General features: G+C 51.5%; 6 protein-coding genes across 15 annotated transcripts; 5 read left to right on the top strand and 1 right to left on the bottom strand.

Annotated features, from left to right (window-relative positions):
• The first annotated feature begins 12,382 nt into the window (after positions 1 to 12,382).
• Positions 12,383 to 26,210, top strand: Kif22 (kinesin family member 22). Of its 3 annotated transcripts, none has more exons than XM_042283863.2 (14): positions 12,383 to 12,757; positions 18,750 to 18,942; positions 20,914 to 21,041; positions 21,128 to 21,282; positions 21,462 to 21,671; positions 21,748 to 21,978; positions 22,113 to 22,266; positions 22,388 to 22,523; positions 23,588 to 23,756; positions 24,765 to 24,930; positions 25,269 to 25,324; positions 25,619 to 25,831; positions 25,904 to 25,963; positions 26,082 to 26,210. In XM_042283863.2, exons 2-14 carry the CDS (start codon positions 18,836 to 18,838, stop codon positions 26,127 to 26,129), a joined length of 1,833 nt encoding a protein of 610 aa, XP_042139797.1. In that variant the 5' UTR covers positions 12,383 to 12,757; positions 18,750 to 18,835; the 3' UTR covers positions 26,130 to 26,210. The 3 variants fall into 3 exon arrangements, with proteins under 3 accessions (XP_042139797.1, XP_006977129.1, XP_076408942.1); XM_006977067.4 differs by having other exon boundaries at positions 12,734 to 12,901; XM_076552827.1 differs by lacking the exon at positions 12,383 to 12,757 and adding an exon at positions 13,359 to 13,461.
• Positions 26,211 to 26,838: 628 nt separating this feature from the next.
• Positions 26,839 to 30,588, top strand: Maz (MYC associated zinc finger protein). Of its 2 annotated transcripts, XM_076552811.1 has the most exons (6): positions 26,839 to 26,980; positions 27,635 to 27,721; positions 27,795 to 28,654; positions 29,033 to 29,096; positions 29,366 to 29,537; positions 30,386 to 30,588. In XM_076552811.1, exons 1-6 carry the CDS (start codon positions 26,945 to 26,947, stop codon positions 30,586 to 30,588), a joined length of 1,422 nt encoding a protein of 473 aa, XP_076408926.1. In that variant the 5' UTR covers positions 26,839 to 26,944. The 2 variants fall into 2 exon arrangements, with proteins under 2 accessions (XP_076408926.1, XP_076408930.1); XM_076552815.1 differs by lacking the exon at positions 26,839 to 26,980 and having other exon boundaries at positions 27,392 to 27,721.
• Positions 29,445 to 33,394, bottom strand: LOC121831792 (uncharacterized). 5 transcript variants are annotated; one of them, XR_006075373.2, is made up of 3 exons: positions 32,630 to 33,394; positions 30,406 to 31,019; positions 29,445 to 29,947 (listed from the first exon to the last, which is right to left on the bottom strand). XR_006075373.2 is itself a non-coding variant. In XM_076552850.1 (3 exons), the coding sequence occupies exons 1-2, from the start codon at positions 33,260 to 33,262 to the stop codon at positions 30,918 to 30,920; spliced, it is 735 nt and encodes a 244-aa protein (XP_076408965.1). In that variant the 5' UTR covers positions 33,263 to 33,394; the 3' UTR covers positions 29,772 to 29,844; positions 30,886 to 30,917. The 5 variants fall into 5 exon arrangements, 2 of the variants coding, with proteins under 2 accessions (XP_076408958.1, XP_076408965.1); XR_006075372.2 differs by having other exon boundaries at positions 32,432 to 32,649; XR_013045130.1 differs by having other exon boundaries at positions 29,445 to 29,844; positions 32,432 to 32,631.
• Prrt2 (proline rich transmembrane protein 2) lies at positions 32,934 to 36,487 on the top strand. The gene is made up of 4 exons (XM_006977068.4): positions 32,934 to 33,050; positions 33,692 to 34,640; positions 35,028 to 35,160; positions 35,316 to 36,487. The coding sequence occupies exons 2-4, from the start codon at positions 33,750 to 33,752 to the stop codon at positions 35,324 to 35,326; spliced, it is 1,035 nt and encodes a 344-aa protein (XP_006977130.1). The 5' UTR covers positions 32,934 to 33,050; positions 33,692 to 33,749; the 3' UTR covers positions 35,327 to 36,487.
• Positions 36,488 to 36,969: 482 nt separating this feature from the next.
• On the top strand, positions 36,970 to 38,997 carry Pagr1 (PAXIP1 associated glutamate rich protein 1). Its single transcript, XM_006977069.4, has 3 exons — positions 36,970 to 37,578; positions 37,752 to 37,834; positions 38,596 to 38,997. Exons 1-3 carry the CDS (start codon positions 37,106 to 37,108, stop codon positions 38,793 to 38,795), a joined length of 756 nt encoding a protein of 251 aa, XP_006977131.1. The 5' UTR covers positions 36,970 to 37,105; the 3' UTR covers positions 38,796 to 38,997.
• Positions 38,998 to 39,295: 298 nt separating this feature from the next.
• On the top strand, positions 39,296 to 66,096 carry Mvp (major vault protein). 3 transcript variants are annotated; one of them, XM_042283850.2, is made up of 16 exons: positions 39,322 to 39,375; positions 42,174 to 42,287; positions 49,908 to 50,066; positions 50,191 to 50,386; positions 54,414 to 54,537; positions 54,648 to 54,779; positions 56,575 to 56,669; positions 56,913 to 57,149; positions 60,407 to 60,688; positions 61,442 to 61,686; positions 61,761 to 61,958; positions 63,151 to 63,537; positions 64,168 to 64,284; positions 64,703 to 64,829; positions 65,282 to 65,470; positions 65,825 to 66,096. In XM_042283850.2, exons 2-16 carry the CDS (start codon positions 42,238 to 42,240, stop codon positions 65,957 to 65,959), a joined length of 2,673 nt encoding a protein of 890 aa, XP_042139784.1. In that variant the 5' UTR covers positions 39,322 to 39,375; positions 42,174 to 42,237; the 3' UTR covers positions 65,960 to 66,096. The 3 variants fall into 3 exon arrangements, with proteins under 3 accessions (XP_006977132.1, XP_042139784.1, XP_076408918.1); XM_076552803.1 differs by having other exon boundaries at positions 39,326 to 39,375; positions 54,648 to 54,784; positions 56,580 to 56,669; XM_006977070.4 differs by lacking the exon at positions 42,174 to 42,287 and having other exon boundaries at positions 39,296 to 39,375.
• The last annotated feature ends 318 nt before the right edge of the window (positions 66,097 to 66,414 follow it).

Genomic DNA, 66,414 nt, shown 5'->3' with positions numbered 1-66,414 from the left:
AACTATCTCATCTTCAACTCCATCAGAGACCCAAGAAGGATACATTATCTGAGTAAACAGAAAGTGCAGAGCAAACAACTTCCAAAACTATAGAAGTGACAGAAAGAGCTGGCTGCCTGGACAATCACCCAAGGTTTCTCTGTAATTTGGGGGCATCTAATTTTGACCTACAGGCCTAGAATATCTGACAGACTTTTCTGTGAAGCAAGAATTTTGAAGGACTGTCTCCTGTAGATGTAACCAACCATCTTATTAAATAAGAAACACAGAAATAATGTAAAAGAGAAAGCCAAGAGGTCAGAGCTCAGAGCTAAAATCTCACCCTTCCTCCTGCTGTCCCAGCTTCCCAAAAAAGAGAGCTATTTCCTGTGTGTTAGTCTATTTTCCAGTCATTCTGCCTTCTCATTGGTTGTAAACCCAAACACGTGACTGCCTCGTCACTGTCTGAATGTACAGCCCCCTAGGTCTTAAAGGCATATGTCTCCAATGCTGGCTGTATCCCTGAACACACAGAGATCTATGGGATTAAAGGCGTGTGCCACCACCGCCACACTCTGTCTATGGCTCTAATAGCTCTGACCCCCGGGCAACTTTATTTGTTAACATACAATCAAAATCACATTTCAGTACAATTAGAATACCACCACAGTCTCCACCTTGTCTTAGCAAAGTTCAGCATTCACTTTCTTTTGTGTCCTACTTGTCCAACTTGGACAGCATGCTGTCAGCAGTGGAGACAAGGGCAGTCTCTTGCCCAAATGGTTAGCTTTTGCCACAAAGAAAACAAACTCCATATGGAGGATCTTCAGTGCTCATCATCCTTTTTCATGTAGATTGGTGCCGCCAGGAGCAGACATGTCTCACTGTCATAAAAAGCCTTATGTTATTAAAACATCTTAAATGCCATATTACTGTAGATCTCTGAAGTGTTTGAAGACTACCTGTCTATCTAAAATATATCTCTGTTTGACCTTGAAAACACACCTAACATAACTACAAGTTTAATTTTTGTTTGTTTGCTTGTTTGTTTTTTGAGACAGGGTTTCTTTGTGTAGTTTTGGTGCCTGTCCTGGATCTCAGTCTGTAGACCAGGCTGGCCTTGAACTCACAAAGATCCACCTGGTTCTGCTTCTTGAGTGCTGGGATTAAAGGCATGCACCACCACCACCCAGCTCAAGTTTAATTGTTATAGGTGGCTAACTACTAACCTGCAATTCTTTATTATCCTAAATAGTTTGTAATAATAACTTTCAAGGACTAGAAATTTATGTTACATTGTTAAATGAGCTGCATGGATACAATACCTTAAAAAAGAGTAGAAATGTGTGTACAGTATGCTCTAATAAAAATAACCTTAAATTTGTATCAATATACAAAAATATCTTAAACAAGAGTAGACACATATACACAATATAACAAAAATAACCTTAAATTTGTATCAATATACAAAAATCCATACCAATGAAAATATTTAAGACTAGTAGTTGCTGTTTTAGTTTAAAAGTAGATTCAATAATCTACCCTTTTATCCTATCATTTTTATATCCCCTCTTTTTCTTTTCATAATAAGATCCCTGAATCTAATCTCCTTTGTTTAGCTTTCTTCCTGACCATGACCAATAATAGCTTGTAACCAACCTCCCTAAATGATGACAAACATCCATAACCCATCAAATGACCCCCAAACCACCCACCCCAAGTCTTGGGAATGTGGGTGTTGTGTTCTCTAGACTGCTTCCTGTGCCTGGGAGCACTGGAATCTTTGGGGGATGCTGAGAAAATTAGAATAATGGCCAAGTCCTGGGTAGAATAGTCTGTGAGGCTGGACCATCTCAGCCAGCAGCCTTGAAGCTGTTCTGGATGCAGAACTCTGAGGAAATTGCAACAGAGGCATCTGAGAGGCTGGATCACCTGGGCCACCAGTTTTCATTGGTGTCTGGTCCCCTTGTTCTGAAAACACATAAATTTCCTAAGGTAACACACAGATCTGCATTATTACAAGTATGGACTGTGCGTTGTACACAAGGCAGCCAAAGATGATTTTTTGTTTTATGTTTGAACAGGTAAAATATATGACACTTGTTTTGTAGTTTTTCTAGGTTTTTGGTTTTTTTTAATGTCTGTAACCAGGATTTTCAGGTCTCTCCTGATCAAATCTGATCTCTATGACCCTTGAATGACTCCACAGCCTTTTGTGTGGAGTCAAAAGCATAACCTCTTCCCAACATAACATATTTTTTTTTTTACTTCCACTTAGAAGTTAAGACATTTTTTAAATATATAGGTTGTTTCAATTTAGTAGTTTTTATAATCCAATGTCTCTCATCATCAATCAAAAAATTTAAAGTCAATACAATACCATACAGGAGCCAGACTACATCTCTACATTGCTTATTCTTTTCTTATTATTTATAAACTATTTACTTGTTTCTATTACTGTCTATACCCGTTTTCTTTTCTTTCTTAAGCCTATGCACATTTTTAAACATACTCTGTTTAGAGGTAACCTGTTTAGAGTTTTTTTTTTTCCTGTCCAGATCTGTCTTTACTAAGCATTTGCAGAAATCTTGGATTGTGTCAGACAAATCTTAAACTGCTATGTCAGCTTCTGGTGAGGCTCAGCTTAGTGCCTGGCTTGCATCTGTGTTCCGAGCTTTCTCTTTTTCTTTTCTTTTTTTTAAGCTCCCCCAAGTTTTACGTGGATATATGAAATGTATTTATTTATTTATTATGTATACAGTATTTTGCCTGCTTGTACGCCTGTATGCTTAAGAGGGCACCAGATCTCATTATAGATGGTTGTGAGCCACCATGTGAGTGCTGGGAATTGAACTCAGGACCTCTGGAAGAGCAGCCAGTGCTCTTAACCTCTGAGCCATCTCTCCAGCCCATGGAGACTTATTATTAATTATGAAAGCTTGGCCTATAGCTTAGGCTTGTCCCACTAGCTCTTATACTTAAATTAATTAACCCATTTCTATTCATTTACGTGATTCATTCATTACACATGATTGATGGCTTTTACCTCTCCTCCTGCACCTCTTGCTTCCTCTGCATTCAGCTGGCGACTTCTTCTTCCTAGCATCCTCTGTGCCTTGAAATCCTGCCTAGCTATTGACCATTCAGCTTTTTATTAAACCAATCAGAGTGACACATCTTCACAGTGTACAAAGAGATTATTACACAACAAGCCCCAATTAAATGCTTTTTTAAAATTATAGTTTTCTTGGTCATGGTGTCTCTTCACAGCAATAGAACAGTGACTAAGACACTGGCTGTGGTAGAACTGCTAGGCAACATGCTTAAGTGTGATTAATTCACCGGGTTTTGCTTGAAGTCCAGTAAGTGTTGATATTGGAAAAATTCCTGAAGAACAATATAAGGGTTTAGGCAACTGTATAATAAAAACAGAAAAAAAAAACAAGTTGGATTATTAATTTATAAATATTGGGTTTAGTGTTTCAGTTCAGTGCACCAGTGTTCACCAAGTTTTTATTTTGGAACTTACAATATATTAGGGGCTTATTGCCAGTACCAAAGGAAACCTCATGTCTTGCCTCCTTCGTCACCGTTATATGCTGTTCCTGTGACACACTCAGAAGATGTGGGATGCTGCAGAACGGGGAATCTGATTGCTTAGTGGAAACACACCAATGTGAAGGAACTCTACATTTCCCATGGTGCCGCCTTCAACATCCTTCCCACATGGTACAGTGGGTTTTTGGTGTTTGTTGGTACTACATGGTAAACTTGAAGAATTGTTTAATATTGGTATTACAGGTTAGAGGTGGTTCATGATATTAACTTGAGAAGTGTATTTATTGAATTCACGAGACTCACAGATGACATGGCTGCCATGTATGTATTTTGATGGTGTGTTGTTACTATCAATATTCGAGAGGTGTTTGGAACTCTAGCAGAACACAGCTATTCTCTAACCCTTAACTGAAGGCTGGTTCCCCTCTCTTCAGGAAGGGTCTTCCTCTTTGACCAAGCATGCAGGAGCACACAAGGAGGGGTGATGGAGGAAAGGGACACCCACTTAGCCAGCCAGATTAACGGAATCAATTTGGTGATCAATAGGGTGACAAATGTCACAGTCAGATCACCCTTACATCCTATCGTCAATGTTTGTTCAAGTGCTAATTCTGAAATAAAGCAAAGGCTCTTGTTAAGGATTTAAATATTAAAATCCAGGTAAACATAGGTGTTCTATTTAGCTTTGTCAATTTGACATAGCCTAGAGTCATCTGAAAACAAAGACTATTGGGGTCCAGCCCCTTGGTAGCCTTTTCCCAGGGTCTATGGAAGAATCTACAACCAGCTGATAACCTCATCTTAGACGACATCAAATGAATCTATGTACACGAAACTCCTTAGCCCATACACTTTATTCTTCGGGGTCAGTTCTTTCTCCACACAGCTTCTATTCTGCTCTCTTATTTAGCCCCTTTCTTGCCTGATTTCTCTCTACATTTTTCTGCAGTTCTTTCTAAGTTCTATCACAATTCTGCCATCTAGTTTCTTCCCCATCTAGTTCTTCTTCATCTTGTTCTTCCCCGTCTTCCATCTTGTTCTTCGAATCCTCTCTAGTCTCTGAGGTTTTTCAGCTATATACTCATACCAAGCAGCAATTCTCTGGCCAAGGCAAGGTCACACAGGCTTCAATCGGGGTCAAGCAGAGAGGGTGATAAGGTCCACACAAAGAGTGGCAATTGTCAGCTGTCATTTACAACACAAAAGGCAAGTGACTAATGGGGAATAGAATCAACTGAGGGCTAAATCTAAAGAAGGGCAATTATGTGCTCAAACTATATTCTTAGAAGTGGTTAGCTGAAATGTTAAGAGTCTATAAGTGACTAAATCATTGCTGAAAATAAAACTGCCTTTATTCCTTTGGAGCTGTATCTCTCTTAGCTTATCTCCGCCGCCGCCGTTTTCTGGCAGGGAGAGGAAATTGTGCTTGGTAGCTAGGCAACTTGTGTCACAGCTTGATGCACCTGGGATGTAAAAGCCCTTCAGTTCTGAGTTAAGAGATCTAGAGCTAAAGATAGCATTTGGAGGAGAGGAGGGTTAAGCTTAACTAGCACATCCACCAGGCCTTGACTAACAGATAGTCTGGATGCTTATCTGTCTGCAGTCAGTTCTTAGAAAGTCTGGAAAGTATCTCAGATAAGATACTTTCGTCCAGAGAAGGTCCTGGCTGGATGTTGTTAATGATGATAATTACAGAAAGGCCTGAAATTAGGAGTCTGGCTGTGTGACTGCTTTTAGCACAGTTGGGAGATGTATCCAAATACTTTGATTGTATAGGGGAAATTGTGACCAATGAATGATCAAACACACTGTTCTAGGAATGGAAAGCTACAATAGCACATGAGAAATTCATAGCAGGAAACGGCTAATATTAAAAAGCCAGTATCACCAAGACTCCTCAAGTCTTGGCTCTATCCTCTGGAAAGGCCCTTGGCTTCTTCCAGGTGTAGCTTTGTCATAGTCGGCTGAATTCCTACTTCATACTTCTGCATCTTGCAGCAATCTGAAAGGAAAACCTCCATTGAAGAAATTCCTAGATCAAATAAGCCTATGTCTATGGGGGTGGTTCCTGGATTGTTAGTTGGTAAAGGAAGCCCCCAGCCCACTCTGGGTAGCACCATCCCTTGGCAAGTGTTCCCATGCTATATTGGAACACTGGCTAAACATGAGCCTGAGTGAGCCAGCTACCAAGAAGCATTCTCCATGGTTCCTGCTGTGCTTCCTTGGCTGAGTGAGTTCCTTGGGCTTCAGAGCCTGTCTTGAGTTCCTGCCTTGACTTCCCTCTAGGAAGGACTAGGAGCTGGAAGTGTGAAGATGAAGGGGAAAAAAAAAGCATTGCAGCTCGGATGGAAAGGGATCCTGGCAGTTGGGAGCCAAGGAACACCACAAGTCACTGTAAGCCTAGCGGCTTACAACCCTGCTCCAGGGAAAGGGTTCCCCAATATAAACACTCTGCCCTGGCAGGAGAGGGTTTCCCAAGTGAAGCTGCTAAAGTTCTACTCAGGTTCCTCTGAGGGCAACCACTCTGCTCTGCTAGGGAAGGTTTCCCCAGCAAAAGTGTTACAGCCTTGCTCCTCTCCACCCAGGCTCTGTCCTGGGCGGCGAAAGAAGGTCGTCATCCAAACCTCACTCAAGAGATTTATTGGGAGTGAAGAATCCAGGAAAGTGGCTGCCTCAGCCAGGGAGGAAAAAGGCAGCAGCAAACCGAACAGGGTTTATATAGGACTTTTTTTTTTTTTTTAGATTTATTTATTTATTATGTATACAGTGTTCTGTTTGCATGTATGTCTACAAGCCAGGAGAGGGCACCAGATCTCATTACAGATGGTTGGGAGCCACTTATGTGGCTGACTGGGAATTGAACTCAGGACCTCTGGAAGAGCAGCCAGTGCTCTTAATCGCTGAGCCATCTCTCCAGCCCCCTGTATAGGACTTCTTATGGGCAGAGTTTTTCCAGGGAGAAGATTTTCAGGGTGGGAATTGGTCTGATTTCAATTCCCTGGAGCTTGGACAAGCTCAGATTGACTAGATTTTATGCTCAAGGATTGGTTAGTTTCCTGCTCAGGGATTGGTTGGTTTTGTGCTCAGTTGGTGGAGAGCAGACTTGGCTCTGGTTTCAGGGCCAGGGTGGGTTTCTTTTGCTGGCTCTGGTTTCAGAGCCAGGGTGGGTTTCTTTCACTGGCTCTGGTTTCAGGGCCAGGGTGGGTTTCTTTCGCTGGCTCTGGTTTCAGAGCCAGGGTGGGTTTCTTTTGCTGGCCCTTTTTCCCTACACCCTTTCTTCCCCTAAGTCACTTTAAGTCAGAATGTTTTAAAACTGCAACAGAAAGGAAACTAGAACAATGGATTTTCTTGCCAATTAGACCGAGAATCATTTAAGGAGACATTTTATTATAGATAGTATTGTTATTTCTGTTATAAAACTCTTAAATTTGTTATGAAAATTATATAATGCTGCATCTTAGAAATGAAGTTATTCGCCAGGTGGCAGTGGCACACACCTTTAATCCCAGCACTCGGGAGGCAGAGGCAGGTGGATCTCTGTGAGTTTGAGGGCAGCCTGGTCTACAGAGTAAAATCCAGGACAGACAGCAAAACTACATAGAGAAACCCTGTCTCGGGGAAAAAGAAAGAAAGAAAGAAAGAAAGAAAGAAAGAAAGAAAGAAAGAAAGAAAGAAAGAAAGAAAGAAAGAAGGAAGGAAGGAAGGAAGGAAGGAAGGAAGGAAGGAAGGAAGGAAGGAAGGAAGGAAGGAGGAAAGAAGGAAAGGAAGGAAGGAAGGAAAGAGAGAAAGAAAGAAAGAAAGAAAGAAAGAAAGAAAGAAAGAAAGAGAGAGAGAGAGAGAGAGAGAGAGAGAGAGAGAGAGAGAGAGAGAGAAAGAAAGAAAGAAAGAGAGAAAGAAAGGAAGAAAGGAAGAAAGGAAGAAATTATTCTTAAGTTGCGGTTTAATATACCTGTCATTCCAACATTCCAAAGTCATATGGTAGAGCAGATATTTTTCTTTTTGGTTTTTTTGAGACAAGGTTTCTCTGTGTAGCCTTGGCTTGGCTCACTCTGTAGCCCAGGCTGGCCTTGAACTCACAGAGATCTGCCTGCCTCTGCCTCCTGAGTGCTGGGACTAAAGGCATGCACCACCACTTAGGATTTAGCAGGTGTTTCCTAGGCGTTTAACAGGAGTCGTCATCAGTATCTCTCAGGTATAAATAAGCAAGCTTGGCATGGTGGCGCATGCCTTTAATCCCAGCACTCAGGAGGCAGAGGCAGGCTGATGTCTGTGAGCTCAAAGCCAGCCTGGGCTACAGAGAGAGTTTCAGGATAGCCAGGGCTACACAGAGAAACACTGTCCTGACGTGACCCCCAAGATAATAATAATAAAATAAATAACCTTTATGCTACAAACAACATCTTCATTAATACAGCTCAGGAGTCACTGCGTACAGTACTGACAGTATCATGTAGCTTTTAATAACTGATTATATGATTGTTAAAGCGATGACTTGGGGGACAGAGGAACGGCTCAGTAGTTGAAGCATGTACTGCTCTTCCAGGTCTGGTTCAGATGCCAGCACCTGTATCAGGAGCTTCACAAACACTTGTAACTCCAGCTCTGTGGTATCTGATACCTTCTTCCACACAGAGGTACATACACATAAATAAAAATAACTTTTTTAAAAATGATGACTTAATGACATTATAAAACTATTTGATAAGTAAAAGGGCTTACCTGATAATCTTTAAATAATCTTGCAAGAGTAAAATATCCCTTGAAAATTAGCTTTTGTATTTTGTAGATAATAAAGCAAGTTCAACCAGCTATGGTGGTATATGCCTATAATCCCAGGACTTGGGAACTTGGGAAGTGCATCAAGAGTTATCCTCAGCTACACAGAGTTCAAAGCCAGCCTAGACTGCATGAAACCTTGTTTTGTTTTTTAAGTTATGAGTATAGTGGCACAAACCTTTAATCCCAGCACTTAGGAGGCAGAAACAGGCAAATATCTCTGTGAGTCTGAGGCCACCATCTTCTTCATAAAGGGTTCTAGGACAGCCAGAGCTACATAGTGAGACCCTGTCTTGAAGTAAACAATCAAACAAAAAAGCACCCCCCAAAAGGCATTTTTAATACTGAGAGATATAAATGGTATATGCAGTACAACATAATGCTTTGATATATGCTTAAAATATGGAATGATTAAGAAAGCAAATCTATGCTTACATACTATTTTGTGTGGTGAAAACACCTAAAGTCTATTCTTTTGCTGGGTGTGATGGCTCATACCTGTAATCCTAGCGTTGAGAGGCTAAGGCAGGAGGGTTACTTAAAGTGTGAGGCTAGTCTGGCCTACATAGTAAGAGCCAATCCAGGCTGGGATACTTCGTGAGACCCTGAACAACAACAAAAAAAGTCAGGTGATGGTGGTGCACACCTTTGATCTCAGCACTCATGAGGCAGAGGCCGGTGGATCTCTTTGAGTCCAGGCTGGTCTGCAGAGCAAGTTCTAGGACAGCCAGGGCTACACAGAGAAACCCTGTCTTGAAAAACAAACAAACAAAAAACAGAAACAAAAGTTGAGCCTAGTGGTCCATAGCTATAGCACGAATATTTTGGGGGAGGGTTGAAGGGACTGCCTCAGTTTTGATGCCGGTAGGGTGCTGTGGATATCGTTCTGTATAAATAAAACACTGATTGGCCAGTGGCAGGAAGTAGGCGGGGCAAGGAGAGGAGAATTCTGGGAAGTGGAAGGCTGAGTGGGAGAGACACTGCCAGCCACTGACATAACAAGCAGCATGTGAAGACGCCAGTAAGCCACGAGCCACGTGGCAAGGTATAGATTTGTGGAAATGGATTAATTTAAGCTATAAGAACAGTTAGCAAGAAGCCTGCCACGGCCATACAGTTTGTAAACAGTATAAGTCTCTGTGTTTACTTGGTTGGGTCTGAGCGGCTGTGGGACTGGCGGGTGAGAGAGATTTGTCCTGACTGTGGGCCAGGCAGGAAAACTCTAGCTATAGTTGGGTCTACACAGTGAGTGCCAGTCCGTCCATCAGCACAAGGCAAGGCTGTATCTCCAAAACAAACACCACTACTCCTTTAGCAGTTCAGGAGCGCATGGTGCACTATCATCACCAAAACTGCTCTGTGCAGTGGAGTTCTCACTTCCCTCCTGTCTAGTAGGAGGGGTTTTGCACACTTGGATCAGCATCTGTCCTCCCTCAGCCACCCCCTCATTTAGCTTCTCAGAATCATCTATTTTCTACTCCCATGAGTTCGACATTTTTAGATTCCATATGTAACTGTAATGATGTACTTTCCGTCCTTTTTTTGGGGGGAGGCTGGCTTATTTCACTTAGCATAATGTACTCCAGGTTCATGCACGTTGTTACAAATGACCAGATTTAGGATTAAAGCTATGATAGACTAACGAATTATTAGCGTATAAATAAAGAATTTCCAGTGATGGAGAACTATGTGTATGTGAAATGAAAAAAGGCTGTAGTAGGGATGGAGAATACCGACACTTGTTTGGTGCGAGTAAGAAGAGAATGGAGGGTTTAGGAAGTAATGCACACGAGGAATGATGCACCAAACAGGAAAAGACATCTGAAGGACGGGCTAATCTCAAGAAGTCCAAAAAAGAACAGTGTTCTCCATCCTTAGCAACCAGAAGGTCAGGAATTTAGACCAAGTTCCTGGGACTTGGGAAAAGCTGAAGCTAAGCTGGAGTTGGTTTAGGAATGAGTGGGAAATGCAGAAACATTTGCAGCAGATGTTTGAGTCCAGAATGCCAGACAAAAAGCCAGTTCTTGGGGACACCAGCTCTGGGTCCCCCCAATCTGGAGAGCCTGCCTCTTTGTTGCTTTGCTGTGTGTGTGTGTGTATGCTTTGCTTTCAGTAAAAATCTTGCTGAGCACTGGGCGGCGGTGGCGTACACCTTTAGTGCCAGCACTCAGGAGGCAGGGGCAGGTGGCTCTCTGTGAGTTCAAGGCCAGCCTGGTCTACAGAGTGAGTTCCAGAATGGTCAGGGCTGTTACCTGTCTGAGAAACCCTGTCTCAAAAGAACAAAAACCAATAACAACAACAAACCAAAAATCAGACTGAATATTGAGAAAGAAAAAAAAACATCAGTTATAGGACAATAGAGACGTGAGCATGATGAAGCAGGAAAATAGAGGAAGGAGCTAAAGATTCGGAGAAAATTGTTTTTAGAAATATTTTTACATTTTTAATAATGTGTATGATAACTGGGTGTTAATCCCAGCACTAGAGAAGCAGTGGCAGGAGGATCTCTGTGAGTTCAAGTCCAGCCTGGTCTATACAGTGAGTTCCAGGACAGCCAGGGCCATAGACAGATCCTATCTCAAAAAACAAAACATAAAATAAAACAAACAACAGCAACAACAAAAAATTCAGAGTGATGGAAAGTTTTTACATCGTGGAACTGAAAGTTTCTGTCCAAGAATTCAGAAAAAGTAATATCCACAATTTGGAACAGCTCAGTCTCCGTTGCCATGGTAATGAAGTTAATCTGAAGTCTCTAGACCATAACCAATCAGTTCTTTATTGTGTGGAATGTGCTCCCATTCCAGAACTGTAAACAATACCAATCAATACCTTTAAATCAAGCTGGGCATGGTGGCACACAACTTTGATTCCTGTCTTTAATGCCAGCACTAGGGAGGCAGAGGCAGTCCCGTCTCTGTGAGTTTGAGTCCAGCCTAATCTCCATAGTTGAGTTCTGGGACAGGCAGGGCTACATAAAGACACTTTGTCTCACAAAATAAAAAATAACCAAAACTTTAAATTCTAATACCCCTTTGACAGATGGAACATAATCTCTAAACTTTAGTTTTTTGAGGGTTTTTTTTTTTTGTTTGTTTGCTTTTGAGACAAGGTTTCTCTGTGTATCCTTGACTGTCCTGGAACAAGCTCTATAGACCAGGCTGATCTCAAACTCACAGAGATCCACCTGCCTTTGTGCTATGATTAGTGAGATACTACTGCTGAGCTTCTAACCCCTGGCTAGGCAGTAGTGGTACACGCCATTAATTCCAGCACTGGGGAGGCAGAGACAGGCAGAACTCTGAGTCTGAGGCCAACCTTGTCTACAGAGTGAGTTTCAGGACAGCCAGGGCTACACAGAGAGACCCTTTTCTTTCTCTTTTCTTCTCTTCTCTTCTCTCTCTCTTCTCTCTTCTCTCTTCTCTCTTCTCTCTTCTCCTCTCTTCTCTCTTCTCTCTTCTCTCTTCTCTCTCTCTCTCTCTCTCTCTCTCTCTCTCTCTCTCTCTCTCTCTCTCTCTCTCTCCCTCCTCCTCCCTCTTCTTTTCTCCTTCTTCTCCTCCTCCCCCTCCTTTTTTTGGGGGTGTGTGTGTAAGGAGACAGGGTTTCTCTGTGTAGCCCTGGCTGTCTAGGAACGCACTTTGTAGACCAGGCTCGGGCTAGCCTTGAACTCAAGAGATCCAGCTGAGAAACCTTTTCTTGAAAAACAAAAACAGAAACAGAAGGGCATGCTGGTGCCATTTAATCGAGCAGAGAGGCAGACAGATCTCTGCTTTCTGCTCGATTTCTGTAATCTCGAGGCCAGCCTGGTCTACCGAGTGAGTTCCAGTATTGCGGGATAGAGACCTAAAGACCACCCAGCATGACCAAAGTCCGAACTGAGAATATGTATGAAGCTGCCAGCGAATACCTAGAGACACTCCTCACAGAGCAGCCTCAAATGCATTTTTCAGGGAGTCTTTAAAGGCTTTTGGACACAGAAGAACTGCATCCGGGTTGGTAGCTGCTGGGAGAAGACAAGCAGTTTAACTGAAACATGCAGTGAGCTGAGGCATTTCAAGCCCAAATTTCTAGAACAGGGGTGGGTACTTCCCCACAGAAGAAAAGGGGTGTGCGTGTCAATTTCAGGTTAGCACAGAGGAACCTTTGCGCTGTCGCTCGCTCCAGGACAGCCCGGGCTACAGAGATCGTGTCCGCTCCAGATGGCAAAAAGTGTATTCAGCGCTGGGAACGTTAAGAGAGAATCAATCCAAGGCTTCCAAACTCACAGCTGAGGAGGAAGCCAGCACTTTGCCTTGCAAAGTCAAAATCCTGAAGGGGCAGCACCCTCGGGAACTCACCACTTAGTGACAGGCGGCAGGGCCAATCCCTGAGAAGCGTCGCTTTCGGACCGGAAGTGAGCCCAAGAAGGCGGGATTATAGCGAGTCACAACGGAGACGTCCGGCGGTAAGAAGCGGTGATTGGTCGAATCTGAGAGAGGGGCGGGACCCGGGCAATTCAAAAGAGAGAAGCGGGGTCCCGGAGAAGGGAGGATGAGCACTGAGGCTAAGGCTAGGCCGAGGCGGCGGGAGATGGCGGCGGCCACTTCAGGTACGGGGGTCGGGAGGGCGAGGCATCGCTGTGTGGAGCTTACTGGGTAGCGGTTGTTCCGGAGAATCCGGGTGGCGCGGGGCGGCAGGGCGGGGAGTGGGCGCCGCCAGCCCCTGCGCTCTCTGCTCGCGGCCTTCGGCGGCGTAAACCGGCTTGAGACCCAGTGCGCGGGGCCTGGTGCCCGCCCGGCTAGAGCCTGCTTCGGTTTGTTTGGTCTGTGAAGCCGAGCAGCCACCCCGCCTGTGAGCACGGCGTAGCGAAGGGACGTGGCGTCTGGGTGCCCAGAGATCTCAGGGAGCTGGCCTCGGCGGCGGGGTGGATTCTGGCAAAGAGAAAGACAGTTTCTTTCCCTCTCGCCCTGGAATGGCTACTGGGATGCTGTTTTCGTGTTGGAAAGGCTGTCAGGCGTTTCAGAGTCTTTTCTAAGAGGATTTGCCTATGCCTCACCGAAATGTGGCTTGTAACTACTGTGTGCTCGGCCTTTGGGGAGAACGCCTCTCCCCAGGCACAGCTGCAAGCATTTTATAATCAATCATTTAATGTTTGTACTGAGGGCTGAGGTGATGACTGTTAATGTTCTGTTTTTAAGAAGAAAAAAAAAGTTTATTTTTATCTGTGTGCGCCACCTATGTGTGGATGCCCGCAGAGACCAGAAGAGGAAGTTGGATCCTCTCGAGCTGGAGTTACTGATGGTTGTGAGCCTGGTGTGGGTGCTGAGAACCAAACTCAGGTCCTCAGGAAGAATAGTAGACACTCTTAATCCCTAAGGTTCACCAGCCCCCTGTACTTGGACAAGAGGAAACAGGCATAGATGAGCTTGTTCAGTTCAAGGTAACGCAACTAGCAAATATTGGAGGGTCTAAACTCACACTCAGGTAACTAGATTGTAATGCCACCTCCCTTGACGATTATGCCAAATCACAGGCTGAAACCCATTGTGTCTGGTATACAGTAAACACGGAAGTGTTTGCATATTGCCCCTTTCCTAGAGGAGGTTACGATTGTTTTCAAGCAGTCTCATAAAATAATGTAATATGATGAAGGCAATGCTTGGTAGGCATAAACTTGTAGTATAGAATCTGAAACAAACCCGTGGGTATTTTGAGAAGGCTTTATTAAGAAAATGATATACATGGGGCAGCATTGGCCCACATCTTTAATCCCAGCACTCAGGAGGCAGAGGCAGTCAGATCTCTGAGTTTGAGGACAGCCTGGGCTACAGAGTGAGTTCCGGGACAGGCAGGGCTACACAGAGGAAACCTTGTCTTGAAAAACCAAAACAACAACAACAAAAAGAAAGGAAAAGAGAAGAAGATGATAGTTAGGGCTGGCCTTGTTGCTCTTCCAGAGGAGCTGGTTTCAGTTCCCAGCACCCACGTGGAGGCTCACAACTCTGTAACTCCAGTTCCCGGGGATTCGAGGGCATCGGGCATGCACGCCGTGCACATACACATAAGCAAGCAAAGCCCTCATACACATAAACAGATAAGGAAATATGAAAATGGTGATTAAAGTAGGTTTCAAAGTTTGGGCAGGATTTTACTCAGCCTTGAAAAGGACAAAAAGAACAAGTGTTAAGACAAAGAAGGTCAAAATGTTCTTGATTCCTTTTTCTCTTCACAAAAGAGGAGTAGCTGGGAAGATGGCGTAGTCTGGTAAAGCACTTGTCATAGGACCCGCATTCCATCCCATCTTGGGGAACACCAGAGTCTGATCTTTGGCCTCTGTGCCCACATGCATTCACACAGAGACGTGTGGGTCTGCACACACAAAGAAGAGTTAAAGCCTGCCACTGGTGTAATCCTAACATCAGGAGGCCAAGGCAGCCTTTGTCAAAAAAAAAAACAAAAACAAGTATTTTAAAAGATAGAACTGAGGCTAGAGAGAGATGGCTCAATGGCTAAGGAAACTGGATGCTCTTCAGAGGATCCTGATTGGGTTCCCAGCACCCACATGGTAGCTCACAACCATCTGTCACTCCAGTTTCCGAAGATCTGATATCCTCTTCTAGCTTACACAGGCACCAAGCACATATGGCTCCTCTTAGTTAGAGTTAGCATTGCTGTGGTAAAACACCACAACCAAAAGCAAGTGTGTGTGTGGGGGGGGGAGTAGGGCTTGTTTGGCTCACATTTCCACACTGTAATCAATCCATCATCGGAAGAATTCAGGGCAGGAACTCAAGCAGAACAGGAACCCGGAAGCAGGAGCTGATGCAGAGGCCGTGGAGGAGTGCTGCTTACTGGCTGCTCATGGTTTGTTCAGCCTGCTTTCTTATAGACCCCAGTCACCAGTCCAGAGATGGCTCCACCAACAATGAGCTGGGCCTTCCGCCATCAATCACTGACTAAGAAAATGCTCTACCGCTGGATCTTATGGTGGCACTTGTCTCAGTTGAGGTTCTCTCCTTTCAGATAACTCTGGCTTATGTCAAGTTGACATAAAACTAGCCAGCAGCCGGGCGGTGGTGGCACACGCCTTTAATCCCAGCACTCGGGAGGCAGAGGCAGACGGATCTCTGTGAGTTTGAGGCCAGCCTGGGCTACCAAGTGAGTTCCAGGAAAGGCGCAAAGCTACATAGAGGAACCCTGTCTCGAAAAACAAAAAAAAACAAACAAACAAACAAAAAAACTAGCCAGCATAGTGGTACGCAGACATACATAATATTAAATAAATTTTAAATTAAGAGCTAACAGGTATTGATGATTATGTGGAAGAAAGAAGACACTTAAAAATTCCTGTTTGGGGGTCTGAGCTATTTGTGGATGTTAGAAAGCAAAGTGAGAAAACTGTTGCAAAGAGTGGGGTAAGGGTCAGTTTAGTGCAGGTGGAATTTGAGGTAGGTACCTGTGAACCACCCAAGAGAAGATAGACGGCAGCTTGGAAGGAGGGTCTGTGATGGAAGATGCTATCTGATGTGAAGGTCAGAGGCATCATCGGCTTGAAGAGGCTTGAAGATGATCGTTTAAAAAGAGGAGAAAAAGATCATTGGTGCCAACAGAGTAGGTGCCTGTGCCTGTGCAGTGAATCGACCCTATCTGGTCTAGGGATGACATTTGTACCCAGTGAACATGTACAAGTGTCTGGAGAGACCTGTTTTGCTTGTTACAACCTGGAGATGAAGAAGGAGAATGCTTCTGGGATCTAGTGGGTATATGTTAAACAGTCTGTAATGTGACAGCCCCACAACAAAGAATTAGACAACTCAAAATGCTAGTGGTACAGAAGTTGACAAGGTGTAGAACAGAACATTTAACACTGTTAAACTAAGGAAGATCAGAAAACTAGTAAAACAATCAGGGGAAGGGATGGCATAGGAACCAAGGGAAAAGCATGTCTCATAAGAGGGTTTAATTCACATGGGATTCAGACTGAGACTGAGCGTGCCTGCTGGATCTAGCAGTATAAAGGTCCCTTAGGAGTCTGCCGACTAGTTGTTGAGATTAAAGTGTGTTAAGAAAGAATAATAATCATAAAAGCAACAACTAACATTGAAGCTTGCAGGGCACTATGCTGAACACTTTGTATACATATTTAGTCTGAGTGGATGTTCTGTAATAAATACTGTTATTATTTTTGTAGAGAGAAATGAAGTTTGGAGTGGCTAAGTGACTTTATCAGGGTTAGATAGCTACCAAGCAGAATTTGTCTTTGATTCCAAATGTCATAGTATACACAGAAGAGGGTCTGCTAATTCATGTATGGACTTCAGAATTAGACCTTCATTTAAAGCTTTGTCACCAACAAGCTCTTAAAGGAGGGGCAGATTGCCTAGACCAATAGTTCTCAAACTTCCTAATGCTGGGACCCTTTAAATCAGTTCCTCACGTTGTAGTGACCCCCAACCATAAAATTGTTTTCGGTGCTACTTTGTAACTGTAATTTTGCTACTGTTATGAATCATGTAAGTATCTGTGTTTTCTGATAGTCTTAGGAGACCTCTGTGAAAGGGTCCTTCGGCCACAAAAAGAGTCAAGGCCCACAGGTTGAGAATCCCTGGCCTAAATCCTTTACACTATGCCTTTAAGTGGGAAGTAGGGGGTGTATATAAAACAAAGCACTTAGACTGGATCTAGTAACATATGCTTGTAATTCCAGCACTTGAATTCTGAGCTATCTGGACTACATAGTGAGTCCTTATCTCAAAAACAAGGGGCTGGAGAGATGGCTTTGGGGTAAGAGCACTTGCTGTTCTTACTTTTTTTTTTTTTTTTTTTTTTTTTTTAGATTTATTTATTTATTTTTGTTTTTCTAGACAGGGTTTCTCTGTATAGCCCAGGCTGTCCTGGAACTTGCTCTGTAGACCGGACTGGCCCCAAACACAGGTCTGCCTGCCTCTGCCTCCCAAGTGTTAGGATTAAAGGCGTACACTGCTGCCTCTACCACTTGGCTGTTTTTAGATTTCTTTTGTTATTTTTATGTGCATGAGTGTGTTTACTTGCATGTATGAATGTACACCATGAGAGTGCCTGGTATTTGTGGGGGTCAGAGAGGGCATCAAATTCCCTTGGGACTGAAGTTATAGACAGCTGTGAGCAGACACATAGGTGCTAGGAATAGAACCCAGAGTCCTCTGCAAGACCAGTCAGTGCCCTTGACTGCTGAGTCAGCTCTCCAGCCCCACTTGCTGTTCTTATAGAGGACCTGGGTTCAGCCCTCAGCTTTCATGTGGACGTGGTGGCTCATAACCATCTGTTGGCACACATGTCATGCTTATACAGCCAGGCAGGCAGAATACTCAGATAAACTAATTCAAAACAAAACAACCACCAAATAAATAAGTGAAACAGGATTTCTTCTTAAATCAAGTACTGGGAGAGAATCACTTTTATGTGAATTTCTTTCATTATTCTAACAATGCCAATGAGTAGGTTTTTTTGTGTGTGTGTTTGTTTTTGTTTTTTGAGACAGGGTTTCTCTGTTTAGCCTTGGCTGTCCTGGAACTTGCTCTGTAGACCAGACTGGCCTGGAACTCACAAAGGTCCACCTGCCTCTGCCTCCCAAGTACTGGGATTAAAGGTGTGTGCCACCATCGCCTAGTGAGTAGGTATTTTTGTTTATTCCTATTTTACAGGTGAGAAAGCTGGGGCATAGTAATTTTTTTAAAAAAATCCCTAATTTAGTTGTAAGTGGAATTTGAGCAGAGGCTGATTGACAAGAAAACCAAGATACATGGATGTTAAGCCATTAGCCAAAGGTCACAAGCCAATCATGGTTACAGGTTTGAGCTGGAATTGAAATCCAGCTATCTGAAGAGCCAGCCCCCTCATCGCACACACCCCTCCCCTTGTGCTGATCACTGAGCTTCCATGGTGCTTTTGTCTCTCCTCACCTAGGAAACAGGCAAAGCAGGCTCTTGGCCGTGTTTTCCACAAGCCAGTAAAGTTTTACATCTTAGTTTTCTGGTTGTTTGTTTGTTTGTTTGTTTTTCAAGGCAGGGTTTCTCTGTGTAGCCTTGACTGTCCTGGAACTTGCTCTGTGTAGACCAGACTGGCCTCAAACTCAGAGAGCGGTCTGCCTGCCTCTGCCTCCCAAGTGTTAGGATTAAAGACATGCACCACCACCGCCTGGCTGCATCTTAGTTTCTACTGCACATTTTTATCTGCTTTCTCCTTACTTTCAAGTTGTCATAAGCAGCAAATGAAAACTGGATGTTCAAGTGCCTTGTAAGCACAGGGTGTAGTATGTGTCAGATGAAGGGCAGAAGTCTGAATTCCAAACAACCCACCTGCTTATATCTGTCTTAGGTTTAGCTTCCCCTTAAGTAAAAGGCATCCTCCCAGCAAAGTTGGTTCCTGTTTCTCTGTGCTTCTACAAAATTTTAACACCTAAAGCTGGTCTCTTCCAGGAGCTGGTCGCTGTCTAAGCAAGGTAGGGGCTAGCCGCCGCCCACCTCCAGCTCGAGTAAGGGTAGCTGTACGACTGCGGCCATTTATGGATGAAGCAACAAGAGCGAGCGAAGCCCCCTGTGTACGTGGCATAGACAGCTGCTCTCTTGAGGTGGCCAACTGGAGGAAATACCAGGAGACACTCAAGTATCAGTAAGCTTCAAGCCACTTCTCTGTCTAGGCCTGCTCACTCTATCACTTTCCCGGTTTCTGAGATCTGTCCTATGCCTTACTAGGCAAAGCTTTGTCCCCCAAACCTTCATATGATTGTTTGGGTGTTCGTGGTATATAGTGAATACTGTAGAGAAAGGCTAGAGGTTGAACTGAATGTCAGTCTTGGGGACATTGGGATAAAGGGAGGAAGGAGCAGTGTAGTCCCGGCTAGGTTGTAGAAAATACATGGAAAGGGTGGAAAACAGATGTGGTGGGCAATCCAAAGAAGACTGCAGATTTAGGAATGGCACACAAGAGGACAACTGCTTAAAGTTTCTGTGGAGTTTCTGTCCCGCAGCCACTCTCAAATAATCACTCAGAGGCTCAGTATTGACTACAAATGCTCGGCCAATAGCTCAGGCTTGTTACTAACCAGCTCTTACAGTTTAACCCATTTTTATTAATCTATGTGCTACCCTGAGGCTTGTGGCTTTCACCTCTATCCCATTTTGTGTGTCTGACTCCTCCTTCTGGCTGGTGACTCTCTCTACCCTTCTCCTTCCCAGCATTCTCAGTTCGGCTCTCCCACCTAACAGTCAGCTTCTTTATTAAACCAATCACAGTGTACAAAGGGATTATTCCACAGCAGTTTTAAAGTTTAAATTTGGCCTGTTAGTCTGGCCTTGAGGGTGGCAAACCACAGCCTGCAGGTCAAGTCCAACTAGGTGTCTTCCATTTGGCTGTTTTATTTTTGTCTGTTTATTTGTTTGTTTTTAAAACAACCTCGTATAAAACACAGGCTGGCCACGTACTCTTGATTCTCGTGCCCTCCTAAGTGCTGGGATCACAGGTGTGTGCTGCCATGCCCAGCTCAAGAGACTTTTCTGCAAATAAAGTTTTATCGTTTATTTACATAATGTGGCTGTTTGACTAGCCTTACAATTAAGTGGTTATGAAAGGAACCACATGGTCACAAGACCTAAAATATTTGTTGTCTGATTTATTTTCTTATAGAAAGTTAGGTTGTGCCAGTTCTAGGTCCTTAATAGTTGGGCTCCCATTCCTTTCCAGTCTTCTCTTGTCAGCATGCATTGAATTCTAAGTCACAGTGCGGTGAGTGAGCTGTGTTTGAATCTAGACCAGCCTTGTGTCTACCCTGGTCAAGTGTGACCTCAAGAGAAATGTTGGGAAGCCCTTTCACACCACACGTGTGACACTGTTACTGCGGATATAGAAACAAATGTCTACTCGCCACAGACCAAAGTAAGGATACCACCAACATCCAGCTTGGTGGTCCAGTAAGTTTTATTGGGTTGACTCACAGGAATATGTAAGTTATAGTAAGTAAGTTACTACAGCAGCAGAAATGACTCACAGACAATTGCATCACCAAAGCCCACCCCAGGATAGCTGACAGCTCACAAAAGCTAGGAACCTGGAGAACCCTGAACAGCTGCAGGTGGTAAGCCTTTTCCAAGCAACTCAACTGGCCTCTGCTTCTTCCAGGATGAGAGTGACTCTCAGCAGCCCTTACTGCTTTATAGGGTGGGGAGGGAGGTGCCTCGTTTACCTGTCAGTCTTGGGGACTTCCTGAAGCCTTTGCCTTGCTCACTTCCTGAGTTTAGGCTTCCCTCCAAAATGAAAATTACTACACAAAACACCAGGTCTTGTTGCTGTGTCCTTCTGTTTGGCAACACTTCCTTCTCCCAGCAGAATCATTTATTCTTTCTAGTGTGTTCTTATCTTTGTCTCCTGAGTCATTGCAAAATATGGGTACTGGCCTACCAGATTGCTATGTGAGATTAATTTTGTTCCCTAATGTCAGCACAGTGACTAGAATAAAGTAGATTTTCCAGGGACACTTTCCAGGTCTTTGGTCAAGAACTGGGACAGGGCCTTAAAAGCCAGCCTCATCTCGGTTGGGGTGTCAATCTAACGCCCTGCTGACGCCCTCCTCTCTCCTGCCCACAGGTTCGATGCCTTCTATGGGGAGAAGAGCACTCAGCAGGACATCTATGTGGGCTCTGTGCAGCCCATTCTGAGGCACCTGCTGGAAGGGCAGAATGCCAGTGTGCTCGCCTACGGGCCCACTGGGGCAGGTGAGAACACCAGAAGAGAGCGAGCTGTACGTGAGCGAGGGCTGGGGACCGAGGACACTTCACAGCTTCCTCTGCTCTTTTCCTAGGGAAGACACACACAATGCTGGGCAGCCCAGAACAGCCTGGAGTGATTCCCAGAGCGCTCATGGACCTCCTGCAGATTACGAGGGAAGAAAGTGCAGAGGGCCGGCCGTGGGACCTTTCTGTCACTATGTCCTATTTAGAGATCTACCAGGAAAAGGTGAGGTGTCAAAATAAGAGTGCCTTGTAGAACATGAAGCTCTGCTCTAGTATGAGGAGGGGTAATGAGACCTGGAAAGATGGGGTTGGGTGTCAGATCCAGCCGAGAGAAGACTCCTAATCCCCATGAGCAAGCACCCTGTTCCTGGAGAGGTGGCCTTACTGTCACTGCCCACATAGGTATTAGACCTCTTGGACCCCGCCGCAGGAGACCTAGCGATCCGTGAAGACTGTCGAGGAAACATCCTGATTCCCGGCCTCACAGAGAAGCACATCACTACCTTCTCTGACTTTGAGCAGCACTTTCTCCCAGCCAGTAAAAATCGCGTGGTAGGAGCCACCCGGCTTAACCAGCGGTCTTCGCGCAGTCACGCAGTGCTCCTGGTCAAGGTAAGGCCCGCTGACACAAGGACCTGGCAAGCCCCTGAAGCCTAAGCTAAGTCTGGGCCCCTTGCTCTTCCCCTAGGTGGGTCAGCGCGAACGTTTGGCTCCATTTCGCCAGCGGGAAGGAAAACTCTACCTTATTGATTTGGCTGGTTCCGAGGACAACCGTCGCACAGGCAACCAGGGCATTCGGCTCAAAGAGAGTGGAGCCATCAACACCTCCCTCTTTGTACTGGGCAAAGTGGTGGACGCATTAAACCAGGGCCTCCCTCGCATACCATACCGGGACAGCAAGCTCACTCGCTTATTGCAGGTCATGTCAACCCACATTGGGTCAAAAGGGATAGAGAAGGCGGCTCTTAGGCCTGCTGGTTAGGGTAGTGGGAACCGTTGTCAAGGAATAGGAAGGCTGGGAGTCTGAACCATACTCCAATCCTTACCCCTCAGGACTCTCTGGGTGGCTCAGCTCACAGCATCATTATTGCCAACATTGCTCCTGAAAGGCGTTTTTACCAGGATACAGTCTCAGCATTGAACTTCACTGCTAGGTCCAAGGAGGTGATTAACCGGCCTTTCACCAATGAGAGTCTGCAGCCTCATGGTGAGGATTGGGGAAGACAGAATGGAATGGGCAGGACAATGGGGACTTTGCCCAAACCGCTGAGCACCGGCACTGAGGCTGACCACTTTGATTCTCCTTTATGTCCCTCCAATCTTCTCAGCCTTGGCACCTGTTAAGCTGTCTCAGAAAGAACTGTTAGGCCCGTCAGAGGCAAAGAAAGCCAAAGGCCCTGAAGAAGAATCAACTGGGAGCCCTGAGTCTATAGCAGCTCCAGCTTCTGCCTCCCAGAAACTAAGGTGAGAGGCAGGCCTTCCCTGCAGAATCTGGAATAGCTGTGAGCTGACAAGAGGTCTAGCCTGTCAAATCCTTGAGCAAAGCAGCTGTGTGCCTTTTCCCCAATGAATTCATTCACTCTAAGACCTGTTCTAAACTCACCAAAGGGCCAAACTGTTACTCTGGATAAGGGCAAGCTCAGAAATGGGGCATATCAAACTCAGACCCTGACCTTGAGGATTCACTTGTAGGAGAAGGGGAACCTAAGTTTATAAAGCCAGGTAGATAATACAGAAAAGAATGGCAGCAGACAGTTAATCCCAAGCCTTTAATCCCAGCACTTGGGAGGCAGAGGCACTTTGAAAGACAATTTTCACCGGGGGTGAGGGTGACGATCTCAGGCAGAACAAGGATGGGTAGAAGTTACTGTGCTTGGAGAGCCAGGACTGCTGGAACAAGACTCTTCTGTGGACAGCCCACTGGATCAGGGCATCTCCTCCTGTCTCTAGTAGCTGTCGTATACCTCCTAATGAGGACCTCTTCTGTGGAGCATCCCCAGCTTGCTTCCAGATGGCCACGCCCTCAGCTCTTACTCTCATTTTTCATGTGTTTGTGGTGTGCATGTGAATGTGGGGAGGCTTGAGAACTCCCTGTTGTGGCCAGCTTGCTTGGGGGCGTCCTATGTCTGCCTTCTGAGGCTGGGATTAGAGGCAGGCTGTCACACCCACTGGGCAGTTTCTGTGGCTCTCCAACCTCTAGACCCCTTGCTTGCATGGCGAGTATTTTAATTGCTGAGTTACCTCCCCAGCTCTCTGTCTCTTTTTCTTTATCACACGCAAGTGCCTCCTAGACAAGGCAGTATGGTAGGGCCCTAATGTGTGGCATCCAGTGCATCGTAACTGCTTTTCATCTGCTAACCTGGCATCCCTGGGAGTTTACTTCACCCATTTACTATACTCAGAGGCTAGTTAACTGTTTAGAGTTGCCATACAGATAACACCAAGTTAAGGCATGACAAAGGTAGTCCTGCTCTACTGGAGGTGATGAGAGAGAGGAGGTAGGTGGGAGTAACCTTTTTTCTACTCAGCCTCTTACAGAAACTAAGCAATATGGACCCAGCCATGCTGGAGAACCTCCTGAGCTTGGATCGTTTGCTGGGCTCTCAGGGGAGCCAAGGGACACCTCTACTGAATACCCCAAAGCGAGAGCGAATGGTACTCATTAAGACAGTGGAGGAAAAGGACTTGGAGATTGAGGTAATTGTTGGGGAAGGTGACCTAATATTCCAATCAGCTTTGAGAAGTATTCCTAGTATCTTCGGACAGAGAAGGACACTTAGATGCTGGTCCAGGTTTCATAAGATTTATTTATATATAAATATATATATATGGGTTTTATGCTGACATGTATGGCTGTGAACTACGTGTGTGTAGTGCCCATGGTAGGCCAGAAGAGGGTGCAGGATACCCTGGGTCTGGAGTCAAAAGACAGTTATGAGCTGCCATGTGGGTGCTAGGGTTCAAACCTGGGTTAAGAAACAGTTAAGATCAGATAAGAGGGGTGGGGGGATCCAAATTAATAATCATTCCCTGGGGCTAGAGAATGGCTCAGTGGTTAAGAGCATCTATTGTTCTTACAGAGGACCAGATTTTGACTCCTAACACCTCAGACAGCTCACAACTGCCTGCAGCTTTCAGCTTCAGGGAGCCTACGCCTCTGATGTCTTTTGTCATACACAGACACAAGTACATCCTCATAAATAATAAAAATATCACCCGGGGCTAGAGACTGACTCAGCAGTAAGAACACTGGCTCAGTTCCTAGCACCCACATGGCAGCACATGACTACCTGTAACTCCAGTGCCAGGGACCCAGCCCTGTCTTCTAACCACAAGGGCACCAGGCACACACGGCGCACAGACAGACATGCAGGCAAAACACCCACACACAAAAAAAGAGAGCAGGCAGCTCTCTTCGTGAGTTTGAGGTTGGTCTGATCTACATACCAAGTTCCAGGCCTGCCGTAGGCACATGGTGAGACATTGTCTTAGAAAAAAAAAAACCTCCTTGCTTGAAGACTTCCTCTGTCTCAGGTGGCCCTTTGATCATACGAATGCCCTTAGTTATTTTGAACTGTCTCGTTGATTCTCCTGCTGGTCCTACCTCTATCCTCCTGGACGGCAGAGCTCTCTGCCTGTCCCCTTCCTAACCCACTGCTTTGGGGCCGGGGCTGAGTCCCAGCTTCCCATGATCCTTTCCAACAGAGGCTTAAGATGAAGCAAAAAGAACTGGAGGCCAAGGTGCTGGCCCAGGAGGTGCTGGACCCAAAGGAGAAAGAGAACACCCCGGCAACGCCCCAGCCCCTCCCTTCTGGTCCAGGCACATCGGCAAGGCCCCTGAAAAGGGCAGTGGTGATGCCTCTGCAGCTAAGTAAGTTTGGCCCAGGGTCCCCGGAGACCCAGGGTCTCAGAAATGTCTCACTCATCCCCTCCCCCGCGTCTGAAGAAGCCCTGGCTGCTTGTCATGGCAGTTAAGACAGCAGGGTATTGATTGGCTGAATATGGTGGCACACACCTGTAATCCAGCACTCGGGAGGGTGAGGCAGAGGATCGCTCTAAATTCCAGGTTAGCCTTGGTCATAGAGTGAGACCCTGTCTCAAAAGAAAAAAAGCTCGAGGTTGGAGAAATGGGAGTAGCAATGGCTACCAGGGAAGTGGGAAGGGAGAGAGATGACCTGTGCCTGACCAGCTCCTAATTCCTGCTTTCAGTTCAGAAGCAGGCGGAGTCAAAGATTCACATTCTCAAGAAAGGCCACAAAAGAAAGGTGAGCCCGACCCCACCCCGGTTCTCCAGCTGGGAACCTTTTGCATAGGATACTGGATGTGTGCATCTCACAGAGTGGGTATCCACCATTGGTCGGTTTCCTCTTTTCGATGCCCTTGCCCTTGGGTTGGCTCCTGACTAGATCTAGTATGCGGCCTAGCTCCTGCTCGCTCACTATAAACTAGAGCCCAGAAGTCCAGCAAACTTAGTACCAGAACGGGAGGCTGGAGAGGGTTAGGCGCCTGGTCTTGGCGGTGATCCACAGGCCTTTGCTGTCATTCCTGTCACCTCATAGCTGGAGCCATCACAAGAGTCCAAGCCTGTGGAAAAGGCTGAGGACTGCTGGGAGCTACAGATTAGCCCAGAGTTACTGGCACATGGACGCAAAAAATTATTGGATCTGCTGAATGAAGGCTCAGCCCGAGATCTGCGCAGCCTGCAGCTCATTGGCCAGAAGAAGGCCCAACTCATCCTGGGCTGGAGGGAGCTCCATGGCCCCTTCAGCAAGGTACCAGCCTAGGGGGCAGGTGGAGAGGGTGTCCCGCTCCTTGTCCACCTCCTCACCGCTGCTGTCCTCTAGGTGGAGGACCTGGAACAGGTGGAAGGCATTTCTGGAAAGCAGGTGGAGTCTTTCCTGAAGGTAAGGACATCTCTGCCCTTTCCCTACCGCCTGCGCGCTGCGCCCCGCCCCACCCCACCGCCCCCCTACCCTACCCTACCCCGGCTGCCGGGCTGACGCACCTCACTCTCTCTTGCAGGCGAACCTCCTGGGCTTGGCCGCCGGCCAGCACTGTGGCCCCTCCTGACTACCAGCTCTTAACACTACCTTTCCCTTTTAAAACCCCTGTATAATGACGTCTTCGTGTAAATACAGATTTTATTCCGTGCTTGAGCCTGGTTTTTAGGGATGGCGGGGCCCGGGTGGGAGTCACAGTTGCCCTTGGGACCGGGATCGAGCTCTGCGGGACACTTATCTGGGCGCCATCTTCGGGAAACCCCGAACGCGTCCGCGATTGTAAATAAACCTCTGGGGTGGGGAGGGGACGGTGGCCGACATGAATCAAAAAGCTGGAGCCAAAGCCTAAGCACGACGACCGTTAGGCGGGCACGCGCTTCTGCTCAAACCCCGCCCCGCCGTAACTCCCTGGGCGCGCTCCCCACGCTGCTCAGGACGCCATCGGTGCTGTGTGCGCGTGCGCGCGAAATAACGGCTGCGGGCAGAGGGAAGTGGGGGGCGGAGGCGCTCAAGTGGGGGAAGCGAGGCCGCCCGGTCTCCCGCGCGCCCACCACCTGCACCACCGCCAGCCAATCAGCGGCCGTCTCGAGGGTCTCGCGCTCGGGGCGGCTCGGGCGGCTGGGAGGCTCCCCGGTCCCTCCTCCCCCCAGAGTCCCTCCCGAGCCTCCCCCCTCCCGCCGGCCCCGCGCGCGCTCGCGCTCGCGCCCGCTCCAGCCTCTTGTGTGTCCTCGCGCCCCCCGCCCGCCCTCCGGCGCGCAGTGTGCTCCGCTCCCCCACCCTCTTCCCCCCTCCCTCCCTGCGCGCCTCCTCCCCGGGCCCCCCTCCCCCACCGCCGCCTCCTCCCGCCCCGGGGTGAGCGCGAGCCACCTCCCTCCTCCCTCCGCCATGGATCCCAGCAACTGGAGCAGCTTCATCTTCCAGGTAACAACCCCCGCCCCCCCCCCCGCCCCTGCCCCCCCTCCCACACCCCCTCCCGCCCGCCCGCCCGCCCTCCCGTCCCACCCCCCCTCCGCGCGCCCGGTGCGCGCGCAGCTGTCCCCCTCCCTCCCTCGCGCCCTCCCCCGCCCTCCCCGAGGCGCCGGCTGGGCGCGCGCGCGCGGCGGGGGCCGAAGCTGCTCCCTCGCTCCCCCCACCCCGCCCCGCCGGGCTCCAACCGCCGCCACCGCCGCCGCCGCCGCCGCCGCCGCCGCCCGGGCCCCCGCCCCCGGCCCCGGCCCCCGGCCCCGCGGGGCCTCTCGCCCCCACCCAGGGGGCGTCGCCGCCGCCGCCGCCGCGCTCCGCGCCCCACAAGACGCCCTCCTTCCCTCCCTCCCGCCGGCCGGGGTGCGCGGGCGGCGGGGCGGCCCTCGGGCCATGCGTTCGGCTCGGCCCAACCCGGCCGGCCGGGGGCGGCGCCCCGAGCCCGGGCCCCGCGCGGCCCGTGCCCCCGGCTCCCGCTGAGCTCCGGGGGCCCCCACCGTGGCCGAGGCCATGTTCCCCGTGTTCCCTTGCACGCTGCTGGCCCCCCCCTTCCCCGTGCTGGGCCTGGACTCCCGGGGGGTGGGCGGCCTCATGAACTCCTTCCCGCCACCTCAGGGTCACGCCCAGAACCCCCTGCAGGTCGGGGCTGAGCTCCAGTCCCGCTTCTTTGCCTCCCAGGGCTGCGCCCAGAGTCCGTTCCAGGTGAGTAGGGGCCGGGCCGGGCGGGCAGGCGCCGACCAGCGACCGCGGCCCACACGGCGCCTTGTCTCTGCAGGCCGCGCCGGCGCCCCCACCCACGCCCCAGGCCCCGGCGGCCGAGCCCCTCCAAGTGGACTTGCTCCCGGTTCTCGCCGCCGCGCAGGAGTCGGCCGCCGCCGCTGCGGCCGCGGCCGCGGCGGCCGCTGCAGTGGTGACTGCACCCCCAGCCCCCGCCGCCGCCTCCACCGTGGACACAGCGGCCCTGAAGCAGCCTCCGGCGCCTCCTCCGCCACCCCCTGCCGTCTCCGCACCCGCCGCCGAAGCCGCGCCCCCCGCCGCGGCCGCCACCATCGCCGCCGCCGCCGCCGCGGCCGCCACCGCCGTCGTCGCCCCGACCTCCACCGTCGCCGTGGCCCCCGTCGCATCGGTCTTGGAGAAGAAGACAAAGAGCAAGGGGCCCTACATTTGCGCCCTGTGCGCCAAGGAGTTCAAGAACGGCTACAACCTGCGGAGGCACGAAGCCATCCACACCGGAGCCAAGGCTGGCCGGGTCCCGTCGGGTGCTATGAAGATGCCCACCATGGTGCCCCTGAGCCTCTTGAGCGTGCCCCAGCTGAGCGGGGCCAGCGGGGGAGGGGGAGACGCCGGGGCTGGCGGAGGCACCGCCGCGGTGGCGGCCGGTGGCGTTGTGACCACGACCGCCTCGGGGAAGCGCATCCGGAAGAATCACGCCTGCGAGATGTGCGGCAAGGCCTTCCGCGACGTCTACCACCTGAACCGACATAAGCTGTCGCACTCGGACGAGAAGCCCTACCAGTGCCCTGTGTGCCAGCAGCGCTTCAAGCGCAAGGACCGCATGAGTTACCACGTGCGCTCACATGACGGCGCTGTGCACAAGCCCTACAACTGCTCCCACTGTGGCAAGAGCTTCTCCCGGTGTGCAGGGGCCTCGGCCGCCCACTAGGCCCGTGGGGGGGGAGGGCAACGAGGTGGCCCGTCTGGCTGGTGGGGAGGCGGCTCCCGCTGCTGGGGACGGGAAGCACTCCCAGGGAGGAGGGGAGCGAGCCTCGCGGTTCCTGGGAGCAGGGGGTGGTACCCTAGAGGAGGTGGGTCTTTGGGCTGCAGGCGAGCTGCCTCTGGGCAGAGAGAGAGAGTCCCAGTTTGAGGGATTTCCTGCCTAAGGGCCCAAGCTGAGGGGGGGGGGGAACGCTGGGGTTTTGGGGAAGGGCCTTTGGAGGAAGCTAGGAAGATTGGAGGCACACCTCCCCTTGGAGCCTTAGTCCTAACCCGCCCCCCACCTCACCATCTCCCTAGGCCGGATCACCTCAACAGTCACGTCAGACAAGTGCACTCAACAGAGCGGCCCTTCAAATGTGAGGTAGGAAGCCCGCCGCCGCCGCCTCTTCTCCTGGTTTTCACGATTTTGATCCTCATTGTAGCTGTCTGAGGTCAACCTCTCAGACCCCCTTTTTCTCTCTCTTTTTGCCTTTTCACTCCATTTTCGCATTTCTCCTTCAAGGCCTGGTCATCTCACGCCCATTTCCTACAGATCAAAGACCCCCAAGGCTCTGATCCCTTTATCTTGCTCCCTTCTCTCCTCCCCGAAGCTTTAACTCTCCTGTGACCCCCCCACGCCCTCCCCCCCAGAAATGTGAGGCAGCTTTCGCCACGAAGGACCGACTCCGCGCGCACACAGTCCGACACGAGGAGAAGGTGCCATGTCATGTGTGTGGCAAGATGCTGAGCTCGGCTTATATTTCGGACCACATGAAGGTGCACAGCCAGGGCCCTCACCATGTCTGTGAGCTCTGCAACAAAGGTACATGCTAAGGGGTGTCGGGAGGGCGGGGGCAGCGTGGGGGGCAGCTAAGGGGTGTCAGGAGGACAGGGGCAGCGTGGGGGGGCAGCTAAGGGGTGTCAGGGCAGGGGGGGCGGGGGGGGCACAGCGGTGGGGTTTCCACGAATGTGGGTTAATGTGGGTTAAGGGCGCTGTAGCCAAGAGCTCGTGGCTTGTAGAGAGCCCTTTAAGAAGCAAGCACACCAGCCTTGGAAGTAACTGGACATCACTAAATTCTGTGCCATGGCTCAGAGGAGACAGTGCCAGAGACTCAACCTCCTGGGTGTGCCTGGGGACAGTGAAGTGGGACATGGTTGCTTTGGAAAGGAGTACTCAAGAAAGCCAGTCCCCGGGGTTTCAACTCTGCAGCCACAAGTTCTTGTCTCCAGCTCCTGGGGCAAGTGGAGTCCATCAGCACGGGTGTAACAATCACACACCCTGCCCAGTAACAGAGAAAGCTGTCTTCATGTGGTTATTCACTAAACGAGCTGAGATTTGGGGCACTGGAGAGGGGGGACACAGCCGTCTCTACTGAGAGTCAACCCTTCAAAGAGCTAGGCCACAGTGTCCTGTCACATGGGAGAGATCTCCCAGGTATGGGGGGAGATCTCTAGATACTGAGGATTAAGAAACAGGCACCCCTCAAACCAGGCCCCAAGCTCAGGGAAGGAAGGGCTCTGTCCCCGTGGAGTAGTTGGCCCCAGCCTACCAAGGACGTGGTGGGAGGAGGACAGTGCCATGTGAGGAGGGCGTCCCCAGCCTAGGAGAACAGCCCTGTCTCTGGGGTCTCCACCAGGCTGACCCCCACCCCCATCCCCCCCCCCCCCTAGGCTTCACCACAGCAGCATACCTGCGCATCCACGCAGTGAAGGACCATGGGCTCCAGGCCCCGCGGGCTGACCGCATCCTGTGCAAGCTGTGCAGCGTGCACTGCAAGACCCCTGCCCAGCTGGCCGGCCACATGCAGACCCATCTTGGGGGGGCCGTCCCTCCTATCCCGGGAGATGCCCCCCAGCCACAGCCTACCTGCTGAGGGGGACCCCTGCACCCACCAGGCAAGGCGTGGGACATGGCTGGGGGGGCAGGATGGGATGTGTGGGACAAGGGAGTTCAAAGGGCCCAATAGGGGATCTCAGGAAGGCCAGGGATGCCAGTCTGTCACTCAGATTAGGGAGACTTGGGGTCCAGAGAGGGCAGTAAAGAATTGCTCTATCTGGGTAAGCAGGCAGGCCAAAGCCTCCGGGGGCCAGATAGGAAGTGAGTAACGGCTGTGTCCCAGGGGATGTAGGGAACTAGTTGGAAAGTCTGGGGTACGGAGCATGTTTCTTGCCATTCAGGTTGTGCTGTGATCCTTGGTGTTTCTCACTGTAGGTACTGGTGAGGTTTGTCCGATGGCGGCAGCGGCGGCAGCAGCGGCAGCGGCAGCAGCAGTGGCAGCCCCTCCCACAGCTGTGGGCTCCCTCTCTGGGGCAGAGGGGGTACCAGTGAGCTCTCAGCCACTTCCCTCCCAGCCCTGGTGAGCTCCAAGTTGATGGAGGAGAGGAGAAGAGTGGAGGGAAGCTCTCTTGGTACAGTCTCCTCTTCCCACCAGCTCCTACTGCTCTCCATCAACCTAGGAGCCTCCAGACCGGAGGAAGAAGGAATTCACTAGGTTTTAACAATGTTTCTCCTGCTCCTTTCTTCTCCCTATCAGAGCTGACCCTACCAACACCTGTCCCTTGAGTTGTGTTGAAGTCCCCTGGACAGTGAGCAGGGGAGGCAGAGGACAGCAGCAGCCACTGCCCTCAACCTTAACCCCTTGCCTTTCCTCCCAGGGATCTGTGAGCCTTTCCCTAGAAGGTCTCGTGCTCTCCTCCTTCAGGCCCCTCCTACTGTCTGCTGCCCTTCCTGGGGAGTTGGTGCTTTCTTTTTGTTGTTGTTGTTTTTCCCAGGGGGAGGGAGGAGAGAGAGGAGGGGGATTAAGATTCTGTCCCAGAGGAGGGATAGGTGGTCTTCTGAGGGGCAGAAGCAGGGAAGGCGGAGGGATGCCTTCAGTAAGGTAGGGTGGTTAAACCCTAAACATCCTACTGGAGTGTCTGTCCAGGGAAAAGCCAAAGGGAGCGTCAGAAGGAGCCACTAGGGCCAGAGGCAGGACAAGAGAGATGGAATCTTGGGGGCCAGGGTGAAGGAGGAGAGCCAGGGACAAGAGGTGCTTCCTGGGGGTGGGGGAATGCAGCCACGGTGTCTCCCCCTTCCCTCTTCCCCCCAGCCCCAGCCCTGGTCTTTTCTCCTCTCTCCCACAACAGAAGCTGTGGCCCTGGCCATGTCATCGTGTCCCTGTGTCCCTTGCATGTTCCCCCTCCCCCTCCCTCCTTTTGCGCAGACCCCATTACAATAAATTTTAAATAAAAATGTGTCTCTGGGTTGCTAAGTTCTCTTCACCAAGCTCCATGTGTGTGCACCTCGTCCATTTTAGGGAGAGGAAGGGTTCTTTGTTGGCCTTCAGCTTAGTCCCAACTTCTCTGGCCCTGCAAACTGCTGACCTCCCCCCTGAGGTATAGTCTCTAGCTACAGCACCGATTTAGGGTGGCCTCAAGAATCCAGAGGCCATGGAAAACAAATTCCAGATCTCTAGGGAATACCCACTGGAGGTTTGGGATGCCCAAGCTGGCCATTCATGGTATCCTCCCTTCCACAACCCAGCAGCAGGCTGCACAGAGCCCCGCCAAATGCCTGCACATTTCAGAGGCCATGGTTGGTGCAGATGCAGAGGGTTGGGTAAACTACTCGGTTCTGTAATGGTGGTCATGGGCTGTTTGCCCTAGCCGTTCCAGGGTGGCCCTGAGCATCTATCTGCCTAGCTTGCTGAATTTCCTTTTTCTGGGCTGTGCTCAGACCTTTCCAGAGACCCTCAAGCTCCCAGCACGCATTGCTGTTGCTCTCCTGGAGTAGGGAGGCTTCAGTTCTGCAGGCTCCTTTCCCTTGAAACCCGACGCGGTACCCTTGCAGCCGCCCCAAACTTAGACCTGTCTCCTTAACCCATCTAGGCTGCTCAGGATGCCTCCTCCCAGTCCTCACTGGTCGGTCTCACAAACCCAGGTCTCGGCCAGGATCCCCCGGTGACCGTTGGGCGGGAGGGGCCGAGGACATAGGAAGGGGGTGCCCCGCCAGGAGGTGCGCGTGAGAAAGGGCAGGGAGGGGGCACGAGTGGTCCCCGGGCCGGTTACCCAGGTAACACGGGGCCTGGCACGAGGTTCCCTTGGGCTGTCCGGGAGGGGCAGGAGGCGTGCTAGGGGCGGGGGCGGCGCGGCAGCAGTGCTGCTTAGGGGAGGGGACCAGAGAAGAAGGGCCGAGCAAACCGGGAGGAGAGAGGAGGGGAGGTCCGCCACCTCCCTTCGTTGCTCAGACTTGTTCCCTCCCGGTCTGCGGCTGCTGCAGCGGCAGTGGCGGCGGGACGGACGCAGGAGCAGTCCCGAGGCTGGCAGCGGATGAGACTGGGACGGACTGAGGCCGCCGGTAGGAGTGGACGACAGACAGCTGGGTGGCATGGGGATGCAGGTGCCAGGCGAACTAGAGGGTGGTGCTGGGTGCGCCATGCCATCGGGAGAGGATCCCCTCCCCCTCGGCTTCATGGAAGACAACAAGGGAACCCCTAAAAGAAGGGCTGAGAAGGGATGCACAAGATGATGCCAGGTCTCTCCAGAAAGGGGCGGGGAGGAAGGGGGCATTTGAGCCCAAATGCGCAGCAAGAAAACCCGCACTGCTCAGGTGGTGCCCGGAATGAAGGGAAGGGTACAAAAGGAGCGGAATGTGTGGGCTTCTCTGTCCGTCTGTCTGTTGGAGTGTCTGTTCTATGCACAGATTTTGATGAGCTGGGGTACCTTCGAGGTGGGGTCTGAGAGTCTGGGTCTTGTTGGGTGTGTTGGATGGGTCCAGGCACAGACCTAGAGCGGTTTCTGTTTAGAAAAGGGTTTATCTTCCCAGGGCTCTCCAAGCAGACTTCAGGTAGAGCACTTCTCCACCAAGGGTGTCCCACCTCAAAGCAAAGGAAACTCCAACTTTTCCTCCTCTCCCTAGGGACAGCACAGGCTAGCCTTGGCCTGTGGTGATGCCAGCCCCTCTTGCCTCCTCACCAAGACTGTCTCCTCCTCTTCCAGGATCTGCCAGTGGGACTGCTGTTTCCCCACGGGTCCTCTCCTATCTCCCTTCTCTAAGATGGCAGCCAGCAGCTCTGAGGTCTCTGAGATGAAGGGGGTAGAAGATAGTTCCAAGACCCAGACAGAAGGACCTGGCCATTCTGAAGCTGGACTAGGTCCTGCCCAGGTTGTAGCAGAGATTCCAGACCAGCCAGAGGCCCTTCAGTCAGGCCCAGATATCACGGCGGCCCCTGTGGACTCAGGACCTAAGGCTGAGCTGGCCCCCGGAACCACAGAGACCCCAGTCGAGGCCCCAGAAACAGTCCAGGCCACAGACCTCAGCTTAAACCCGGGAGAAGAACCCAAGGCCAGCCCCAGCCCCAAAGACGAATGCCAAGAGCCAGCATCCAAACCAGATGTGAACAAAGAGGCTGCAGCAGATCCGGGGCCCGAGCAGCAGTCTGCAGCCCCTCCTGAGCCCATCTCAGAGCCTGCTTGCCAGTTCAACACCCAGGCAGACCCTCAGCCAACTTCCCAGCCTGCTCCTAAGCTACCCCTGCAGCCAGAGGCCCCCACCCAGGAGGACCCTGCCACTGAGGTCCTGACAGAGAGTGTAGGCGAAAAGCAAGAAAATGGAGCAGTGGTTCCCCTTCAGGCCGGTGACGGGGAAGAGGGGCCAGCCCCCCAGCCTCATTCGCCACCCTCAACCAAAACACCACCAGCCAACGGGGCTCCCCCCCGGGTGCTGCAGAAGCTGGTTGAGGAGGACCGAAAAGGAAGGGTTCATAGTGGGCATCCGGGATCTCCTCGAGGGAGCCTGAGCCGCCATCCCAGCTCCCAGCTGGCAGGGCCTGGGGTGGAAGGGGGTGATGGCACCCAGAAACCTCGGGACTACATCATCCTTGCCATCCTGTCCTGCTTCTGCCCCATGTGGCCTGTCAACATTGTGGCCTTCGCTTATGCCGTCATGGTGAGCCCCCCAGGGACCCTGGGCCAGGCATTTGGTGGCTCCCGGCTTCCTGCCTGGGTCCGAATAGAGCCCCAGTAACGACACCTTCCCTCACCTCTCTCTGCATGGATCCCACTTGCCCAGTTGCTGGGCCTTTGCTTGCCTCTCCCCGGGATCTAACCCTCCAGGCCACTCCTGCCCTACCCCTTGAGGCGGGAGGGGAGGAGAAAGGTGTTGCAGACAACCTTGCTGACCCGTGCCCTCTTCCTCCTGCACTCCCAATCCTCCTTCCTTTCTCAACCCCGTGGGGCTGACCGCCTTCCTCTGGACTCTCTCACCCGGTCCCTGCTGGGCTGGCTGCTGCTGACCTGGGCCATGATACCCCCAAACCCCTCACCCTCACCCCAGTCCCGGAACAGCCTGCAGCAGGGGGACGTGGATGGGGCGCAGCGTCTGGGCCGAGTAGCCAAGCTCTTAAGCATCGTGGCGCTGGTAGGGGGGGTCCTCATCATCATCGCCTCCTGCGTCATCAACTTAGGCGGTGAGTGGGGGTCGGGGAGAGGAGCGGGAGGAGCGGAAGGGTTGGCAAGGGCAGCTTTACTAACCCCTGGCCCTGCTCTCTCCTGTCTGTCTTCCCTATTCCTTTGTCTCTCCCTGTCTCCTCCCCTGTCTGTCTGTGGCTCTCCTCTCCCACAGTGTATAAGTGAGGGGCTCTGCCCTGCATTCCAAGACTTTTCTTCCTGTTGGGAGCTGTCTTGGGTCCATCCCTACCCTGGGGGAAGCCCAGTCCATGGCCCTGGCCCCCATCCCTAGGGACCAAGGGAGCCTGAGCAGCCTTGTTTACAGCCTCTTTCCTGCTCCTGCATCCTGCCAGGCTCCCCTGCCAGCCTTAGGCGCCCTTTCTCCCTGCACTTTGGCCTGCGAATCTCCCCTCCTGCCTCTTGGCCTCCCCAACCCTGCACTCTGAAAAACCCCTCTGCACTTCTGGAAGCCTTCCTGAACATCTAAATTGTATTCTGCACCTCTGCATCTCTCCCAGCACCCCCCACCCCCACCCCCGCCCGGCACTTCTTCCTGCCTCTGGCATCCTCTGAACCTTAATTAACCCTGACCTCCCACCTTTCCTTGTCTTGGTATCTAACCCATTCTTCCCTTCCGTAACATCTCTTCCCCTTGCCCCTCCCCTTCTCATCTCCCCTGAGCATCTTCACTCTCTGCCGCCATTCATTCTGCAGAAACTGCAGTATTCGGTCAGGCCGAGGGGGGACCGCCTAGCTAGGGGCTCTGACTGTTCTCTACTGGGGACCACCCGGGCCCAGACCATACTCCGACCCCAATCCCTAAGGTGCCTATTGGGTCGAGAAGTTGGCAAGCCAGGCCTCCCCTGGGGGACTTGCACGAGAGTGGGAGTCCTCCCTCTGAACGTCCCGGGGAGGGAGGAGTGCAGCGGCCTGGGTCAGCCTGGGGTGACCTGCCCGTTTGGGCTTTTTAACCTCCGAGTTTGAAGGTCTGAGGGGTTGGGGCCATTCACTTGCTTTGTACACAGTAGAATTAAAAAAGAAAAAGAGGTGGGGGGGGGAGGACCAAAGTTCTCAGCTGCAGGGAGCGAGGGTGGGAGGGTTGGGGGAGCTCTGTAATTCTCCAAGAGGATGAGGGAGGTTTGCACGCGACAGCCCTCTGAGGAGGCAGGGAGCCAGCTGTGATGCATTTCGGAGTTGGTGGAGGGGTTTTTTTGTTTCCTTTCTTTCAAAAAAAAAAGTTGGGGGAAACTAAAATTCCTTTAAAAAAAATCAAACTGAGTCTCCCTTTTTGTATGCTGAATGCTGCATGATTCTTAAACACCAATAAACAGAATGCATGAGACTCGCCTCAGTTGGTCCCTGTGTTGGTTTGCAGTCCGGGTGCCGCTTGCTGGCAGGCCCTAGCGGGCGAAATACGCATGCGCTGCCGCAGTGGCCATCTTTAGTGTGGGTCGAAGCTAGCGGTGCCTACCGGCCTCTCTGCGCATGCGCGAGCCTTCTGTTTCCTCTTTCGAGTAGCTTTGATTACCGCGGAGTCCCCGCGCGCCATTTCTCTGCGCCTGCGTGCTGCGACCCTGCGCAGCCTGGGAGGCGGGTTTTAGCTCCAGGTTTGTACGGCCGCCGAGTGCACGCGAACTCGGTCTGCGAGGTCCAAGGAAATGAGTCCCGTCCCGGTGGTGGAGAGAGCGATGTGAAAGCCAGGAAGCAGGCGGCCCTTCCCTGTGCGTCTCCGAGCGTGGTTTCCGCGGGCCCCCGGGGACGGCAGGATTCTGGATCTGGATCCGTGGGGTGGGGTCTGTCCTGGCCGGGAGCTGAGCGCCCCCTCCTGGGGACGGTGCTGTGGCCGCAGTCGGTGGTGGGCTGCCTGGAGATTTCGTAGACCCCAGTGGCTCTCAGTCCTTTGGGGGGGAGGCACCCTGGGTCGGTGCTCCAGGCTCCTGTTGTGCTGGGCTTTCCTAGTACTCTATGTCCTTGGGCCATGGAACCACTGCAGGCAGCACAGCGGCGCCTCTGTCTGAAGAAGGGGAAGTGACTTCCGGCCTCCAGGCTCTGGCGGTGGAGGACACCGGGGGTCCCTCTGTCTCGGCTAGTAAGGCCGAGGAAGAGGGGCAAGGAGGTCAGGAGGAGGCCGGGCGTGAGGGATCCAGGGCTGAGGAGGCGCTAGACGCTCCCAGCGCTGCGGGCGCCGAGCGCGCCGAGGGAGACTCGGAAGACTGGTGCGTGCCCTGCAGCGATGAGGAGGTGGAGCTGCCGGCCAGTGGGCAGGCCTGGATGCCCCCACCCGCCGAAATCCAGCGGCTCTACGAACTGCTGGCTGCCCAAGGTACTCTGGAGCTTCAAGCGGAGATCCTGCCCCGCCGGCCGCCCACTCCTGAAGCCCAGAGTGAAGAGGAGAGATCAGATGAGGAGCCAGAGGCCAAAGAGGAGGAGGAGGAAAAGTGAGGCCATAACTTTACACATTGTCCCTGGGACTAATCTCCTGAGCACAGAAACTGGGGGGCGGGGGGGGGCGGGGAGCAGGAAAGGATGCGCCAGCAGGCTGGGGTGTACCGGTAGGTGTTTGAGAGGGGCCACCCTCACCCCTCTTCATTCTCTGTTCACCCTGTCTCAGGCCGCACATGCCTACAGAATTTGACTTTGATGATGAGCCAATGACACCGAAGGACTCACTGATTGACAGAAGACGAACGCCAGGTACGAGTACGAGGGAAGAATTGATGGGAGGTACAGGAAGGAGCATACCCACCGCGGCAGGGTACCTCTGGCTTAGGTCAGCGCCTTACTTCCCTGTAAGAGACCCACAGACCTTCCTATCAAGGTTCCTGTTCCTTTCATCTTCTTGCCAGAAGTCCAAAGCCTCCTGGTCAGTATTCTCCAGAACACAATTATGTAGTGCTGTGTACATCACCAAGAACTGACGGGCGCTATCCCAGCCCACGTGACTTGAATTCATTCTCAGAATCCTTGAGTTCTCTTCCAGCGGGTCAAGTTCCACTAGCTCTGCATCTACGGATCGACCTTTAACCCCACCTCTCTCTTGCTGGACAGTTTCCACAGTTCTGACTGGTCTCCCAGCTGCTGGTCTCAGCAGCCAGAGCGGTCCTTTATAGTGAAGTCCTGTCATTTCTGTGCTTGTAGTCCTGCAGAGGATTCTATTAGAGGGAGGAAGAGCATGTCCAGGGAGAATCTGAGTCGGGTGTCCTCTGTCCCCACCCCAGTGCCCCAGGACCTTTGCGTGCGTGCGTGTGTGTGTGTGTGTGTGTGTGTGTGTGTGTGTGTGTCCGTCCGTCCGTCCGATAGGTATGTTCACTAGCCATCGCATTATGGGTGTCCGTCATCCTGTGTGTGGCCCAGCCCTAAGCATTAGCTGCTCTGTGCTGAGGCCCAAAATGCATGTGTTCAACAAGGTCTATGAGGTACTCACTACCTCAATCCTGTCCCGTTTTCTGCCTTAGGAAGCTCAGTCCGGAGCCAGAAACGTGAGGCCCGTCTGGATAAGGTCCTCTCGGACATGAAGCGACATAAGAAACTAGAAGAACAGATCCTTCGGACTGGGAGAGACCTCTTCAGCTTAGACTCGGAGGGCCCCAGCCCCGCCAGCCCTCCACTGCGATCCTCGGGGAATAGTCTCTTCCCCCGGCAGCGGAAGTACTGACTCTTGCTGCCATGGCCTACAGGTGCAGACTGTTTCCCCCGGGCGTGGCCAGCCTTGCCCAGCCCAGGCTCTGGGGAACTTTGTCACAGAAAAAAGCCTCAAGCTCGCAGCTCAGTGCCTTGCGGGAGAGTGTGTGTTCTGTTGAGTGTCTGTTTGCAGTTCTGAGCTGGATTTGCTGAGTCTAATAAAAGATGCAGACTGATCTTCTCTTAGCAGAGACTGCCACTGAACCCGGCAGTTGTTCTCACTCGGGCAGAGGCAGAACTGTGTTCCTCCACATTGGAATGTTGAAGCCAGATAGAGTAGGGGTGTACCCAGCCATCCTCTGACCAGCCTCCCCTCCTGTTAGGGCCTCTGACCCTTTCTAGTCTCAGTCCAGTCCCACCGTGTAGTGCCGAAGCAGAAATTGCTGAGTATGGACCCAACGGCAGTGTCTGGAGGAGGAAAAGATCAAGTTGCAGGGCCCTTTAAATATTCAGGCTCCGCCCCCGCCTGCCCAGCCCTTTCGGGAAGTCGTCCCTGGTGTTGGTGAGGGGAATTCCTACTTGCGGGCCTGCAGCAGCCAGCTACACTGCTAAATGTGAGTACGGCATGGCGACCCTGCCGGGACCCCCAAACTCCAGCCCGTCACGAGTGGGTGTCTGCCCCACTGGCTCTCTTGTGCTCCCGCTTTCCAGCGGCTTTTCTGGGGCAGTAACACCTTAGTCACAAAGGGCTGGAAGGAGGGCGTTGGTAGCTCTTCCTTGGGAGGTTTCACTTTCTAGTTTTCTGGGTTTCCAAACACCCTGCCCATGTCCTCATCCCCCAACACCTCCAGCCTCTCCGACATCGGGATCTCACAGAAGGTTGGAGGTGAGGGGTCCTTTTGTCAGGCCCAGTTACACACATGTATTAACTACTTGCTCGGGATGCTGAAGCAGAAGGATGCCTTGAGCCCGGGAGCTCCAAGCCAGCTTAGACACATAGTGAGACCCCACATCTTTTGGTTTCTGTTTTATTTATTTGACTTTTGTTTTTATGAGAAAAGGTCTCATATTTCCTAAGTGGTCTTGAACTCTGTAGCCCGGGATGACCTTGAACATCTATCTCTTCCTCTTGCCTCCCCTCCCGAATGAATGCTGACATAGATGTCTGCCCCCAGCATCAGTTTTAGTCAGTGCTGGGGATCGAACCTGGAGTTTCATGTATTTTAGGCAGAGACTCTGCAAACTGATGGATTGGGTGTGACTCAGTGTCACGAGTAACTGCATAGCTAAGACCCCGTTTTTGGCCCCTAGCACACTTCCTTAAAAAACAAACAAACAAACGGGGGATCCTTGCCAGACACAGTTCACACATCTGATCCCAGCACTTGGGCGGCTGGGGCAAGAGGATCTCCAGAGGTTTGAGGCCAGCCTGAGTTACAGTGTAAGATCCTGTCTCAAATAACAAAAGCTAATTAGCGAACGTTCCACCCTCCATTCGGGTTCCATCTCTGGTCTTCCTTCCCTGCCCTTACTCCCAGGGACTGGGCTCTGCTTTCTCTTGAGTGATGGGCATGTGAATTGACCCCCTCGATTCCCTTCTCTGTCAGGTGTAGTGGCTTCCCTGCTGCCCTGTGCAGGGCTGTGCCAACCATGGGCCCTGGCCACTCACTTGAGAACTGGCGAGCAGGATGGTCATAAGGGTAGCTTAATTTGCAGAAGGTGCAGAGTTCAGTGAGAACAAGCATCTTTGGGGGAAGAGGAAGTGAACAATAGTGAGCTCAAATGGACAACCAGCCTAAGATTCTGGGGACTTGAGAACTCTGACTGGAGCCCAGCTCTGGTAGGAGAAGGTGGTTGAGGCAGCTGTTCCTAATGTCCTCTGCTTCCTACCTGAGGACCCTTGGGACAGGGAAGAGAGGCTGGCCATCACAGGAGTTCTGGATGGCTCTCCCGGAAACTCTCTACCAATACCTTTGGCACATAGGGTATCCACCCTGCTCTGAGGTGGGGCAATTGGGCAAGACAGTTACTACCTTGAGTGCTTGGGTGCTCAGACTTCCTGTGGTGTGTGCCATACTCTCAGCTTCTTGTGTAGCAGAGGTTGGTCACTAGCTCAGGTTACAGAAAACGTTCACCTTTGAATGTCCATTGGTGCCATTTCCTGGACAGCAACAACCTCACCCATATCCTCTGTCCCATGGCCTCTCAAGCCATACTGCCATAGTGGTGACCCAGGGCAAGCCTGGTCTACTTCAAGAGCAGAATGACCGAGCTAGACCTTGGCATCTTAGGCCACAATGAGTCAATAAAAGATATTTAACATGTGGTGGGTTGGGTTGTTCCAAGTAGGAGTTGGTAGTGAGGGTTATGCCTCAGATAGAAGTTCCAGAATTTTCCTGTAAACCTTGATCCTACAGATCCTAAGTAAGGCCTGGGAGACTGTGGATAGGATTAAATGTCAGCCAGAAGCCAAGTATGAGAGCTTGAGCCGCTGGTCCAGAGTTCAAGGCCATCCTACCAGTAAAATAAGACTCCTCTTAAAAACCAAAGTGGGAGCCAGGCAGCGGTGGTGCACGCCTTTAATCCCAGCACTCGGGAGGCAGAGCCAGGCGGATCTCTGAGTTCAAGGCCAGCCTGGTCTACAGAGCAAGATCCAGGAAAGGCACAAAGCTACACAGAGAAACCCTGTCTTGAAAAAACAAAAACAAAAACAAAAAAAAAAAAGACCAAAGTGGGCCTTACAGAGAGAGATACCTCTGCGCCTTAGAGGGCTTGCTGCTCAGAGGATCTGAGTTGGGTCGCCAGTACCCACCCACACTGGGGGGCTCAGGAGTGTTTTAACTCCATGGGATCTGATAACCTCTCCTGGCTTCCATGGGCACCTGCACACTTGTACACACACGGAGAAGAGTTAAAAAAGAAAGAAGTCCCAGGCAAGTCCTGTCCGGGAGAGAAAACTTGTCTCTCGGTCAGAGGTTCCCAGCCCACTTGCAGTCCACACTTCACCTTTGACAATTGGCATTCACCTGTAACGTCTTGGGGGCAGAGTTCTGGGCTGGCAGAGCAGCTTGGCACCTGGCTTGGTCACGGTTCAGGTTAAGAGTTTCTTCTTTTGGGGTCTCACTCTGGCCTTCCCTAGTCTAGCATGCCTATGCTCCAGTATTGGGGTGTAGGCTGCCACTCCAGGCCTGGTTAAGATTTTCTTTAAGAGGGGCTAGTGAGATGGCCACCAAGCCTCACCGATGATCTGAGTTCAAGCCCCTGAACTAACACGGTGGAAGGTGAGGTCACGGAGGGAGAGTGCCCGCTTATACTGAACGTTCACCTTTTCTCAACCCCCAAGTGGACAGCGATCTCCTCGTGGCTGGGCTGGGGCACTGATTTCACTTTCACTTTCGTCTGCCCTGTCCAGACCCAGCGAGCAGAGCTGGAGACAAAGGAAGCCACTTGAAGCTAGCCAGGGGAGGGGCTGGCAAATGAAGTTTCTGTATGTGGTGTCACAGGCCCAGAATCTCAGCACTGGGAGGTGTGTATAACGAAAAGAACATGAGGACGCTCCAGGCTGGTGGGGGCACAGGTTTATTTTTGGAATAAACCTGAGAAGGGTTCTTATCGGAGAAGGCAGGAAAGTGAACTTCGGTAGTGTTAGTGCTTACACTAGGAAATGCGGGAGTTGTGACGTCAGGATGATGCTGGGCAGTCGGAACTGTTAGCCACGAGAAAGAGGCTATTCAAACCGGAATGCCACACAGGGCCTGGATGAGGCTGGAATGGGTTGTGGTGTCGTGAAGGCAGATTAGGATTCAGGGTCATTGTCACTCAACCTCACAGTCACCGTGGTGCTACCCTGGACCGGATACCCACCAGAGAAAGGAGGAAAAGTCTCCACACTCCACATGCAGTCTGATTTGATTGTTGAGCCCGGTGTGCTTACGATGGGTCCTCCCACCGGGCAGTGGTGGTGCATGCCTCAGGAGGCAGAGGCAAGTGGGTCTGTGTAGCAGGAATCTTAAAAGGTCTTATTAATAAAAACAAATCCGAGGGCAGATATTGGGGTGAATGCTGGAAGATCAGAGAAGCAGAGCAAGCCACAGCCACCTCACCTTGCCAATTCCTCAGCCGATCCTGTTTCCTCAGACTGGAAGCCTCTGAGTCCTCATCCAAATGGAGCCCAGCTGAACCGCTGCTCAAAAGCCTAAAAGCTTAACCAGCCTCAGGTTCCTGGTTCTCACGCCTTAGATCTGTGAGTTCGAGGCCAGCCTGTTGTACAGAGCAAGTTCCAGGACAGCCAGGGCTACACACAGAGAAACTCTGTCTCAAAAAACAAACAAAAAGATGAGTGCCCCCCCCCAAAAAAAAAAACCATGTAGCTTCAGGATAGCCACTTTATCCGTACCACAGAGGAAGTTCCATTGCTAGTGATGGTTCAGAGCCGAGGCTGCGATGGCAGAGCCTGACAGACTGACCTTTCCTGCTGTTGGGGTTTTGTTTTGGTTCTTAGAGACAGGGTTTCCCTGTGTAGCTTTGGCTGCCCTGAAACTTTGTTTATAGACCAGGCTGGCCTCAAACTCAGAGATCTCTACCTACCCGAGCCTCCCAAGCCATAGAATTAACAGCACACCTGGTTCTATTGAGGTTTGAGATAGTGTCAGACTGTACCTTCGGCTGCCGGGAAACTTGTTACCTAACTCAGTCCTTCAAACTGCAGCCGCTTCCTACTTCCTAAATACTGGATGACAGGCATGATCTCCTGGACCCAGGTTTCCCCCACACCCTGACATCACTCTGGGTGACTCAGGCTAGCCTGAACTAGTGGGGTCATCTTCACCTCCGGAGGGGCTTTCAGTCTTTTAGACATTGTGAGAACTTTGAAAAATTTTGGTGCTCAGACCCTACCTTCTGCCCCCAAATCCAGAGCCCCAGATTTACAGGACTTTAAGAGCCTCCTGGGGAGATGGCTCAGCAGCTAAGAGCTGGTCCTGCTCCTGCAGAGGACCTGGGTTCAACTCCCAGCACTCACATGCACATACCCACACACAGACATATCCAAGAGTCCTTTATCACTGGCTTCTATGTTGTTTATTTTGAGACAAGGTCTCATTATGTAGCCCTGGTTGGCCTGCAATTCACTATGTAGACCAAACTGGCCTCCATCACACGGAGACCTTCCCACCTCTGTCTCCCAAATACCGAGATTAAAGGCAAGTGCCACCGCACCCAGCATACCGCTGTCTTTTGAGGACCTTGACTTAACAGAAATCAAAGCTGGAACTAACTGCACATATCTAGTAAGCCACGAGAGTCCGAGACTTGTCACAAATACAGTGTTGGGGGATCAGGGGCCATGCAGGCTCCAGGGAATTGGCTGGTGGTCTTGTGCAGGGCACAGCTGTGGGGCATGGAAGGGAGTGGACAGGGAAGTGAAATGGAACCTTGTACTGAAGCAGGGGCTTGGCCTCCGAACAAAGCCGGAACCTAGCCTGATTAGCTTTGAGGAAGGCTCTTGCTGAGTCACTGAGCTGGGAGAGGCTCTCAGGCCCCCTGACTGTTCCCAGCTGGGGTGACAGATGGTGGAGAGGCCTCAGTCTCGGGGAGTGGAGCATTGTAAGATGAGGAGCCAATAGAGGCTGTGCCTGGTAGCTACTCCCACCTCAGAAGACTTTCTACAGTACCCTTCTTCCGGGTGGGGCTTCCAAACCCTGCTGGCATCCCAGGCCCTTCCTCTCGTCCCATCTGGTTTCCTGGCCTCCTTCCTTGCCATGGACCTGCAGAGGAGCCCCTGGGGAGACGCTCCCACTGGGGGAAAGCCTCTGCATTGCTGTGCCTCCAGGGCTGGGTTAGGTTGGTGCAAGACTTAGCTCCTTCCTCACTCACAGACAAGTGAGAGTTAATCCCTAATGCCAGGTGAGGAAGGAGGCTCCAGCCACACCCCTCACTGCCTTAGGAAAACTGGGCCTTGGGCGCTGTCTATTCCTGTACTGGTGAAAAGCCAGGCTTGGCTCTGGTGCGTTCTCTCCAAAGATGTCATCGCAGTGCCGGGAAAAGACTGTCGTCCGAATTTTGTAACTGCGGAGGCAGATAAAAGAACAAAGGACTTGTCTAAGGTCACCCATCGAAAGAGAAGAGCTGGGTGTTGGTGGCTCACACCTTTAATCCCAGCACTCAGGAGGCAGAGGCAGGCAGATCTCTGAGTTCAAGACCAGCCTGGTCTACAGAGCAAGTTCCAGGACAGCCAGGGCTACACAGAGAACCAATAAAAAAAAAAGTTAGGGAGAGTTAAGTCACAGTTTAGGTGGCCCCAGCCTTATGGAGTCTTGAACGCTGCTCTCCTCGAACAGGCCCCGGATTTCATATCCACAGAGGCAAAACACAGTCACATGAGCAGTAGTGAGGAGGGCTCAGGGCCGAAGGATGGGAGTCGGCACAGAGCCTGGAAGTCAGAAGTCGAGCCCTGAGACCAGAAAAGCTACCCTCCTCAGAATTAGGGAGCTTAGCCTCCTGTGGAAAAGGAGCTCAGGACAGCATCTCCGTCAAATCCCAACATGGCTGTCATGTTAAAGAAAGAGGCAGTGTGTGAGTTCCTGCGTGTGTCACAAGGACAAAAGCAGCTTCAGGAAGGACCTGAGTGTTTCACCGTTTGAGGTTGCAGTCACCGTGCCTAATGGCATGGCCGCAGGATTCTGAGGCTACGGGTCACACAGTGCCCACTGGGTACCAGGAAACAGCCGGATGCCGCTGCTCAGCTCAGCTTGCTTTCTCCTTTTGGTCCGGTGTGAGCCCGCAGCCCTTGGAGTGATGGCTGGGCTTGGTCTTCCCACGTCAGGGATCCCATCTAGAAAATTCCCTCACAGCCGAGCCCTGGGCATTGTCTCCTAGGTGACTGTGGACGCTGTCAAGTTGGCGGTGATAACCGGTGTTAACCAGCACAAGCGACGTTGCGTCCCTCTCCTGTGGGAAGCAAAGCGGACAAGCCGGGGAGATGACGACTCCCTTTAAAGTGCTTGTTGTTCAAGGGAGAGGGCCTGAATTCAGTCCCAGCACCTAAATAAAAGCTAAACACTGTGAAGGTAGCCCGACGGGGCATGTGAAGACAGACAAAGCCCTGGAGCTGGCCGGCTAGCCTGCTGGCAAGCCACAGGCCCTCCTGACCCAGAGGAGTTTGGTTGTCTCAAAAACAAAAACAAAAACAAACCAAGGTGGGACAGGAGAGATGAGGCAAGGGTCCTCCTGCTAAGCCTGACACACTGAGTTTGACCCACACGGTGGAAGGGAAGAACCAACTTTACTCCCATAGGTTGTCTTATGATTTCCACAGGCACACTGCGGCACACATACCTGCTAAATAAAATTTAATTTAACAATTTTCAAAAAAAAAAAAAAAGGGTAGATGTCACCTGAAGATAACACTCCAGGGTGACCTCCACATGCACCCGTACACACCCCAAATAACACACAAAAACCTGTCATCCTGTGTGTTTTGTTTTGGTGGTGTCTTTGTCTTGAGATAGGCTGTAACCCAGGCTGGCTTCAGACTTGCTGTGTGACTAAAGGTAACTTTACACTCCTGAGCTTCCTCTGCCTTCTGAGTGCTGGGACTGCAGATGGAAGAAGCCATCACACCAGCCCATGTGGTGCTGGAAATCGAACCCAGGGCTTCAGGCATGATAGGTAACCACTCTGACACCTGAGCCACATGCCTGCTTCAGCCCAAGGCTTCTGAATCCAGGTCCCTAACCAATGTTGCCAGTGTTTCTAATTACCTAATTTAGAGAAAGAAAAGACCAGCGAGGTATAGCTCAGTGCCAGAAAGAGAGTTTGTCTAGCATTTGTGAAATTCAATCCTCAATTCTGTCAGAACAATTCAAAATAGTAACAACAATATTGAAAACAGTTAAAGAGAATCAAATGTTGCCTCAGGGCTCTAGTCCCAATAACACCTCATCTTGTGTGACCCTGAATGACTCATAGTCTCTATCTAAGTCACAACTACTTAGAGCTATAGTATCCAAATGTCAAAATGGCATCAACCAGCCACAGTGGCCTATTTAAATTAAAATTTAAAATTTTTTCCCATGTGGGAGACTGAGCCTTGGGCCTGGTGCTCTATTGGTGAGCCACACTGCTAGCCCCTCAAATTAAAATAAAAATGTTTCCTGGGGATGTGTCTTAGTTTGCTTTCTGTTAATGTGATAAAACACGATGAAGAGACATAACTTGGGGGAGAGAAAGGTTTATTACATCTTGTAGGTTAGATTCCATCATCGGGGAAGTCTGGGCAGGAACCTGGAGGCAGGACCTGAAGCAGGGCCCATGAAGGCACGCTGCATGCTGCTGCTGCATGCTGCTTACAGGCTTGCTCAGCCCACTTTCTTTTTTTTTCTTCTTCTTCTTTTTTTTTTTTTTTTTGGTTTTTGAGACAAGGTTTCTCTGTGTAGTTCTGGTACCTGTCCTGGATCTCACTCTGTAGACCAGGCTGGCCTCGAACTCACAGAGATCCGCCTGGCTCTGCCTCCTGAGTGCTGGGATTAAAGGCGTGGGCCACCACCGCCCAGCTTCAGCCCACTTTCTTACCTACCCGGGACCACCTGTCCAGGGGTGGTACTGTCCCCAGTGGCCTGGGCCCTCCTCTACCAACGAGCAATCAAGAAAATGCCCCACAGGCCTGCCTACAAGCAATTTGATGGGGGATTTTTCTCAATTGTAGTTCTTCCCTTTTGACGCCAGCTTATGTTAAGTTGACAAAAAACTGACCAGGACAGGATGTAGTGCAGCGGTAGAGCACTTGGCCCAGCTTGTGCAAGGAAGCCCAGAGGTCCCATTCTCAACACTGAGAAAGCCAAAATGGTTTGCCCAACCATTACATGGTGGAGCATGCATGTAACTCCAGCACTCAGGAGGCTGAAGCTGGAAGACAGAGAATTTAAAACCAGTCTGCGCTAAATGACAAGATTCATTATTCAAAAAAAAAAAGCAACACTTTATTTTCTCAGATGCACTAGCCACATTCCAGATGTTCAGCAGAAGCACATATAGCTAGTCTAGAGACAGAAGGCAGAATATTTCCAGGCTCCGGAGAGATGGCTCAGCAGTTCGGAGGACTTGCTACTCTTGCAGGGACAGGACTTTGTTCCCAGCAACTGATATTAAGCAGCCCACAACTGCCTGTGTTTCTAGCTCCAGGAAATCCAAAGCTTTCTTGTGTTCTCTGCAGGCACTGCACACACACACACACACACACACACACACACACACACACACACGCACACACACGCACACACACGCACACTCAGAAGAAAGGAAGGAAGGGAGGGAGGGAGGAAGGAGAAAGTTCAGGTATAGTTTCTGGGTCAAGGCTCTGTATTGCCTAGCAAACTTAATTGCCTTTTTCTGACTCAGACAGACTTGTCCAATGTCCAAGGGGTGCTAGGTATAAAGATGGGCAGGGATAAGGGTGTGTGACATTCACAAATAAGCCAAGCACTGAGTGAAATCACCCGGATTCGGAGGTAAAAACATGGAGTGGGTGGGTACCACGTACCACCATTTGCCTCTTCTCCTTCCCTCCCCTACCTGTAATACTGTGACAGTGTGGCTGGGGCATCCACAGACCAGGGGGCGAAGAAGGGTGAGACTAGAGGGCTTTGCCAAGCTCTGAAGCCACCTGGTTTGATGGGAGTGTCGCTTGGGTCTTTTCTGTGATGGGGACCTACTTCTGAACTGTTCACCTCGGGACCACTTAGGGCACAGGAAGGGGGAGGGGTGCAGAGAGGACACCTGAATGCAGCAGCCAGGCCTTCCTGAGTCGTGGAATAAAAAGCTGCTTGACCCTGGAGGAGCCAGCAAGCTTCCCAGAGCCATGGCTCCCTGGTGTGTGCAAGACAAGGCTGCTTAGTTGCTTCCCAGAGTGATCTGCTCGCTCAGCTTGGCCTGGCTGCCCGGTGCACCTTTAGGAACTGGAAACCTTTGATCTACAGGTAGTGTGTGTGGAGGGAGTGGCCTGGAGTGAGGGAAAGGTGGCAGTACCTCTGGGCTTTGTGGGTAACTGAAGCAAGCAGAGGTGAGGTCTGGTATGGGATAAGAAAAGGAGAAGCAGGTATGGCAGAAGCCGACCTTCATTCCAAGAGACTGAGTCAGGAAGACTAGCACCCAACTATCTCAGAAGTGGGGGCAAGGCAGGAGGAGGAGGAGGAGGAGCACTGAGAGATGGCTCAGGTTAAGAGTGCTTGCAGAGGACCCAAGTTTGAGTCCTGGCACCTGTGGGAGGCCAGCTCCACATTTATTTACCCCAGGAAGTGAGGAATAAGAGATTAAGATAGAAATAGAGGGGAGAGAAAAAGATAGAAAGGAAGGAGAGCCTCGGGAGGGCCTGGATCCTTATCCACCAGCCCAGAACTGTATCCCGAAGGACTTTTTATAACAATGCCAAGGGGCAGGGCCAAGGACCTCCCCCTTGCTAGACACAGCCAAGTGTAGACCCTTCCAAACACCTGGTACTCAGGCCTGTGGTCCAGTCGTCCCCTTCTGCCGTCCTGCTGGGTAAAGGCACTAGAAAACTTAGGTAGGCTCCAACAAGCACCCACATTGGGTGTCTCACAGTTACCGCTAATTCCAGGGCATCTGATACCCTCCTCTGACCCCAGTGGGGCGCCAGGTACACATGAAGTCTACATACATACATGCAAGTAAAACATTCATACATATAAAGTACATCATATATATCCATATATATAAAGCACACACACACACATACACACACACATACACACACACACACACACACGGGCTGGAGCAATGGCTCATCAGTTGAGCACTTACCACTCTTGAGGAGGACCCAAATTCAGTTCCCAGCACCCATGTGGTGGTGGCTCACAGCCACCACTAATTCTAGCTCCAGAGGCCACTCTAAGGGCTCCTGCATGCAAGCACGTGGTGCACATAAACTCATGCAAGCTAATACCCATGACATAAAGTAAAATATTTAATTTTTAAAAATCCGAAGAGGAGGAGGAGGTGGTGGGAGTAGGGTGAAGAAGGGGGTAATTGGGGGAGCTGGAGAGGGAAGGCCATCTTTGAACTGCCCTGCCTTGTCCCAAATGCCCTGTGTTTATCTTTTGTCTTCTCTACCTATCCTCCATGCTGCAATCAGGTTTTCCCGGGGCGTGGGATTCAGCATGGCAACCACAGCAACTGAAGAGGCCATCATCCGCATCCCCCCATACCACTACATCCACGTGCTGGACCAAAACAGCAATGTGTCCCGTGTGGAGGTTGGACCAAAGACTTACATCCGGCAGGACAATGAGAGGTTGGTGTAGAGCTGTCCCGGCTGAGGAGAGCCTGGCTGGCAGGAATGAGCCTTGCCTCGGTGACTTACTGCATCCTTTGGAACAGCATCCCTGGTCCTCACGCCCTTTCTTACATTACTGCAGGGTACTATTTGCCCCGGTACGCATGGTGACAGTTCCCCCACGCCACTACTGCATAGTGGCCAACCCTGTGTCCCGGGACGCCCAGAGCTTGGTGTTATTTGACACCACAGGGCAAGTTCGGCTTCGCCATGCTGACCAAGAGATCCGACTGGCCCAGGACCCCTTCCCCCTGTACCCAGGGGAAGTGCTGGAGAAGGTACTTGGCTTTTCCTTCCTGCCAACTCTGCCTGCCCTGCCGCTTTTATTGCTAGGGCTCCTGCTGCCCTCCCGCAGGAAGACAAAGGGCCTGTGGGCGGGGTTAAGGAGGAGGGGTGTTTATGGATTCTCAGCAGGGGCAAAGTTGACTGGCTGCCCCTTCACCCCCACTACCCTGCTCTCCACACACACCTCAGACAGACTTACCCTCATGTCACAAGATCCATCCCCAGATGCCTGTGACTGTTTCCATCATCACGGCCAGACCCTCATCCATGTTGCCCTCAGGCCTGAGCTCCCAAGCAAGGGGATCTACTGCAATTTCTTTAATAGTTCTACCTTTGCCTGCACGGTGTTTTCTACCTTTAAACTGACTTTCTCTACAGACCAGTGCCTTTTGGGTTGTCCTTACATTTTATTTACTTATTTATTTGGGGGCTGGGGTGTGCATGCATGCTACCAATTGCATGTGGAGGTCAGAGGACAACTTGCAGGAGTCAGTTCTTTCCTTCCGTCGTGCGGGTCCCCGGGTTGAACTCAGGTCATCAGGCTCTGCAGCAAGTGCCTTCACCACTGAGCCATCTAGCCAGCCCACTTTTAAATTTTCCCCTTTCTGCAGCGCTAAGGATAGAACTCAGGGCATTGCGTATGCTAGACAAGTGCTCTGTATCCACAAGCCCTAATCAGTGCTTTTTGCTCTTGAGTGCCTAATAGCGTGACTCCGGGAGAGCGCAGAGATGCACACAGCTGGGGAGAGGGAGGATGTAGAGAAATAATGAGGGGTCAGTGAGATGGCGCAGCAGGTAAAAGCATTTGCTACATCTGCCTGTCAACCTGAGATCCATCCCCCAGACCTGATGTGGGAAGAGAACTGACTCCTGTAAGTTATCTCAGACTTCCAGACGTGCATGGTAATTCATGTACATCAACACACACACACACACACACACACACACACACACACACACACACAAGAGAAAAAAAAATTTAATGAAACTAAAAATAATGAGAAATGATTAAGACAGCAATCATTAAAGAATCTAAGTGGAAGTAGGGCGGTGGTGGTGCACGCCTTTAATCCCAGCACTCAGAGGCTGAGGCAGGTGGAGCTCTGTGAGTTCAAGGCCAGCCTGGTCTACAGAGCGAGTCCAGGACAGCCAGGGCTACATAGTGAGACCCTGTCTAGAAAGAAAAAATAAGAAAACAAACAAACAAGAATCTAAACCCTTGTCTGACCTCTGACCGGCTGAGTCCCGCCCTGGGTGAGGAGTGCTTGAAGTAGTGAGAACGGATCTTCAGAAGCCTCGGAGCCTTAGCAGCAAAGCTGCCCGTGGCTGCCTCATTTTCACCCCCTTCCCCTACAGACTCCCAGAGATGGTCCGTCCTCTCCCACCCAGACAGGAGCGCTGGGGTGTCACAGAGAAGGCCCTCCCATCTCCCGTCACTGTTCACACTCTTCCGAGGCTGGCAGCATTTGCTGGTGGCATGAGGGCATTTTCTGATTCAGCCTCCTCCTTAGCCGTGACCATGAGAGCAGCTTGGTCTTCAACTTTCCTTTTGTTTTGCTTGCTCGTTTGTTCTTGGTTTTACTTTGGCTTTGAGACAGGGTTTTACCTCACCATGTGACCCTGGCTTGCCTAGAACTCTCTGTTGTGGACCAAACTGGCCTTGGACTTGTGGTAGTCCTCATGCCACGGGCTCCCAAGTGCTAGGATTACAGATCTACAGTACCACATCCAACTCCAGGTATTTAAAAAGAAAACAGACTATTTGATGATGGTGATGGTGATGATGGTGATGATGGTGATGATGATGATGATGATGATGGTGTGTGTGTGTGTGTGTGTGTGTGTGTGTGTGTGTGTGTTAGCACACAGTGACAGAGTACACGCGCAGCTCAAAGAATAGCTTGTGGGTCCCAGGGATCAAACTCTGAATGGTCAGGCTTAGCTGTGAGTGCCGTTACACACTGAGCCACCTTTCCAGCTCCCCCAGATTTTTGTTTTATTTTGAGACAGCAGTCCTGGCAGGTCAGAAGGCAGAGATCCACTTGCCTATGGTTCCCAAGTGTGGGATTAAAGGAGTGTGCCATCTCACCTGGCTTCCCCCAGATCTTGCAGAAACGAATGAGACTTGCCAGGTGGGAGGGTGTGCACATTAGTCCTTTGCAGGCTTTTACTGTTGGCCTGTGGGTCTGTTTCCCAGCTGTCTATGGCTTTCTCTCTCCTGTCTGCTCGTTCTTAGCAGTGTGTACTTGACGTCTCTAAGTTACTCCTTCACAAACCCCTCTGGTCCCACCTCCCACCTCCACTGAACTTCCTCTGGCAAAGCCCTAAGACAAGCCAGGCGTGGTGGTACCTGCCTGTCATCCCAGCCTTTGAGAGGCAGAGGCAGGAGTTCTAGGCCGGCCTGTGTCCACATTGTCCCTGTCCCTGCTGCTTTCATAGTCTGTCCTCAGCCTCCTGTGCACCCCCCTGTTCCTGTGTCCTTAGCCACTCAGGGCTGACGTTCGGGACTCCTGGCTGCGGCTGGGAGTGCTCTTCTAGAACAGCCTCATTTCAGACATCCGAACCCCCCAGTTCTCCTCTTCCGTGTTCTCAGTATTGGTTAGGGACATCACTGGGTAACCAGGTGCCCAAACTAAACTCCTGCAGGGCCATGGGGGACAAACTGGAAAGAATCAGTGCGGCAGCCAGTGGACTGTTAGGAAGGTGTTATTGTCTTCCTAGTAGTTTAAAGGGGGAACATGGCCGGGAGACAGCATGCTTGTGATACAGGAGACAGGAAGTGAGGTGAGGTGTGCTGGCATGTGCCCGGGAGAGCAGAGGCAGGAAGATGGTGATTTGAGGACAGCCTAGGCTAGACAGAAGCTGATACATGGTCTGCCTCTCTCCAGTCCAGTGTGAGGCCAGGGGGTAAAGTGCCTGCCCACCTTCTGCAGCCCATGCCAGTCTGTCATGGGGAACGCGGGCATTACTTGGGCTCATGTCTTGACTCCATTCGCCAACAGCTATGTGGACTTGCCCCGCCCCCAACATGTCTGAACCTCTTTCTTTCCTGCCTGGTTTAGAATATTTTCAAAGACCAAATCGAGTCCTATTTGTAAAGACATTTCTGCAAACTTTCAAGTTGTCAGTTTTTGTAAGGCCTCCCCTTCCTGCTGGTTGGAATGCTGTGAACATGAGGCAAACCAAAAGCAAAGCCACAAGATTAAAATCTGCGTTGTAGAACACTTACTATAGTCCCGCTCTCCTCTGTCTCTCTTTCTCTCTCTCTCTCTCTCTCTCTCTCTCTCTGAGACAGGGTCTCATGTAGTCCAGGCTGACCTAGGACTTGCTGTGTAATTGAGGAGGGTCTTGACTTCTCTCGCTGGCATTGCTCAGGTGCTGTGGTTATGGGCGCATGCCCCTATGCCCAGCTTTACGTTTGTACTTTCAAATTCCTTCTAGAGCAGTGGTTCTCAACCTTCCGAACACCGCGGTCCTTTAATACAGCTCCTCATGTTGTGGTGACCCCCAATCATAAAATTATTTCATTACTACTTCATACCTGTGATTTTGCCACTGTTATGAATCGTAATGTAAATATCTGATATATTCCTGAATATATTCACGCGATAGTCACAAGCCGCAGCTTGAGAACCGCTGTTCTAGAACATCCATGCAAACCAGGTCCTGTAACTGTCATTGTTCAGCTTCCTGATGTCTCCCCCATTCTCCACCAGTTCTCCTCACTCTTGTCCTCCATAGAGGACAGTGTTCTTGGCTCCTCAGTGGTGACATCCTCACTAGTTCTTCAGATCAGGTGGCCTTGGGCCCACCCTACCTTATACATTCCACTGTGGTTTTAATGGAGATGACAAAGATGGACGCTGTGGAGCTGGATGTGTGGCTTGGTGATGATGCACCCGATTTGATCCACAGCAGTGCGGCCCTCCCAGAGACTGAGGCTGTGGACTCTGATCTCCCGAGGATCAGGCTTGAGCCCTGGGATCACAGCTCAGACACTGCATGACCCTTTCCTCGTAGGACATCACCCCGCTGCAAGTGGTTCTGCCCAACACTGCCCTGCATCTGAAGGCCTTGCTGGACTTCCAGGACAAGAATGGAGACAAGATCATGGCAGGAGACGAGTGGCTATTTGAGGGACCTGGTGAGTTCCGTCTCCGTCTCTTCAGCTTTGTCTGAGCCAGGGCTTCCTGCCTCCCTGCAGTAACCCTGATATCTCTGGCTGTCGGCATTGGCTTCCTCCTCCTTCCCCAGGCACCTACATCCCCCAGAAGGAAGTGGAGGTCGTGGAGATCATTCAGGCCACAGTCATCAAACAGAACCAGGCGCTGCGGCTAAGGGCGCGGAAGGAATGCTTTGACCGGGAAGGCAAGGAGAGGGTGACAGGTGAGGTCAACAAAGGGCACCGCTGGCGGGTGGGCAGGAAGGGCTTCCTGCAGGGGAGGAAGAGAACCATGTGAAGCCTGGGCAGGGTTCTCCGTGTGCGTGTGTGTGTGGGGGGGGGGGGGGAGGGTTGGTGTTGTTTTTGTTTTGTTTTTTTGGTTTTTCGAGACAGGGTTTCTCTGTAGCCTAGGCTGGCCTTGAACTCACAGAGATCCACCTGCCTCTGCCTCCCAAGTGCTGGGATTAAAGGTGTGCGCCACCACCGCCCGGTCTGTCTCTGTCTTTCATTGTTTGTTCTTATTGTTGGTTTTTCTTTCTTTTTTCATTTTTCTTTATTAAGAAATTTTCTACTCACTCTACATGCCACCCACAGATCCCACCTCCTCCCTCCTCCCACCCCCTTATTGTTTGTTTGTTTGTTTATTTATTTATTTATTTATTATATAGAAGAGGGTGCCAGATCTCATCACAGATGGATGTGAGCCACCATGTGGTTGCTGGGAATTGAACTCAGGACCTCTGGAAGAACAGCCAGTGCTCTTAACCTCTGAGCCATCTCTCCAGCCCATTGTTGGTTTTAAGATTTAAAAAAATATATCATCACCCTATTTTCATATGTATGAGTGTTTTATGTATGTCTGTGCACCACTTTCATGTCCGGTGCCCATGGAGGCCAGAAGAGGGTGTCTGATCCCCTAGAACTGGAGTAACAGGCCCAGGCCGTTGTGAGCCACCATGTGGGTGCTGGAAATTGAACCCAAGTCCTCTGGAAGAAGAGCCAGTGCTCTTAACCTCTGAGCCAGAGAAGAGGCTCCCCAGGTCTATTGTTTTTGAGACAGTGTCTCATGTAGCCCCGACCTGGTATTCATCTTGTAGTCCAGGATGGCTGCAAACTCATGGCAATCCTGCCTAAGCTTCCTGACTGCTGGATTATAAGTACGTTGTTGTTTTGTTTTTCAAGACAGGGTTTCTCTGTGTAGCCCTGGCTGTCCTGGAACTCACAGAGATCCACCTGCCTCTGCCTCCTGAGTGCTAGGATTAAAAAAGTGTGCCACCACACCCAGCTACCCTCCCCACTCTTTACCCTAAACTGTGGGCAGTGGCTACCTCTTACCTGGTTCTAGATCAAAAAGTAAGATGTTCAAATCCATCTGCCTGATGTTGGTTGAAAATGATGGATGGTATTTTATTTAGGCCCCTGACAGCTGTGAGAGCCCTGCTGCCCCATTTTCCACATGGCAAGACTGAAGCCCTTGCCCAGGGTCTGTGGCCAGGCAGGGTGAGACTGGGTGACTTGCTGCTGGTACGCTCGCTGCTCCAATAAACATGACACTCGCAGGCCCAGTAGAGGGCCTTCTGCCCATTGCAGGAGAATGGAATATCAAGTCTTTGGTGCTTAGAGACAGCATCGCAAGCTGGAGCTGGAGAGGTGGCTTGGCATTCTAGAAATGCCTTAGTAGTTTTTTGGGTTTTGCCTTTTGAGACGGGTCTCCCTATGTAGCCTAGGCTTAAAAAAACTCCTGATCCTCCCACCTTAACCTCATGAGTGCTGGGGTTATGGGTATGCGCCACCAGGCCCCGCCTCTAAAGGGCTGTTGTTGTTGTTTTAGATCTTCTGGGATAGAGGTTACTTTCCTCTGGCCTCATAGAAAAGAGTGGCTGAAAGTACCTTGTCAGGCGCTCAACCCTGGAGTGGGGGGTGGTGGCGGCTTTTCTTTGGTCCTGTCACCTAGGCTGTGTGGAGAAGCCAGGGTGGGAGGCTAGCTGTGCTGACTCCTCCTTCCTGCTCACGACCCAGGTGAGGAGTGGCTGGTCCGATCCGTGGGTGCCTATCTCCCGGCTGTGTTCGAAGAGGTGCTGGACCTGGTGGACGCTGTGATCCTTACAGAAAAGGTCTGTGCTCTGGATGTGGGTTAGGGAATTGGCTGGGCAGTGCTCAGAGAGGCAGACAATGTGCCAGGAAAGGAGAAGCAGCAGCCCTCAGGTCATAGGTCAGATCTCCAGAGGACAGCCCTGGAGCATCCTCCAGGGTAGGTGGGCACTGGGACCAGTTAGGGGCCTACGGTATTCCCAAGGTGCTGGCAGAGGGAAGGTGTTGGGGAGGCCTCCACAAGCACCCCGTGTTTTTTCCTGCAGACAGCCCTGCACCTCCGGGCTCTGCAGAACTTCAAGGACCTTCGGGGAGTGGTCCACCGCACTGGGGAGGAGTGGTTAGTGACCGTCCGGGACACAGAAGCCCATGTGCCGGATGTCTATGAGGAGGTGCTAGGGGTGGTACCCATCACCACTCTGGGACCTCGGCACTACTGTGTCATCCTTGACCCAATGGGACCAGATGGCAAGAACCAGCTGGGACAAAAGCGTGTTGTCAAGGTAAGCCACCCTCCTCCCCAGAGCTTGTGAGGATCAAGACCCTTGAGTGACCAGAGGTCTTCTAATTTCTCTCCCTTCACTTCTTCTAAACTGTACACACATTCTCAACACCGTCAGTGCTTTTACACACTTGGGTTTACATTCCTGACACACTGCTCTATTCACTTCCCTTAGTGGTCCTGGGTTTCCTCTTCAGACCTGATGGACCTGCTGCTGCCACTTCTGGAAACTTCTGTCCCCACCTAGAGGTCCTGGGATTTGCTCCTCCATGTTCCAGAACCTTTTTCTTCTGTATAAGACAAACCTCACAGCCTCCCCACCTTCTGCCCTCCCCCGCCCTCCCCGGCCCCCCTCCCCTGCCCTCCTCCGCCCCCTGTGACAGCTTAGCAAGCTGCCACCACAAAGACAGGGACTAGACAGCTTAGGCCTTATGTGGATAAGATTTGGACTAAAGCTACTCAATGCACTAGGGAGGTTAAGGCAGGAGGATCAAGAGTTCAAGACCCAGAGTGAGCTCTGGGCCACCCCAACACATGAGATGTTGTCTAAAAACGGAAGAAAAGAAAGGGGTTCAGGAGGTAAAAGCCAAGACCGCCCTTTTCAGACATGGTGGGCCACGCCCTTCATCCCAGCACTCAGGAGGCAGAGGCAGGCAGATCTCTGTGAATTCCAGTCCAGCCTGGGCTACAGAGTGAGTTCCAGGCCAGCCAAGGCTACATAGTGAGATCCAATCTCAAAAACAAACAAACAAAACAACCCAAGTGTCTATCATTTGATGGATGGATGGATTTTTAAAAATGTGGCATATCAATATGGTGGAATTTTTAAAAAAGTATTTTTTTATACCACAACAAAGACTGAAAACAGCAGCTAAGTGAAGAAGCCAGACATGAAAGGGCAGACACTGTATGATTCTATATATGTAAAATGTCCAGAATGTAGAAATCCAGAGGCTCGGGCTGTAGATTGTTGGTTGGAGATGGATGGGAGCCGCGGGTACAGGTTTCTTTTCAAGGTGATAAAAATGTTCTAGACTTACACAGTTGAGACAGTCAAGTGGTTATGAATCTACTAACATGAGTTTCATGCTCTAAATGGGTAAAACTTGTGGACTATATCACAATAAAAACAGTCCGGAGCTGAGGAGCAGCTCAGTTTGGTGACAGGCAAGCATGGGGCCTGAATTCTTTGCCTCGTCCCCACTGGCATGGGGCATGCACCTAGAATCCCAGGGCTGGGGCAGGAGATCCTGGAGGATCTGTGAGGCTTGCTGCCTGGCCAACCTAGTCTAGTCATTGATCCCCAGGTTCCAGTGAGGGACCCTGTCTCAGACAACCAGGGAAGGCTGGCGGGGTGGCTCAGTGCATAAAGATGCTTCCCACCAAGCATGATGATCCAAGTTCAGTCCCCACAACCCATTTGGTAGACTGGGAAAACCGACTCCTGCAAACTGAACTCTGACCTCTACATGTGTGCCACGGCATGTGCACACATACATGCAAAATATTATTAATAGTAATAAAGCAGTTTAAACATCAATCTTAAAAAAGTTAACTGGCTTCTGAGGAGTGGCATCTAAGGTTGACCTCTGGCCTCCACACATATCCACACACACATGCACACATACCCTCCCACCTAAACACGCATACATACACATACAAACACAGTCAGCACTCTTTATTCACAAGTCCCACATCGATGATTCAGTCAACAGCAGACAAAAAATTTTTAGAAAAATTCCATCTGAACAGAAAATATGTGAATTTTTCTTTATTATTTTTCCTAATCCAGCCTTTACATGGTATTATCATTAATCTGTAATCTACATATGATTTATATTTAAGGTTCATAGGAGGATGTGTGGGCTGTATCCATAAGGGACTTGAGCACCACTTTGGGGCTTTTAGGTGAGAAGTTCTAGAACCCATTATACATAGAACACAGATACAGAGAGAAGTCTGTATATTCCTTAAAATATAAGCTGGGCCAGATGTGGCACACATCTGTACTCACAACACTTAAGAAGCTGAGACAGAAGGGCTGAGAATTTGAGGTCAACCTGGGCTACACAGCAAGACCCCTTCTCAAAGGAGAGAAGAAAAAAAAAGCCAGTGAAGTGTACAGCTGTATTCCCACCTAGCTGGGAGCCTGATACAAGAGTCCGGGAGTCCACAGCCAGCCTGGGCAACATGGCGAAGTTCCACACCATCAACACCACCAATAAACTGCATAGTAGCAGGTCAGATCTGGCCCTGTGACCAGAGTTTGCCCACCTGTAGCACGAATCTTAAAAGGTCTTATTAATAAAATCGAACCTGGAGCCAGGTATTGGGGTGAATGCTGAATGATCAGAGAAACAGAACAGTCCACAGCTACCTCACCTTGCCAATCCCTCAGCTGATCCTGTTTCCTCAGACTGGAAGCCTCTGTGTCCTCATCCGAAATGAATCCCAGCTGAACTGTTGCTCAAAAGCCTAAACTTAACCTTCTCTAGTTCCTGGTTTTCACACCTTACATACCTTTCTGCCATCACTTCCTGGGATTAAAGGCGTGAGTCACCATGCCTGGCTGTTTCCAGTGTGGCTTTAAACTCACAGATATCCAGAGGGATCTCTGCCTCCCAAGTGATAGGATTAAAGGTGTGTGTGCCACTATTTTCTAGTATCTATGTCTATCTAGTGGCTGTTCTGTTCTCTGACCCCAGATAAGTTTATTAGGGTGCACAATATTTTGGGGAACACAATATCACCATACCCACCCTCAAATTCTACCAGATCAATAAAACAAACCGTGGGCGAAATGAAAAACAACAATAGGTTAAATAAATATCATTTCCTTGTGACCATCTTATTTTCTTCGGGGATTCTTTGTTTTGGTTTTTGTGACAGGGTTCTCACTTTGTTACCCAGACTGGCCTTGGACCCAGGATGGTCCTTCTTTAGCTTCCAAAGTGTAGAGATTACAGACATATGCACTGAACCCAGCTTAGGGTAATTCTTACCTGTTTAGCCTGAGGACCTAGGTCCCGACCATTTACAGACTTGACAAGGTGAGCTGCCAGCGTTTGTCCAGACAGAGAGACAGGCGCTATGACGGGGGTGTGCTGGGCTTCCGTCTTCGACACAAGCCCAGCGCAGCGTGTGGATGGGGAAGTGGCCCCCAGAAGAGCCGGCTCGAGGTCGGCAGAGGCGGCCAGCCGGAAGGCTCTGCTGAGGCCTGAGTGGCTCCGCGTCCTGACCTCCCCTCTTCCCCACTAGGGAGAGAAGTCCTTTTTCCTCCAGCCAGGGGAGAGGCTGGAGAGAGGCATCCAGGATGTGTACGTGCTGTCGGAACAGCAGGGGCTGCTGCTGAGGGCGCTGCAGGCCCTGGAGGAGGGGGAGGACGAGGAGAAGGTCTCCCACCAGGCGGGAGACCGCTGGCTCATCCGCGGGCCCCTGGAGTACGTGCCGTCTGCGAAAGTGGAGGTGGTGGAGGAGCGCCAGGCCATCCCTCTGGACCAAAATGAGGGCATCTATGTGCAGGACGTCAAGACCGGGAAGGTACCAGCTGGGGGATGGGAGGGGCCAGCGGTGGCTTCCTCTGGGCAAGCGGGCGATGCTAATGGGAAGAGGCAGGTTGGGGGAAGGATCCAACAGCACACACAGCAGCAGCCAGGTGGCTGTCGGGCAGATGTGAGGCCATTTCATACTCCATCTGCTGTCTTTGTGCTAAATGTTTTAGAGTTTCCAGCTGAGAGGATGAACTAGGCTTTAGGACAGGGGTTCTGCCCTACTGCAGATGTGGTCCCAGCATGAAGGTCACACAGGAATACGGCCCACATCTCCTTTGCTGCTTCACCTAAAAAACCTTGACCTTGGTTTGACTAAGGACTACATTGGCCACCTCTTTCCCTGAGGATCTAATGTAGAAACAATTCGGAGTCCAAGACGATGTCTGTGTATATGAGGTACTTCCTAGGGTCACATCTGTGGCTGTGATGTCCCCCATACTGCTCCATCAAGGGAAATCCTAGAAATACTATCAAGCACTTGCTACATGCCAAGTGCTGTTCTTTGAATTAGACTTGTGAATGCTCCTCATTGTGTAACCTGGATGGCCCATTATACAGATGAGGAAAGTAAAGCCTGGGCATAGCTTGAGAAAGCACCTCGCAGATGGCAACCAAGCTTGAGTGCAGCCTTCCTGCAGAGACCTCCTTTAACCAGGATACTGTGATAGCCCTGGACAGGGTCCGCTCAGGACACTAGGGGTGACATTCTCCCTCCTACCCTCTCCGAAAATTCCTTTCCTAGGTGCGGGCTGTGATCGGAAGCACCTACATGCTGACCCAGGATGAAGTCCTATGGGAAAAGGAGCTGCCTCCCGGGGTGGAGGAACTGCTGACCTTGGGGCATGACCCTCTGGCAGACAGGGGTCAGACGGTCACGGGCAAGGCCCTTCAGCCCTCAGCTCCAAGGAACAAGACCCGAGTGGTCAGCTACCGCGTCCCACACAATGCAGCTGTACAGGTGTATGACTACAGAGCCAAGAGAGCCCGGTGAGCAGACAGAAGGCCTCTGCGGGGTCCCAGGCGATGCTCTCAGAGGGTCTGACTTCCCCCTTTCTCCACAGAGTGGTCTTTGGGCCTGAGCTAGTGTCCCTGGACCCTGAGGAGCAGTTCACGGTGTTGTCCCTTTCTGCTGGGCGGCCCAAGCGTCCACACGCTCGCCGTGCACTCTGCTTGCTGCTGGGACCTGATTTCTTTACTGACGTCATCACCATTGAAACCGCAGACCATGCCCGGCTGCAGCTGCAGCTTGCCTACAATTGGTGAGACTGGGACCCGGGGGGGGGGGGGGGGGGGCAGCCTCAGGAACGAGGAGGGCAGAGGCAGGGTTCAGCGCCCTAGACCAGGAGGGCGCTGGGAGTTTAGGAAATGTGGGGAGGGTGTGGCCTAACCTTCTTGAGACACACAAGCCCCACAACACACATCACAGGGGGACTTCAGGGCCCCAGTAAAAGGGGACTACCCAGCTTATTGCTGCAAGTTGTGAGACAAGATTTCTCTACAGCCCTGGCTGTCCTCCCTGGTGTTGGGACTAAAGGCTTCTGCAAGTTTTTTTAAGAGAATTTTTTTTTATAATCAGTGAACATGAGCAGTGTGAACCTGCAGCCAGTATGCACTGCTGGGTCCTGTCCCAGCTGTGAGCAGTGTGAACCTGTGGCCAGTATGCACTGCTGGGTCCTGTCCCAGCTGTGAGCAGTGTGAACCTGCGGCCAGAACACACTGCTGGGTCCAGTCCCAGCTGTGAGCGGTGTGAACCTGTGGCCAGAACGCACTGCTGGGTCCTGTCCCAGCTGTGCTCTCTGCCATCTGGGGATCCTGTATAAGGAATGTTGTGTTTTCCTCCTTTTCCCTCGCTGGGAAATGAAGTTGACCTACTTCACAGAGCACTGGAAGGCTGTAATGAAACACTGAATGCTGGGATGCTGGGGGCAAGAGAATAACTTGTCTTCCGTGATGTCGCCACCTCTAAGTTGCATATACTCCAGTAAATAACTCCATACCAATGCTCATACAAAGGGCCCGAATTAACTCGGGGGGTCATTTAAAAAAAGTCATAGAGTGAGGTTGGGAAGGAGGGGTCCAGGGGGAGTGAGAGGAAGAATAGAGGAGGTACTGGGGTAAGTGTGATCACACTGACCAAGGCAGAGAGGGAGCTGGCCTAGTGACAGTGAAGAGCACAGACCCTGGAGCCATCTTGCCTAGATTCAAGTTTTGTCTTGCCACATGTGGTGTGACCTTGAATTTAACACCTCTAACTCTTTATTTCCTCTTCTGTAAAATGGGGGAATAGGTATCTCCACCGTAGGGACTCTGAAGATAGGACATAGGTGCTTGCTGGGCACAAATTAACATCTCCACTGTAGGAGCCCCAGAGGATGGGTGTTGAAATCCTGCTCGGAAAGGCTATCATTTCTTGTGGGCAAACAGCTTCCCACTCTGGGCCTCTGTTCACAGGCACTTTGAGCTGAAGAACCGGGATGACCCTGAAGAGACAGCGAAGCTTTTCTCCGTGCCCGACTTCGTGGGGGACGCATGCAAAGCCATCGCGTCCCGAGTGCGAGGGGCCGTAGCCTCCGTCACCTTTGACGACTTCCACAAGAACTCAGCTCGCATCATTCGCATGGCTGTTTTTGGCTTTGAGATGTCCGAAGACACAGGTCCTGATGGCACACTCCTGCCCCAGGCTCGCGACCGCGCCATCTTTCCCCAAAATGGGCTGGTGGTCAGCAGTGTGGACGTGCAGTCTGTAGAGCCTGTGGACCAGCGGACCCGGGACGCCCTTCAGCGCAGTGTCCAGCTAGCCATTGAAATTACCACCAACTCCCAGGAGGCAGCAGCCAAGTGAGTGGGGTGGGGCGGGGTGGGGGGGTGGGGGGTGGGGTGGGGCGGGAGAAACCTCAGCTAGTGCCTAGACCTGAATAAAGTGGCATTCACAAATGGTCTGCCTGCTGCCATCTGGTCCCCAAGGGTCTATTCTCTACCCAGCATGAGCATTAAAACAGGACGTTCCCGCTCCGGTGGCTTCCCACTCTTTTCAGGGCCTTCCAGGCTCTCCAGGAGAGTTCCGCCTTCCTGTCCCCGGCCTTCAGCTTGGTCCCACCTTGGGCCTTTGGAAATTCTTGGCCTAGTGTACTTTTTCAGGCCCAAGGTCACCTCCTCGGAGGACCCCTTACTTCCTCCTGCAACTCTCTTCCCACTCATCCACTTGCTCCCAGGTGCTCATCCGTGTCTGGAAGCACCCTAGCCTGTTTTCGTCCCACGGGAGGGTGCTCCCAGGAAAGCAGAGCCATCCCGCATGTCTGCCTTCCATAGGCCTAGAGCTGCGCTATGGCCGCTGCCCTTGCTCATTGTTCTGGGTCCAGGTCCATGTTGAGTGCTTGGGGAGGGGGCCAGGGTCAGTCTCTGCCCCAGGTGCTCCTTTCTCAGCTCTGGCCTCACACTACCATCTCATCTGCTCTTGTTCTTGCCCAGGCATGAGGCTCAGAGACTAGAGCAGGAAGCCCGTGGCCGGCTTGAGAGGCAGAAGATCTTGGACCAGTCAGAAGCCGAGAAAGCCCGCAAGGAACTCTTGGAGCTTGAGGCTATGAGGTGGGCCAAGACTTGGAGGTGGAAAGACTGGCCGGTCTGAGGGTCTTGGCAAAGCTGCTGGGCTCAGGCAGGGGTCGGGGTGAGAGGCAAGCAGAGCACACTTTCAGACATAAATCAAGACCCAGGAAGGGCTGAGGATGTGCCTTAGAGGTAGGGCACTTGCCTATCACGTACAAGGCTCCACCCCCAGCATTGGAAGAAAATTAAAAATCATGGCCCAGCAGGACGACACAGTGGGTCAAGGCCCTTGCTCCCAAGCCTGATGACCTGAGTTCTCAGGGACCCACCCAGCGGGAGGAGAGGACCGATCCTCACAAGTTGTCCTCTGACCGTCACACCTGTGTCATGGTGCCCCCCTCAAGTCCCTGGGTGGGTGGGCTTTCCTTCTAGGTCTCCCCCAACTCTGTTTCCCCCGCAGCATGGCTGTGGAAAGCACAGGGAACGCCAAGGCAGAGGCCGAGTCCCGGGCCGAGGCTGCGCGGATTGAAGGGGAAGGGTCTGTACTGCAGGCCAAGCTGAAGGCGCAGGCGTTGGCCATTGAGACGGTGAGCTGGGGGTGGCTGCGGAAAGGGTGGCATTGGGGCCGGGGAGAGGCCCGTCGGTTGAAGGCCCCGAAACCAAGCAGGATACCGAGTAGACAGCCTGACACACAGCGCTGCTCAGGCTCCCAGGGGTCTGTCAAGTCTGCACTCGGTAATGGAAGACGGGGCTCATTAGTCATCCCACAGCTGAGCGCTGAAGCGTCGCCCACCCTGTGGTGTGTGCTTTACATCCGTGACCTCATTCCATGCTTGAGGTACCTGTCACCTCCATTTTACACTGCGGCTTGGACTGGGGGACCCCTTCCTAAGAGTCACCAGCTCAAGAGTGGCCTAGCTGGGGTTTGCACCTGAGGCTCCCTTCTACCTCAGTTTCCCCCAGGGTTTCTGGCTTGGGTGATTTGCTGGACAGTTCCTAGGCTGCATGACCTCAAGCTGGCCTGGTCTCCCCCTTCCAGGAGGCTGAGCTGGAGCGAGTACAGAAAGTACGAGAGCTGGAACTGGTCTACGCCCGGGCCCAGCTGCAGCTGGAAGTGAGCAAGGCGCAGCAGCTAGCTGATGTGGAGGCAAAGAAATTCAAGGAGATGACAGAAGCCCTGGGCCCCGGCACCATCAAGGACCTGGCTGTGGCCGGGCCGGAGATGCAGGTGAGACAGAAAGGCACAGAGGGAGAGTGGATGTTGGCCTGGGAACCAAGGAGGCAAACGCGTTTGGGGAAATGCTGGCGGATGGGGAGGGGTTGGGGAGTGAGCTGTCTCTGTGACCTGTCGTCGAGCACCATGCGATGCCGCACCAGCATCAGGCACTGTCCTAGACCCTGCCAAGCCAGCGCTGTGAGGGGGACAGAAACAGAAGAGACATCAGCACCTCAGAGTCAGGAAGGGTGACGCGCACGGGGTGACGGTGGCTGGTTTAGGAGGGCCCCTCCAGAGGGAGCAGCCGAGGTAAAGCACCGGTTTCTGAGGGGGCTTCTTGCCTGACTTGATCCTCCCACCCTGCAGGTGAAACTTCTCCAGTCCCTGGGCCTGAAATCCACTCTCATCACAGATGGCTCTTCTCCCATCAACCTCTTCAACACGGCCTTCGGGCTGCTGGGGCTGGGGGCTGACGGTCAGCCGCCGCCAGCACAGAAGTAACGTGGCGGCCAGCCTGGGGAAGGGTGGCCTTTGCCAGTCTCCTGCTCCGATCTCTCTGAAGCAGCCGCACCGTGCCTTAGGTCAACACTGATTGTACTGACGATAGATAAAATAAAACGATAACTTTGGAAATTCAAGCTCTTTTCTGTTACCTCTAGCCTGGGTCACAAGGGAGCTTACTGGTGAGGAGAAGAAGCCCCTCAAGTCTTGATCTAGTTCCGGGAGACTATTCTGGTCTCCAAGGAAACAGTCAGGGAGAAAACTAACCTAAATCCACAGCAACAAGCGTGGGACCCAAAGCCGTCCAAGCCTGCCGTCCTTTAGAGCACAGCTTTCTAGACCCCAGGTGGAGGGGACGGTGCCGCAGGAGAGTTCCGCTGGGCCAGCACACACTGGGACCACTCCTACCCTTGCAACAGCTCGCAGCTGGTTCTTCCATGAATCCTGGCCACCCA

The sequence above is a fragment of the Peromyscus maniculatus genome, chromosome 1 (assembly GCF_049852395.1).
Source record: "Peromyscus maniculatus bairdii isolate BWxNUB_F1_BW_parent chromosome 1, HU_Pman_BW_mat_3.1, whole genome shotgun sequence".
NCBI classification, from domain to species: Eukaryota; Metazoa; Chordata; class Mammalia; order Rodentia; family Cricetidae; genus Peromyscus; species Peromyscus maniculatus.
This window is presented reverse-complemented; position numbering and strand designations above follow the sequence as displayed.

What these genes read in the sequence shown, in the direction of transcription:
- Mvp (XM_042283850.2), top strand. Translation starts at nt 42,238, where the DNA reads ATGAAGTTTCTGTATGTGGTGTCACAGGCCCAGAATCTCAGCACTGGG. An exon ending in CAGAATCTCAGCACTGGGAG is followed by an intron (nt 42,288 to 49,907) that starts GTGTGTATAACG and finishes TGCTGCAATCAG; the next exon opens with GTTTTCCCGGGGCGTGGGAT. An exon ending in AGGCAAGGAGAGGGTGACAG is followed by an intron (nt 54,780 to 56,574) that starts GTGAGGTCAACA and finishes CTCACGACCCAG; the next exon opens with GTGAGGAGTGGCTGGTCCGA.
- Kif22 (XM_006977067.4), top strand. Translation starts at nt 12,844, where the DNA reads ATGAGCACTGAGGCTAAGGCTAGGCCGAGGCGGCGGGAGATGGCGGCG. An exon ending in TGAGAGTCTGCAGCCTCATG is followed by an intron (nt 22,267 to 22,387) that starts GTGAGGATTGGG and finishes CAATCTTCTCAG; the next exon opens with CCTTGGCACCTGTTAAGCTG. An exon ending in TCTGCCTCCCAGAAACTAAG is followed by an intron (nt 22,524 to 23,587) that starts GTGAGAGGCAGG and finishes TTTTCTACTCAG; the next exon opens with CCTCTTACAGAAACTAAGCA.
- Maz (XM_076552815.1), top strand. Translation starts at nt 27,530, where the DNA reads ATGTTCCCCGTGTTCCCTTGCACGCTGCTGGCCCCCCCCTTCCCCGTG. An exon ending in AGCGGCCCTTCAAATGTGAG is followed by an intron (nt 29,097 to 29,365) that starts GTAGGAAGCCCG and finishes CCTCCCCCCCAG; the next exon opens with AAATGTGAGGCAGCTTTCGC. An exon ending in CTGTGAGCTCTGCAACAAAG is followed by an intron (nt 29,538 to 30,385) that starts GTACATGCTAAG and finishes CCCCCCCCCTAG; the next exon opens with GCTTCACCACAGCAGCATAC.
- LOC121831792 (XM_076552843.1), bottom strand. Translation starts at nt 33,262, where the DNA reads ATGCCCCCTTCCTCCCCGCCCCTTTCTGGAGAGACCTGGCATCATCTT. An exon ending in GGATCCTGGCCGAGACCTGG is followed by an intron (nt 31,020 to 32,629) that starts GTTTGTGAGACC and finishes CCTCTGCCCCAG; the next exon opens with AGAGGGAGCCCACAGCTGTG.
- Pagr1 (XM_006977069.4), top strand. Translation starts at nt 37,106, where the DNA reads ATGTCCTTGGGCCATGGAACCACTGCAGGCAGCACAGCGGCGCCTCTG. An exon ending in AAAGAGGAGGAGGAGGAAAA is followed by an intron (nt 37,579 to 37,751) that starts GTGAGGCCATAA and finishes ACCCTGTCTCAG; the next exon opens with GCCGCACATGCCTACAGAAT. An exon ending in TGACAGAAGACGAACGCCAG is followed by an intron (nt 37,835 to 38,595) that starts GTACGAGTACGA and finishes TTTCTGCCTTAG; the next exon opens with GAAGCTCAGTCCGGAGCCAG.
- Prrt2 (XM_006977068.4), top strand. Translation starts at nt 33,750, where the DNA reads ATGGCAGCCAGCAGCTCTGAGGTCTCTGAGATGAAGGGGGTAGAAGAT. An exon ending in CCTTCGCTTATGCCGTCATG is followed by an intron (nt 34,641 to 35,027) that starts GTGAGCCCCCCA and finishes CCCTCACCCCAG; the next exon opens with TCCCGGAACAGCCTGCAGCA.